Source organism: Acomys minous (assembly GCF_964271855.1).
Source record: "Acomys minous genome assembly, chromosome: 15".
NCBI lineage: Eukaryota > Metazoa > Chordata > Mammalia > Rodentia > Muridae > Acomys > Acomys minous.
The window spans coordinates 84,268,680-84,340,768 of NC_140497.1; the positions used below are offsets into that span (position 1 = coordinate 84,268,680).

The window sequence follows — 72,089 nt, forward strand, 5'->3', positions numbered from 1 at the left end:
TTACCCCTGATTGGACAATGGTGGGGGGCACATAGTCTTGCAGGTTTTGACTTTGTAAGCACTGGACTAACGTATTTGTGACCATTCTCTGGGAATCCCGGGTACGGGCCAGCATCCATTGCCTTCCTGGCCACTACTTGATAAAGCTTGCTTCAAATTTTGCTCAGAATTTGTGGTCGTATTCTTGTCTGGTGGGATTAACATAGCATGTTGGTGAGTAAGCAAAGGAGCACTAAAGAGAGTGGGTAAGCAGTTACTAAAACCCAGGCAGACAAGATGTGGTCATAAAACTAATTAGGCTGGTGTCAATAGAGATACCAAGAAGAGATCAGAATGATGGGTGATTCCTAGAAAAAAAATGATGCTTCATAAACTGTACATGTTATGTGAGGGGACAAGAGGAACTGAGGATGACTTGAAGCCTATGGACGGGTCAGGAGTCAAGAATTCAATTCTGTGTCCTCAAACTGGAGATCCTTGTAATGTCAAGTAGGCAATTGAAAATACCCATTAATTTCAGAGTTGTAAATATAAAGACAATATGTAAATTATTAGTAGTTTACTGGCCTACAAAGGGAGTATGAGACCCAAAGCCTGTGTCGTGGTGTTTACACACTAACAGGACAATACAATGACCAGAACCAGAAGGATGTTTATTAAGGATCTTCTCTTACCAGGTGATGGTCACATGAATGGATTCTCTTTTTGATAATTCATTGAGCCATAACACATTCTTTGTTCTATGTTATTCTTTAATAAAAATTTAGCCCTTTTTCCTATTCCTTTGCTTTTTCTATTCACGGTTCTCTCAGAAATTACAGAGAAATGAACCTCTTGAAAAAAGTTTTTCACATGTTTACAGTTTCTTTTTTCTTCAATTCTGATGGACTCTTCTTCCAAAAATATGGCTAGCTTCATAATGAAGGCATGGAGATATTGCAAGAGATTTGACCCCATTGTGGTTCCTGAGATTGTGAACTGTAAAAAAGTGTTTTTTGTTTAGCATGGTTGAGCCCTAACACACATCTTTAGTTGAAGAACTGCTTATTGTAAACAGGTGATTAAGATATAGTTCAGCCAGCCCTAACACACACCTTTAATCCAAGAGTTTTCTATACCCAGGACTTAATGAAGTAAAGCCTAGGTCAGGAGGGGAGCAAGAAACCAGCTGACAGGGATTAACCGAGTAGGAGGGACTTTGAGTTGAGGGGTATTTAAGACAGTGTGTAGAAGTAGAAGGGCTCTTTAGCTCTTTGGCTTTTAGCTTTTAGCTCCTCAGCTCCTTGGCCTTTGGCTTTTTGGGCTTTGAGCTAGCAAGCCTTTGGCCTTGGGTTTTTGGCTTTTTCCTCCTGGGCTGTCGGCTGAGCTAGTGAGCATTTGGGGCCTTCTCCACTGGGATGTGAGCTGAGTAGGAAGGTCAGCTGGGTGCTTTCTCTGCCTCTCTGAGCTAGCAGGTTTTCACCCTAGCACCTGGCTCCTGAGGCTTTATTGGTAAAATAGAATGATCTGGGACTTTCATTTAAAACTACATGTATGGTATTTTACTTTGATGTATCTGCACACCACATGTGTGCCTCATGCCCAAGGAAGCCAGAAGAGGGCATCAGATGATAGGGCTAGAGTTACCAATGGCTGTGAGCCATCATGCAGGTACTGGGAACTAAACACAGCTCCTCTGGAAAAAAACAAGTACTCTTAACCATCACCCATCTCTCCAGGTTCAAGTATTGAATTTAAAAAAAAAAAATTGAGAGCCCACTATTTAATGTGGCATGGAATTCAATGTTATTAATGGTGGTGGACAAGGAGGGGTGCTGTTTTTCCCTCTTTGTTGAGCAGAAAGCCATTGATGTTATACGGATGAACCTTATTGTAGGCTAGGGATGGATAGCTTGATCAGAGTGCTTTCGCCCATCTTTCAATTCCTTTAGTCTTCTTATGATAGATTTGGCTGTTGACACAAGAAGTAGCATGGCATATTCAGAACCATTAGCCAGCTCTCAAGCAGGAACCAGTGCCAAACACCCATAATTGGAAGCGCAGTACATATATTATATACAGCTAATGGACCAGGAAGCGTTTAGCAAGTGTTGGCCAGAGGTCTCTATAGGGAAACAGTCTGAAGTTAGTCATTGAGGAGGAATAAGCTGCAATTGTACACACTGTTTAACATGTGCTCACACATACTAGAGGAAGGCTTTGCTAAGTTCCTAAGCGTTGAGTTGCAGGGAGGCTTTGCCAATTCTCATGGGTCAGAGGCACTGGGGTCCTTGTTAATACACACTCATTCAGGACTTCAACAGCTCATGCCACAATAATGGGAATTAAGCAGTAATTGCATTGGTGAAGTTAAGCTCCTGGTTTCAACTGAATATGGAGGCAAGGGTTAAGTAGTAACACTTCAGAGAAGAAACCTGTAATCCAATGAGAACAAGGAGCTATACAGATTAGTTCTTTACAATGTCAGGAAGGAGCCAGGCAGGACCAAGACCAAATAGACTGCAGGCCTTTGAGTTTCAGAGTGTGGAGGCTATGACAGTTAATGGACAGAGGAGTGCATTAATTACTGCTCCGGTGATGATATAAAACACCAAGGCAACAACAGAGCTGCTTATTTGGGCTAATGGTTTCAGAGGATGAGTCTACGAGGGGCAAGCATGGCAGCAGGCAGGCATGAAGGCTGGAGCAGGAAGTTGAAAGCTCACATCTTCAACCACAGCAGGAAGCAGAGAGCAAGCTGGAAGTTGCACGAGGTTTTTAGTTCTCTAGTTAGGTCAAATCTCCTAAACTTCCCTAAAGAGTACCATCAACTAGGGACCAAATTCCCAAAAGCTTATGGGGGACATATATATGCTTTGTAAACCATAGATGTTATTTTAATTTGTCAATTTATGGTATTCACAAAGTTAGGAGAAATAAAGATTGATGTAAAATGAAGGTACCTAAGCACGTTAGAAAACATCTATTGTGCTGGTTCTCTCAGGGAGACCATCATTATGTTTACTAGAAACACTAGAGTATTTGAGGTAGATAATCTCCATTTGTGCTACTGGTAAAAGAATAAAACTGGTTCCAGAGGGTCCTAGAAACCTACAAGAACATTATGACGGGTAGATCTGGGCCCAAGGGTCCTGCTCAAACTATGGCACCAGCCAAGGACAGTACGTACAGTAACCTTCGAACCCCTACCACCCAGATCTAGCCCATGGGCAGGACATTCTCCACCGTTGAGTGGAGAGTGGGGTCTGACTTTCACACAAACTCTGGCGCCCAATTTTTGACCACATCTCCTTGATGGGGAAGCCTGGTGGCGCACAGAGGAAGGATAGCAGCCTACCAAGAAGAGACTTGATACCTGATGAGCATATATACAGGGGAGGAGGTCCCCCTCAGTCACAGACATAGGGGAGTAGGGGGAAAGTGGGAGGGAGGGAGGAATGGGAGGATACAAGGGATGGGCTAACAACTGAGATGTAAGACAAATAATAAAAAAATTTTTTTAAAGGAAACTGTTAAGGTTACCTTAGAAGGGAAGGTGGTTTAGGTGACAGTGATGGCCAGGTAAAGGGAGGGAGATGAGGCTAAGTATGATGTGATTAGCAGCAGGGTGACTGAAAAATGATCTGTAGTGGCGTACACAACATAGCTAAGTCCTCTCCCAGCACCAACTGCAAGCTGTTCTCACCAACTATGAGAATTGGCTATCAGGTGATTTGCTCACCTACCAAAACATGGTCAGATTGGTGTCATTTCAAGTAAAAGAATAAAATCACATTGCTGGGTGTGGTGGCACATGCCTTTAATCCCAGCACTTGAGAGGCAGAGGCAGGTGTATTACTATGAGTTCCAGGCCAGCCTGGTCTAGAAAGTGAGTCCAGGCCAGCCAAGGCTACACAGAGAAACAGTCTCCAAAAACAAAAACAAACAACCCCCTCCCAAAACAACATCAACAACAACAAAAAAATTAAAGGAAAGAAAAAACTAAAAATTCTTTCCCCCACCTCCATGCTATTTTGTAGAGATCTGACGCTGGAACAAAGTGGCAAATATCCTTTAAGTGTACACTTTAGTTTTCACATTGCATTTATTTATGGGGGTATCCATGCGCACACACACACCATGACCATTTGTGTGTGGAGGTCAGAAGACAATTTGCAGGAATTGTTTCTCTTTTTCCACCATGTAGATCCGAAGGATCAAACTCAGGTAAGCAGGCTTGGGAGGAGCAAGTATCTATCTCATGATAGATATGGAAGCCCTAAATGTACATTTAAAAACAAAACCCTCTATGCAAGAAAAGTGTTCAAGGTTACCAAACATGGCTGGATGTGGTGGCGCACGCCTTTAATCCCAGCACTCGGGAAGCAGAGGCAGGTGGATCGCTGTGAGTTCAAGGCCAGCCTGGTCTACAAAGCGGGGTCTTGGGGCAGGGTCGGTGGTGGTGGGGGGGTGTTACCAAACATGGTCACCACTCAACAGGCAAATTATTCTCTAAAATGCATTTATGTTATCATAGTTGCTTATGCCATTTCTTCCAAGCATACTGAGTTTCAAAATGTACATATTCAATGGTCTTGTTTCAAAGACAATTTGTGGCAGTTCTACAATTTTGCCTACCATCATTGGTCTTCAAAAATCCATCGCGGAAATCAAGATCCACATTAAATCACTTTGTCTCTGATCCTGAGCTAATTCTAGAAAAATAACAAAAAATAAAATACTGTCAACTTGACTTGAGTAACTGTTGTAAACTCTGCTTTAGAAGCATGGAATATGCTACCATTTGGCACTAAGTTCTCCATACTTCTGGGACACCAGTCTTTACTGTTTCTTTGGAACTAAGAACTCAAGCGCATTAGATTCTTTTTGGCCACTGCTCTTAAATTTAGATGCTGCAGTCTGCTGCCAATGCGTACAGACCCCACATTGCATTGCTGGCCCTTTCTAATCTCATTTCTATTAAATATGCCACTTTGTAGCCAGAGGAAGGTAGATTACAGTACTGAAGATCAGCTATACAATAAGATGAAAACCTGACACACTAGAAAAACTCTTAGTAGATCTGTTTACCTTCCTCAAAGACTGCTGGATGTAGTGACCAGAAATAAAATTCTTTCTTTAAAAAAAGAAAAAAAATCTCAAGTGAGGTACCGCAGTCTCCCCTGAGGAGGACTTGGAGCAATGTCTCTGAAGGTGTGCTGTGCTACCTTCTGACCCCCAGAAGGTAGAGGCCAGGATGTTGCTATCTTACAATGCACTCACACTCAACAAGTGCAAACTCTTAGTATCAACATCCAAAATCCCTACCTAAAGGAACATTTTTGTCTACTGCAGTATGCATTCTGAAGGAAAACATGGATTTTATTTCTAGAATAAGGAACCAGGAGTTTATTTCCACATCTCTTAGGAAAGCCTCGCTTAGTTTACATATGGCAATGATTGCAAGCAGATACACGTCTCACACTAGTACAGGTACATACATTGAGCTGCCCTCACCTAAGCAAGCAGTTGCAGTTTTTGTTTAAACGTGAAGAATCTATGAAACAAGCAAGCAACTTTCCAGAGTATAGCTTATTACAGACTAGTACAACATAGGCCACCATTGTATCATACAGAGTACAACTCTACAGTTTTGCATCCATGTGTGTGAGCATTCCCAAGTCATCCAGTGAGCACCAACTGTTCCCAAGTGGCTACATATGCTAATCCATACACTCCATCATCTGCAAAGAATCCTGTTTCAAGTGTTTTCTGTCTCTCAATTCTGAAGACCTGAGCAAAACAAACATTCTGAACCGCCCCAGAGGTCTGATGGCTTTAATCTACTAAATAGAACTTTAATCTACTAAATAACCTTTCAGAATCTGACCCACTGATGCTGTGGGTCCAACAGCACAATAACATAATACCTCTTCAGCTTTTCAAAGTTGGTTTTTAAAATGCCCTAAGAAAACCAAATCCTTTTTGAGATGCCAAGTTAGCTTTCCAACATATAAAGAACAAAACCATGTTATTAAAAGCTGGATGTCCTAAAGCATGGCATAGGCCTTCACAACCTCTTCACTGGTGTTACTAGAAAACCAAGCTCCTTTTGTACTGAAAAGGGAAAACTATGGGATTTCACAGCTTTATCTAGTGAGCTTTGGATAGCTTCTGGCACATTTCCAATGTGTTCCATTTTACAACCAAATGTTAAAATCTCCATTCTATGGAGATTAAAGAAGACAGTAACTTAAAAGTCAAAATGAAATTAAGTAAAAGCTACAATTCCAATTTTACTCGTTGAGAACTTTAACTTTTACATTCAGATATCAAAAACTTAACTTTGACAACTTAGATTCACACACACACCATTTGAGAAAGGGTCTTGTTATGCAGCCCAAGCTGGCTTTGAACTCATGATCCTCTTATCTCAGCCTCCTGAAGGATTCTCAGTCAAATTTAATGCGGGCAGAAAATATCACTTCAATTACAAAATATTACCATATACTTTATCATGTAATTGATGTGGCCCTGAAGACATATGAACAAATTAAGTGAAATTAAGCAAATTCTTCAGCAGCTGAAGATTTTATATATTTCAATATTCTGAACTTCAATCATGACTTCATGTCTGAGGCTGAGCTAGATACAAAAATATCAAAACATCCTATAAGTTACCTGTTTATGCCCTATGTTATTTATTGTTTACCCAAGGAATGTGCAGATTAAAAAGGACTAACTTGGTTGTTTAATTATCATTAAATTATGTAAATATACATTTTAAAAAGCCATCATATTCCAAATCTTTTGAGAATTCTAACTGCTAGCAATTAAGCAGCTTTTATTATCACTAATAAAATATACAATTAGATAGTAGCATTTAATTCTACTAACTTTATATTAACTCCTCAGGTCAGACTCCTTCATGTTATAAGACAGACTAAATGCAAAACTCAAATGCATAGAGCTTTCTTCTTTAAAAAACTTCATACATATAGGTCTAAACTTTAACGTATTCATAAAAATCGCCAACAGTTTGCTCTCATACTACTAACTTCTTGAACCTCCTGGGTGGAGAACCGCCAGGCAGATGCTCTACCTTTCTAGTGTGAGTGGGGGTAGGACTGGACTCGACTCCTTGCTACTTCCCACCCAGATCTGGACCACATCACCACCGCATCAGTGTGGCTCAGCACTGAAACCCTGAGCTTTCTCCTGATGGCCTGTATAGAGGTGTATGATTCCTCTGCTCTGTATGTATAGGTGGTGTGACATTTTAACCATTAAAGCAGCATTTTCTTTACACAAGAATTTAAGTGATGCGGGAAAATGAGGCAACTTGCAAGACTCAAACAACAACAAAAACATAACATGTATCTTGAATTCAAAAGAAACCAAATGGGGGAAAAGTATATGGGCTTAACTATAGATAATTAACTAAGACAGTCACAGAACACATGTATGTCAAAATTCTGTTCAGTCCTAGAGGCCGTATTGTAACTCACTGTGAAACCATAACCCAAAACTTAACTCTACCCACAAGATCTACACCATAGTAATGCCTAATGCATAATAATATACTAAAATAAATTCCTATTAGTTTCACAAAAATTATGGTATAAAATTATTACCTGCCATATTTTGACATGGCACCAACTTCATATAATGTTCCAAGCCAATGTATAATCAAAACCTTAACCAGTACCCACCAATGTCTTCTGCATCAGACATTCAAAGCCGAGCTGTTCACTTAGTAGCCAGTTCTTACCTAAAACAATTATGTATTTGATGTAATAACGGGACAAGCGTTTAAATTCACAGTTTTACATCTAACGGTGCATTTTCAAACTGACTACTTGAAACTGACGACTCAATTTAACAGCCTTAGATACATGTAGACTAAGTCTGCACAGAATTAAAAGTGTTCTCATCTTAGAGTCGCTCTTAACTGTTACCAGGAGCACCACAAATGTGAAGGCGGCGACAGTGTGAAATGAGCTCATGGAATGTTGGATAAAATTTCAACTACAACAGAAATAACTGCAAAAGCTTCGCTCCCCCAGCAAATAGTCAACACTTATCAAAGACAATATGGAAGTTGGCTCAACAAGAGATGGGCTGAGGATGGGTGGGAGGCATTGTTAGCTAAACCCAACTAGAAGAAGGCTTTAGAAATTTCCTAAAAACAAAATTTCAAAGTACAGGTGAGGTTTTTGTCCTTTAGTAACTAAGACAGATACTCAACAGGAATAAACAGTCTAGCTTTGAGACCTGGTAGATGGAAACACGCACACAAACTGTGGAACTGAGAAAAACTAAGTCCTTAAATGTATAAGATAATTTATAATAGTAAAAAGTTGCAAATTGCTGTGACTTGATTTGCTGAAAACATCTGTAAATTCACACTGGCAGGTAGAAAACCAGTTTCAATATTAACTCCTCTCTCACCAGATAATGTTTTCTGTGCAAAAGTATCTGAAAATTTCACTAATGCTTATTTTAACTTGTATTGTGAATAATTTGCACATGCTGTATTACAGACAATACATATTTGTAAACCTGTTCATGCAAAATCAGTGTGCACAAGGGGATATTGTTAAGCCTTATACTTAAGATTGATACTTTATTATCTTTGCTAAGATGCCAATCTCTCTGAAATAACATGTCTTAAATGGATATTCTTATCTGCCAGTTAAAAATCATTTTGTTACTTAAAGTAGAGGTTATACAAGAAAAGAAACATGGTTTTTGTGCTGCAGAATTGATTTTAAATGAGAGAATTTATAAAACAAAGAAATCCATGGTCATAAAATTTTAACATTTTAATCCTACACATTACAGGGCAAACAGATACTGGACCCTATTTCCACATTCCATAAATCCTAACTTTAGTTTCCATTTCAAATGTTGCCCTAACCACTAAAAACATTAGTGGTTTTACAACCTCTGGATTATGGAAATACAGATTTCTGAAGTAAATGCTATAAAAACAACAATGGAAGAAAGCTGAACAAACTTTCCACGAAGGAAAACAAAAGTGGAACATCCTGAAGCTTCTAGACACTTCTCTCCTGTGTCTATGGTCAACTTGTCAATTCAGTGCATTGTGCGGTCAAATGTAATGGTCCCCACGTGGAACACACATCTAACTAGTGTCCATTGATTCCAAATTAGCAGATGAAGAATCTTTTTGGATACTTTCAAAGATGGCCGCCAGCTCCGGGTTAGAGCTGATCTGTGACTGGAATTCACTCATAAGTGGGCTCTTCTCTGCCTCTGGAATGGTTAGCAATGCTGCTACTGCCCTCATGGCAGATCGCTTTAGTTCGTCCTGCTTTTCAAACTCCTGCTTTACGGAGTTTGCCTTTACCTGCAATACAAAGTAAGTTCAGGTTACACGCTGCAACGTTAACAACACATATATAGATTGGTTTCCCAGTGAGTAATGTAAAGGCACTCCAAAATGGGTGCAGACGGCACTACACGACAAGTACAGCAGACAGCAAACCTCTTTCCGAGGCACTAACTAGCTGTCTCCTAGTAAGGAATGGGCTTTTCCCACAAGTCCCACTCCTAAAAGACTGAAAATCTAGCTGGGCGTGGCACCGCACACCTTTAATCCCAGCAAAGGCCAGTCTGGTCTACAAAGCGAGTCCAGGATGGCCAAGGCTACATAGAGAGACCCTGTCTTGAAAAAAAAAAAAAAAAGACTGAAAATCTAGCCCTACTTACTTGAAACAAAGAGAGCAGAACTTTGGCCCCCACCAAGAAACCAATCATTCAATATTCACTTTCTTCAAACACCAAGTATTTCCACTCATTCCCTTATTTTTATAATCACTTGGATTAAAACACAACCAAACACTTCCATCTTCAATGTTCAGTCCTTATTCTCCAAGATTCATGTTAAGCACCTCTCTCATGAGGCAGCTGTGCTTCCCTCCCCAGTAAGAATTAAAGGCTTCATATTTTTGAAGCTCAAAAATCTTATGCCACATTATTATATACTTCGGTTGGTTTTATTTTCATGTCTTTTGTTCTTATTCTGCAGATTTTTGTTTGTGGTGTCTAAATTCACACAGAGGAAGAAAACTTATCTGAATATGGCTTATTCTGCTTACCACAATTATCTCTGGTTTACTCATTTCCCTAGAAATAACTTCCATTTTTTCTTACTGCTAAATTTCATTCTGTATGTGTGCCTGTGTGCATATATGCACATACATATTAAATATCACACTTTAAAGATCCATTCCTATCATATGAGCACCTGGGTTGATTCCACAGTTGGCTGCTGTGAACAGTGTTAGACTGGAAGCAGGCTATGTCATGGTAGTTCATTCTGGTTCTACTGTTTTTGAGAATCAGTCAGACTCATCTCCATAGTGTCTTTTTTCTGTGCCTATCCATACTGTTAGAAGTCCTTTTGCCCTTTAATCCCAGCACTCAGGAGGCAGAGGCAGGTGGATCGCTGTGCGTTCAAGGCCAGTCTGCTCTACAAAGCGAGTCCAGGATAGTCAAGGTTACCCTGTCTTGAACCTCCACCCCACCCCCCAAAAATTCCTTTTGCCGTGAATCTTTACTAGAATGTTTGATTGTTTTGCTTTCTGTAGACTGTAACATGGAAATCTCAATACAGTTCTTTCTTTACTTACTGATCATTTGTATGACTTCATTGAAAAGTACCTGTCCAGTTCATGTACAAAGAAATAAATATAGTTTTACTTTTGTTGTCTTTATCAAGTTCTGATACCAGGCTCTGAGTTAAGGGTTCCATCCCTCTGTAGAATAGCACTTTACTAGGATATATGGAATAAGATAAGTTTATAGCTATGAGTATCTATCATAAAAGGTGAAAATCATAACTCTGCAGTAACCTAATGATGTACTCCAATAATCAAAAAGGTCAAGGCCAACCTGGACTACACAGCAAGTTTCAGGTCACCCTATGATAAATGGAGAGATTCTACCTCAAATATCCAAAAGATTTAGAAAAACAGTAATAAGCAAAGCCTGAAAGGCAAAAAGTATAAATAAGAAAGGCCAGAGCTGTACTCAGTAAAGCAGAAATCCAAAGAGTAATAATACCTGAAGCTAATGAAACCAAGCTGGCCTTTTGAAAAGATAAAGACTGACAAACCATATTCTTTCCAGAGAAAGAGGAACCAAGTTAGTTAGATTTTGAGATAGAATAAGAAATATTACAGTAGATTAGGGAATATTATGAAAAATTATCCACCAAATAAATGGACAATTCGAAGAAAACAGAACCAGAGAGTCGTATAGCACCATGGCAGCTAGCTTTTTTGTCCATCTGATACAAGCTGGAGCTGTGAGAATAGAGCCTCAACTGAGTAACTACAGGTAGGGCTGTAGGGCACAGTCTTAAGTGATGATCAATGTGGGGGACCAGCCCACTGTGCGTGGTACTGTGCCTGGACAGGAGTCCTGAAGTATTTAAGAAGCAAACTGAACAAGTCAGGAGAAGCAAGCCAGTAAGCAGCATTCCTCCATGCCCCTGCATCAGCTCCTGCCTCAGGTTCCTATTGTAAATTCCCTTCATGGTGGTCTATAAGCTGTACAAGCTTTCTCCCAAGTTGCTTTTGGCCACGGCCTTCATCACAGCACTAGGAAGCAAAGTCAAACAGTGGAATCGAAGCAGCAATAAAGAATTTCCTAAGAAAGACATCCCAGGACTGAAAAGAGTAATTTCTGAATTTGTTGCTCAAAGTGTTCTATGAATCAGAAAGAGAAGGTACTAACAAAATTAAATTTGAAAAATCAGAAAAAAAGAATAAACTAGGAAATGCAGAGCATATAAAGTGCTAGAAAAGAAGAAACGTTTCTATCTGTTCTTTGGTTTTGGAGACAGGGTTTCTCTGTCCTGGAATTCACTAAGTAGAGCAGGCTGGTTTTGAACTCAGTGATCCACCTGCCTCTGCCTCTAGAGAGCTGGGATTAAAGGCATTATGTTAGCTTTTTCACATTCATTTTAAAATTAATTTTATGAAACAAAATAAGAACAGTAACAAAAATCCAGAGAATAGGCACAGAAGCATATACTTGTGATCTCAGCATTTGTAAGGCTAAAACAAGGTAGAGAGTTCAAGATCAGCCTAACTGTAGAGGAGGATTCTGCCTCAAAGTACATCAACACACATGTAAAATGCACATATTAATAAAAAAAAAATGTAAAAGCCAGTGGTCACAAAATTTTAAGTTTTTTTTTTTCTGAATTAACAGAGTTTATTTCCACACCCTATAATTCCCATGCCAAATGTAGCCTAAATGGAGGCCTAGCAACAATTACCTTAGTTGTACACGTAGCACGTAGTGGCTCAACAAGTCGGTCCAACCTTTGCAGTACTGCACTTGGACAAAGAGTAGATAGTCGCACCAACATTAAGAATGTTAGCATCTATTAGGAATAAAAAAAAAAAAAAAAATACAATTTTTCTAATGACAAAAAGCCCACATTCTGACACTTCTTTTTTTCAACAGGAAAATTATCAGTATGCCAAATAGAGCACCATCTTAATTTAACCTGCCACTCAGTCACAGAACCATTGCACGCCTTAGGTGGATGCTAGGAAAACTTCAGCTTCCATATGGATCCCACAATACAAAACTATTAAAACGGTTTCTTTCCTTTTTTTCCCCAATTTTGACCACACATCAGAATCACCTGGGTGGGGTGCATTTAAAATACCCATTGCACAACCCCATCCTCAAGAGTGTTACTCACCTGCCAGGAGAAAGCAGGAAACTTCAATACTACAAAAAAGCTCACATGAAATGTAACTAAAACTCACTGAATTTTAGGAAAATTCATCGAATGGAAGCAAGCCTTTACAGAAAACAACCCTTTCTCCTTGTACTGTAACTGAGTGTGTAGGATTGCATCCGAATAGCTGGGGTCTTAGTGCCAGGGCTCAGGTAACTTCTCAGAAGCCACCTTTGCTCCGCCAGACCCCAGGCATCATGAAAAGGATAGAATTCATGAACTTGATTGCTTCTGAGTCACTCACTTACAGACATATTTGTAACAGAAATGACTACACAGGACAAACAGGAATGCAAGATAGAAGCTAAGTCCATGCTCTAAACCTAAGAAGCAATTCTGACTGTTGTAAAGCCTCTGCAGACTGCAGAGTGTCTGAAAGGAGAGCTCCCCAGGTTGGCCCTTACACAGCCCGATATTAACGCAGCACATCTTGTATTGAAGTACAAAGTAAACAAAGGTACCCACGGCCTAGGCTAAAACAGCCTAAGAAACTTCACCAGGAACTACAGAAAAAGTAAGAAAACTACTGCCTAGCTTTTCATCAAGACAGGCCTGAAAGGTCAGACTTGTACTTTCAGCAGTAAAATGTCTGCTTCTAAGGCAAAGAATATGTGTAGGTACTATTCATTAAGGAGGTTGGAAATGCATTTTTAAAAAACATTTGGGATCCACTTCCTTTGTCTCCTTCAGTAAAAAAAGGTTTGGATTTTTCTTGTGTATTAACCGATAATCACAACGTCTTTCTACTACTTCTGCACATACTGTTTATAAGACGCTAAGAAAAATCTTGGTAGATGGCTCAATTATTCTTACCTACGCATTTAAGTAAATTATAATCATAAAAGCTCCTACATCAAAGTCTACTAAATCATTCTATAGACATCCCCAGCATCTTACCTTTATATCATAATGGTCCTTCAAACCATCTTCAACATGATTTAGAAATTCAAAGATATCCAGTCTATCAAGACAGCTGTCTAGAAGTGTATACATACACTCAAAAGCTGCCTTTCTAATGTCCAGACCATCATCAACCGTATGTTTAAACGGACCCATTTCTACCTGTTAAAACAAGAAGGAACACACAAGCTTGTAACAACAACTAAAAGACAAGCGCAGGTAACTGATGGGATCTAACTCGCTCACCTCTCTTATAAGTTCCTTCCTAACTTTTGTCTCGTTGTAAAGATGGGGAAGAACAGAATCGAGAAGATCCCTTATCAGCGATGGCTTGTTGTGGGCTGCGGAATTGAATGTCACCAAAGCCACTCTTCTTACATTCAAATCTGGGTCTTCCAAAGTTTTTAGAAAATCACCTGAAAATTTTGAGAAACAACACACTCATGGTAAACTTAAAACACAATTTACACAATAAACTTACTTGTGGTATCACTGCTATTTCTTCCCTGAAGTGAGTCACAGAAGAACCTGATAAAGGTCAAGTGAGCCATAAAGTTTATTTCAGCAGTATAGAAACAAGCTATTATTGAATGTGTGTTCATATTTCACTGGGAATTCATTCTTGGCATCTAAAACGCAGAGGCTATATAGAGAGGTACTTTAGGCTCCTCCTTCATTTTTTTTTTTAAAGACTTATTCTGCCTTCATGTAACCCTGCAGGCCAGAAAAAGGCATCAGATCTAACATATTCAAATTCCTTACAATTCACTAAAAGCGTCAAGAAACTAAGCTTAATATAGACTGGACAGGGACACAACTCAAAGACAATTACATCGCCTAACACTATCTGTGTCTTCACTGAGAAATACTGGAATTCGTAAGAGCATGGGAGTATAACATGAGGAAAGAACTACCCAACAGGACAAATGCCAAATAGCCAGCTATTGTAAAAACAAAATTGTAAGTCTGCTATTCTAAAAATGTACAGGAAAAAAATTAAAATGTAAAATTCCTTTAGGGCACACCGATGATGAGTCATTTCCTGCAGTGACTGCAAAGCTTTGGACAGGTACTTTAGTCAAGAGCCTTTGTTTCTCATCAATGTATGAAGAGTATGCTTTGATGGTCACTGAGCAGAGGAAAAGAATTTGTATTGTTGAACAGTGTCTACCACATAGAGGGGATTGTACAGGCACTAATTACTCCTCATAATAAGACTCCAACTCTATCATCAACAATCTTTCAAAATAATAGGGAAACGAAGGCACAAAATGAAGGTGACAAAACTGGATTTCAGTTTGAAATGAAGCAGATGGATAAGATGAGGGGAAACACAGACCTCAGGTATTGCATGCTGGTACACTGAATGCTGAAACTCTAGAAACTTCTAGCAGGTCTTTCATGGGTGTATCTATGCAAGCAGTAAGGGAAGGTAGACACCTCCTCACATAGACTACTTCTGAGTCCTAGTAAGACAACTCATCCATGTGTGTGTGCCACCCAACTCTGAACTGGTAACCCACTTCACGCAGTTCAGGATGTCCATTTGCCCCTGAACCCCTTTCCTGCACACTCAGAATAGCATGAATCTACTACTTGGCCACATCTCCTCCTTCCTAGTCCCACCAACACCTGTCCTTAGGAAAACACCAAATTACACCTGAGGGATTTGGATTACTATTAACATTAGGGTTAACAAATGGAGAGAAGAATACAACAAAGGCCAGGCAAGGTGGCTCACACCTTTAATCCCAGCACTCAGGAGGCAGAGGGAGGTGGATCTCTGTGTGAGTTCGAGGCAAGCTTAGTCTACAAAGTGAGTCCAGGACAGCCAAGGCTACACAGAGAAACTCTGTCTCCAAAAACCAAAATAAAACAAAGGAAATAATGATAATTTCCTCTCAAGACTTGTGAGAGTTATACGCTTTCAGCTTCGTTCTTTTTGTTCTTAGGCAGTCCACCTTTTGTGAGAAGTTCTCTATGAACCCACTTAGAGCTAGAGCGTTCCAAGCAGCCATCAAACCTTGAGACTCTTAGCAACTTGAGTAAGAGTCATGTACTCTGGGAGAAAACATCTGACGGTCAGGCAGATTTAGCATCTGCTTCTTTACTCATTAAGGCATGCTGACACATTTACCTACTTCAGTGATGAACAAAACCATCTGCTGCTAGTACTTACTGATAAAGCCTATATAAATAAATTTGCTCAACTTATAAACAATACATTATAAATCATCTCTGTAATAAAATAATTGCCTTGTATACATATTACTTCCCCAGTAATAAAAAACCTCCGCGGTGCTAGTCTTAGTTACTGGAATTAACAGAACCTTGACAAAACTTTGCATCTTCCCAAAGCACCTATCAGTAAGTTTTGTTTCCACTCACCTATGCAGTTCTTTAATAGTGGATCAATAGGCTGAGGATGATCAGAAATAGTAAACTTCACAGCTGTAACCACTGAGCTTCGAGCATATGACGACCCTAATTAAAAGCAAATTGTAAATCTATTGGTATGCTTGCCACTGATGTCCAGCAATGACATTTTAAAAAGACCAATGTCTTCAACAATTAACAACCCTCATTGTCCAAAAAGACTATCTTCTAGCACTTAGGATACTAAATTAACAAGTTTTTTACCTTTAAAAAAAAAAGCTTACTAAATTTTAAAAGAAAAATTATCTTCTATGAAGGAGGTGATCCAGGGAACCAGCAGCAGAGTACATTTATGAATTTTTAAACTAAACAATATTTTAATTACTTATGAATTATCATCCATTTATTCTAAGTGTGGGAACAGATAATATTTCCTGATTTTTTGCATTAAGCTCAATAATCTCTGCAATTTTAATGTAAAAAGTACTACCAATGTCTTCATATTAAATTCAAGACTTGTCTTTTCTACGTTTTAAATCATAATAGCAACATTAAAATGTAGTTAGCGCTGGGTGTGGTGGCGCATGCCTTTAATCCCAGCACTTGGGAGGCAGAGGCAGGCGGATCTCTGTGAGTTCCAGGCCAGCCTGGTCTACAAAGCGAGTCCAGGGCAACCAAGGCTACGCAGAGAAACCTTGTCTTGAAAAACCAAAACGTAGTCAGCATAAAGAACTAGATCGCACTTATTTAAGCACTATGCAACTAGACTTTACCTTTCTCAGCAACAAAATATGTCTGAATATCACTCTACATACAACGCATGCCAGTGCATTTTCATCACATAGGTAGCTTTCAACATTTAAAAAAAAAAAAGTAGATGGCAGTTCCTCGTTAGGTATTTTTCAAGGCAACTAGCTGTCACCAAATTCTTACAGTAAGAAGCTGGGTACCCACCTGCTATCAAGTACCCTTTCAGGCGTGGGAGGAGAGTCTCAGGGTCAATGAGGGTGAGCTTCCCTAGACACTCAGCAACAACATTCCTGGTGCCTTCCTCTGCACACTCACAGTGCTTCAGCAGCAAGGCCCAGATGCTCTCAACATAGGGCTTAAGGCCTGCCACGGAAGCAGAGCTAATAATTTCCTTCAAGGAATGAAGCAGAAGGTACTGCCTTTTGGGTTGACTGGTTATTTCTTGTAGTACAAAGGGCAGATACTCAGGAAGGTTTCCTACACTAATGCTGCCTAGTGCATAGGATGCAGCTGATTTAACTTCTTCACTAGGAGATGAGAAAGCCTCTAATATTACAGACTTTAATTCCAACTGCCCACTTAAGTCAATATGATGTCCAACTTCTCCAAGAGAAAGGAGCGCTAAGAGACGGATGGAGTCTGTAGACCTTGAGTTCTTGACGTCTTGAATAAACTGACCGACTACAGCAGGCCCCTCTTTAGGGCAGGCTCGAGTCAGGGCAGCCACACATTTGGCAATGGAGTAGTAAGATTGCTTATGAGTAAGAGCTGTGCTCTGAGAGTAAACTGGACCTGTCAGCATGCGCAGCAAATCCATGTATCCTAGATTGTTTGTTCCAGTAACAACCAGAGCTTGGAAAAAGTCTAGCATGGCACTAAGCGCTCCTCCTTGCAGCAGAGGTGATCGCACAAGTCCAATCAGTTCATTGAGAATAGATCCACTTATCTTGGAAAGGGAGGAGGGATACACTTTTGCCAGGGTAGTAAGAAAACTGATCGCCATCTGCGACACATGCATATCACTTTCGCTGATAAGAGGAGGCAGCTCATCTAGAACTGCATCAATCATGGCAGCCGTCAGACTGTCACTATAGTTTTTAATTAGAATATCCAGAGCAGATAGGGTACCCAGTTTCAAAGCTCTCTGGTTTTTCCTGAGAAATGAAGCAAGAATAGGAACTCCTTCTCCCAGGACAGGTCTCAGATCTATCTTCAGAGGGGACCCAGCAATCAGGGTCAATGCCTTCACTGTTGTTAGTCGGGTAATTTCATTCTTGAGTCTCTCCAAGAAAATCTGAAGTGTGTTTGATAAGTCAGGACCCAAATTGTCTCCAAGGTTGCAAATAATCTGTCCCATACAGGAAATAGCCCTTTCCTTGACTTCCTGATCGATGTCAGCTGCTTTTAACCGCTTAACTGTGCAGGTGAAGAGGTCTTTGATGTAAGGAGTTGCGTCAAATGAGGAGGGCTGGTCTAGAGGGCGGATCACTTTGACAAGCTGCTGAGTGACCAGCAGGGCTTCTGATGTGATCTTATAAAATGGGTCTCCGACACAAGCCACCACTGGAGGGACCAGAGCCTGAACATGGGGGTGGAAAACTTGAGGGGAGTGGTTACAAAGGATTACATATAGGCATGACAAGGCGTCAATCTTCAGATTCGAAGAGCTGGATTTATCATTCAGTGAGAAAATGATTCCTGAAAAGCCAATAGAACACCCAATCATTTCCATGCAATTTTCAGCAAGAATTAAAAGCAACCCCTCAAAGATTGTTAAAATTTCCCTCTGCACAATATAACTTCTAAAATGGGAGATGCGTTACAACCTATAGAAAATATTAAATCCCTTTAGTTACAAGGATCTAACTTCATGCATTCAAAATGGCTAGATTAAAACGGTCTATGTATAAATTGCCACAAACTACCCTTGTAAGTCAAACAATTATTCAACTGTGCTACAATTAAAAAGTGCTGAGAGCCAGCCGGTGGTGGCGCATGCCTTCAGTCCCAGCACTTGGGAGGCAGGGGCAGGTGGATCTCTGAATTCGAGGCCAGCCTACACAGCCAGAGCTGTAACACAAGAGAAACACTGTCTCAAAAAAACAAAAAACCAAACCAAACCAACCAAACAAAGACAAACAAACAAACAAAAACAAAACAAAAAGTGCTTAGAAAGCACCCAAAGGCATTGTTCCTTACATACCTGGCACAAGTACAGGGATGTGTTGTGTTAGTGCCCCCGGTAATACATTTACCAGTTCAGTTAACATGTTAAAACAACACTGTCGGGTCTTTACACTCTTCTCTTTCATCTGTTTGTGCAGAGCTTTAACAATATTGGGAACCTGCAATTGTAACATACTCATTAGCTAGTTAACCCAAAGGAACTTCCTTCACATATTTAATATGACTTAGGGGAAATGTCCGTCTTTTTCAATGCAGCTCTCAACAGGCACTATTATACAGGAACCAAGTTTAAATTGATCACACGTGCTGTACGTACTCTATTGTAATATTTGCTTGACAGTATCAAGAAACTATAGAGAAAAACTTCCTAACAATAAGCAAGTCCTCATTGATCAGAATCATTTCCAACCAAAAATTTAAGTATATAATTTATACATAAAAAAACACCAGAGAGCAAATTACAGAAACATATCCAACAAACTAGTGTTCTTATGAAAGACACTGCACCTCAAAGGTACAAACAGCAGGGGTAAAATTCAGACAACTGACTTAAACTTTCTAATGTTTAGGAAATCTTAAGTACAGTGTTTACTAACAATTCATAGATGTAAGAAGACTTTACAGAGACTCTAAATACCAAAATAACAGAGTAGAAAGAGAACTCTCTCTCCAACACAGACAAATCTCATAATTAAAAATGATCTGAGAAATGTTGACAACAAAGAATTATCATAATTTTTCATGGTTCTACTAAACAGTTTCTCTATGCTCACTGTCTGTCTCTATTTCTACCTATCAATAATTTATCTATCTTCTATCATCTACATATTCAACCATCCATCCATGTCTACTTTTATACAATCCTCTTTTATAATTAATATCCATGTTTACTTTGTTGCTGTTTTGAGACAGGGTTCTCTGTGTAGTCTTGGCTATCTTGGACTTGATTTGTAGACCAGGCTGGCTTAGAACTCACAGCGATCTGCCTAACTCCTGGAGTGTTGGGATTAAGGCACATGCCACCACATCCAGCTACATGTTACTTTTACTAATAAGTTCAGTTTCAAATATTTGCATTACTTAAAAATAGGGAAGATAGCTGGGCGTGGTGGCGCATGCCTTTAATCCCAGCACTTGGGAGGCAGAGTGCAGGCGGATCGCTGAGTTCGAGGCCAGCCTGGTCTACAAAGCGAGTCCAGGACAGCCAAGGCTACGCAGAGAAGCCCTGTCTCAAAATCCTCCATATAGATATATATATGAATATGAGATAGTATTTCTTCTCTCCTAGTTTAATCTTTCAATATCTGCTTTATGGCCCATAAAATACAGACAGACACATGGGCATGGCAGATCATGCCTTATATCTTAGCGCCTGGGAGTAAAGGCAAGAAGACTGCTGAGAGTGCAGGTCAACTTAGACGATAGCGTAAGACCATCTCAAAAAAAAAAAAAAATCAAAGCAAAGACACATGGAAATGCCTACAGCTGCTACAGGAATTACATATAGACAGGAAAATACCCAGTATTGACACACAGTCAGCAAATGGGAGTGATGGTGACTTAATGTTCAGGGCCTTAGGGAGAATAAAAAGCCAAACAAAACATGCTGTGTTAATAATAATAACACAGTCAAGCACTTACACACAGTAAACCAGACACTAAAGTACTGCCCTGGGCAGCTACTTCTAAGTAAATCCTCTTACAAATGATAAAAAGCAAGGCTTAATAAAATTACTAACGTGTCCAAGATTGTACAAATTATGAGTGAAGGCTGGCTATATGATGCTTCAGCTCTGAAATCTCCATTTATATAATTTCCTGAATCTTAGTATACTGAAATTACAACCAAAGGTTTACAAATACAAGCACTCATAACTTTGTGTTTCTCTAAATAATAGCAGCTCTCACGCTTTTCCTTCAGAACAGTCTGTAAAGCAGCACTGTCAGTGGCTTTCAAAGCACAGCATACGCGCTCACTGACCTGACTCTGAAGCATTGTCAAGGGTGTTTCTCCCTGTTCCATTGCATCAGGGTCACACAGCCAACTCTGCACTGGACGAGTTTGCTTCAAAAGAGAGAGGTACGCATGAAAAACGTCTGCTTTTACATTTTCTTCACGTTCTTTAAATCTGGAGATCAGTGCAGGAGAGACTGTCTTGTAGAATTCTGGAAGCATTTCGTGCCGTGTGCTAACTACGGCATCCAGGCACTTAGCAGCTGCGCGTCTCACTTTCCAACTCATGTCATCATCATCACTGTATTCATCATCACTCCCTAAAGGGAAGGTTTAATGTTGAACAGGCTATTAATGGTATACAAAGCACATGATTTCACACAGAAGTGGACTGGCATCCTTAACCAAGACAATTAGTTAACCCAGCTCTACCAACTATAGCAATAGGTATTTTTTTTAAAAAGTAGAATGCACAACAGATACCATGGCTGTTTTAATTGGCCAAGCGCTGTCTTGTTATGAAGGTAATGGACATGCGGCTTGTTCACCACCTTCTCATCAATAAATTCAATGTTTAAACTCATAAATGTCTCGATTTGGTTATAGATGCACTAAAAAGAATAGTTATGATTAATTTTATGTGAGAATAATCTTGTCATTGGTTTTTATATGTAGAGAGGTACAAGAGGTTCTCACGTAACCTCTTGTGTGGAGCAAAGACATTCTCCCCCCAACTTTTTATCAGTCTATCTGAAGAGACTGGACATAAAATGCTCACCATTTAAAAACAGATTACCGCCACTTGCCACACCTACAGCAGTAGTGCAACAGCCCAGTCACAGATGGCTGGCCACTAAGTTAATGGGACAGCAGCCAAGGTGGGCAGAGCCACAAGAGGGGAAAAAGAAAAATATATATCAGGGAAATAACTCCTTAGTGCTAGACTAGGTAAATGGGGGACAAAAGGACTTTAATGGTTTGTATTTCAATTAGCATACTTATCAGCCAGCTAGACCTCAGAAAATTCTAGGAAACAAATTTTCCAACCTCCAAATGATTTAATGACATTTATTTTTACTATATTAATAGGAAAATTTAACCAAATGCTCCTAAAATACGTGTCAAACTAATTTAACAATACCTATTTAAAAATTACAAGGTACTGCCAAGATAGACTTATTTAATAGAAAATAAACCAAATTCTGTCTCACATCAACCATCACGGAAATTGCACCCTAGAAATACATGCTTAGTAGAAAACTAGTCACTTAAGTTACAATACCATGTTGAGAGATACTATTATTTAGTCCATCTGACTTTAAAATAGCTGAGTGCCTTGGGTTATTTAGTATAATAAACACCAACTTAAAAGCTAAAACATACATTCATTCCTAAAATTTCTCTTCACTAATATAACATGTTTCCCACATGACCGCAATGAGCTAAGCATTACCCTAGACACCACACTGAAAGCACGACATCAAGGTTATGTTTTCTGGTCTTCATGAAGACTGTATTCTAACAGGTGGAAGATAATCCATTACAAAATGCCTGAAATGATTAAGTGTGTTAAAATAAAAATGCTAACTAAAGGGGTATAAAGTTATGCCAAGTGAGGGACGACTCTGGGGTGTGAGGGATGAAAGAGTTATTCTAGGATAGAAAAGACTAAAGAAGCAGGTTCTGAATGGCTGGAGAAAGGGCGAGGATCAGACGCTTTAGCTATGCAGTCAGTAACATCAACTAAACCTACAGGTATGAACCCAGATTTGCAGGAAAGGTATATAGTTGAGCTATATTAATACTGATAATAAACTCAGAAGACTAGGTGAGATGCACAGAAAATCGAAGAGTGTACTAGGTAAGTACAAGGATTCAGACTCATCTACATTTAGTGGTTGGAGATTAGCAAGAACTGGAACAGAAGGCAGACAAGTGTGTGTCCTGGTCCCTTGGTGCTAAATGAGAGAGTAAGTAAAACTTAAACATTTGCAAGCTTGTTCGTCACTGGGCTGCATTCAAGACAGAAGGGGAAGAAATGAACTTAAGAGACAGAGACAATGGACAGGAACTGCTGGAGGAGTAGGTGGAGTTGGGCTTTTGTGTGTGTATTTGATTTTTAGATCAGTTAAACTACAGAGTTTATAAGAAAGTCATCTTTTTGTTGATGGTCTGGTACACTGTGTATTCAGATACTGAGATATGGTTGCAATCCTGACATGGATACTATCATTCTATGAAAAATCTCCTATACCCACTTTTTTTAAACAGTGCTCCCCAATTATCTCTGATTGGTTAATAAAGAAGCTGATTTAGCCAATAAGGAGGCAGAGGAAAAGAAGATGGGACTTCTGTTCCCAGTGTAGGGGTCCAGGAAGAAGGAAGAGGAGAGAGGAAGGAGCAGACACTAGAGGTTCACCCTGAGAGCAGAGCTGCAGCTAAGGCTAAGGCAAAACTGAGGTGGTGAGTATCAGGACTGACCTAACTGGGATAGAAGAGATGAGTATCTGCCCAGTTACAGAGCTTAAAGTTTATTGAATAAATCCAAAATGGTCTGCGCCATTAACTGGGAGCTGGGGCAGGTAGCAGAAAAAGTCCCAATTATTTTAACAGTTATAAGTCCACACAATCAAACTAAAAAGCACTATAAGAATATCTGGAAGCCCACCAAACCATATACTTGGTAATCTGCTCATTTAAATATACTTACTAGAATTCTTCCAATCGCTATGCCTTTGAAGCATTACCACAAACCGGTGTGACTTCAATCACATAAGTCACAGAAACGTTTACATTATTCATGAACATTAAGCAGGGCCTCACATAGTTAGGATTTGACTTTTTCAGTATCAACCAAACAACTCTGAATTTGTGTATATTACATTCATTTTTTAGTAACAATAATTTATCTTGCACAATTGCTTTATTAAAAAAAATAAACCAGACACTGGGCCAGGAACGTAAAGAGTAGAGTGGTTACCCACCCCCATGCCTAGCACTGTGGGCTGAGCACCACAAGGGAAAAGACAGCTCCTAAGGAACCAGGCTGTGCTACAGCTTTTAGGTAAGAATCATCTTTCCACCCCCCACACCGGCTTCTTTTGTGAAACACGACAGACAGACTCCTTTCGTGTGATTTGAAGTACCTTGATCATCATCATCGCCTCCATCAGCATCCATAGCATTTTCATCTTCATCTTCATCATCATAATTATAATTTGGATCATAGGTAAGATATTTTAGACAAATGTTTATAATGGTAGAAACATGAGGATAAACTTCCTTAGGGCACCTAAATATAAAGATAAGAGCTAATTTAAACACACACACACACACACACACAAACTGTACTTTTCTCCCTGATTCAGGTACTAGCAATAATAGCAAGTGGTTTCTTACCATTTAAAATTTTGTCCCATGAACTTCATGTTTGAAAAGATTTGTCTTTTAAACAACTTAACTGTAGGATGTACATCCCCGCACATGTAATAATACATAGATTAACTGTATACTTTAGCACGGTCGTCTCTCACTGTGTGCTAAGAACTGTAAAAATGCACATGTCCACAGAATCAAGATTACAGGACTCTTCATAAACTGGACAGAAATGAATCTCAACATCTGCAAATTTCAAAATTCAGCACGTGCAGAGAACCTGGATTCAACCTCACCCCACCTATTAATTCCAGTTCCAGGGCACCCGATGCTTTCTTCTTGCACATACATGGTACAGACATGCACACCGTCCAAACACCCATATACATTAAATTTTACAGTGGCATGCCTGTGCCCGTGTTCCCCTAAACCATTAGGTAAAAGGGAGAAGTCCAGACCAAACCCAGTTAGAGTCAAGACACCAAAAAGATTGTATTAGCCAAAAGCAAACATTCAGCCAATATTGATTTCACATAATTATTAAGACTTAGAAGGGGCTGGAGAGACAGCTCAGAGGTTAAGAGCACACTGCCTGCTCTCCCAAAGGTCCTGAGTTCAATTCCCAGCAACCCCATGGTGGCTCACAACCATCTATAGTGAAATCTGATGCCCTCTTCTGGCTTGCAGGTGAACATGCAGGAAAAACACTGTATACTTTCTTTGGGGGGGGGGGCGGGGGGAACAGACAGGTTGAGACAGAGTTTCTGTGTGGCCTTGGCTGTCCTGGACTCATTTTGTAGACCAGGCTGGCCTCGAACACACAGTAATCCGCCTGCCTCTGTCTCCCAAGTGCTAGGATTAAAGGGGTGCACCACCACTGCCTAGCCCCAACACTGTATACTTAATATATAAATAAATCTTTAAAAAAAAAAAAGACTTAAAAGAAAATTAGAGTCAAAAGTTTTCAAATTGAGAATCATTGTATTCCCAAAATACAGGTATGACAGATCAGAGGTGTAAAGGGTTGAAAAGGCAATTTCTGTGCTTCTCTTCAGAAAACTCACCCCTTTGTTCTGGAGACAACTTATATTACATTGGTATTCCTTCCCCTTTATAGAGGTAAAAGAAGCATGACTACTTTAAGTTCTAACAATGCTAAACATTTTCAAAGTAAATGAGGCTACCAGACTTTGTTTTTTTTGTTTTTGTTTTTTTTGAGGCAGGGTTTCTCTGTGTAGCCTTGGCTGTCCTGGACTCGCTTTGTAGACCAGGCTGGCCTCGAACTCACAGCGATCCGCCTGCCTCTGCCTCCCGAGTGCTGGGATTAAAGGCGTGCGCCACCACGCCCGGCTTGGCTACCAGACTTTGTAACAGTAAAAGATGACATTTGCTACAAATATTTTATTAGCCATCAATTACTATTTAATAAACAAATAAAAACAATACCTCTGAAATCCCATATGCTGTTTCTCTTTGCTTACCTAATCTCAGTAACTATTCTATTCCTAAGGAAATAAATTAAAAAGATCTTTAAAACCTACCTTCTCACAAATGATTCAAAAGCTTGAATGCAGTATTCTCTTAATTCATCATCATCTACATTACAAAATTTTACCACCAAAGGAATTATCTTCTCCAGGTATTCACCTAGGAAAAGCACAGTGCTTCTTAAAACCACACTTAAACATTTTTACGAAGTTTTAGGGGGCCGGTCAGAGGGCTCAGACGGTCCACACACCTGCAGCACAAGCCTGCAGGCCTGGGTTTTATCCCCCAAACCCATGGACAAGAGAGAACTGACTAGAGTTGCTCTTTGACCTCCACACGCATATTGTGTGTCTCTCTCTCTCTCTCACACACACACACACACACACACACACACACACACACACACACACACATCATGCACAAACAAGACACATATATTGTTGAAAAAACAGGACAGCTTTGAAGCACTGAAAAATGTCTTACCTATTCTATGGCCAGCTTGCCTACTAATAGCAGCAATGCATTGTATGTAGGTCCTTGTTGTTGACATGGAGTCATTTTTGGACAACTCTGACAACAGGTGTTCAATGAGGTCTACAAAAACTATATTTCCACAGCTCATGACCAGATGGCCGAGAGCAATGATGGTTCTTTTCCTCACTGCAAGCCTAGGACTGGTCAGCTGGGGAAGTAGACAGGTCAGAATTGAAGGGTGGAAATTAACAAGAAGTCCTCCTTGCCTTAAAAAAAAAAAAAGAAAAAGAAAAAAAAAAGGGTAAGAGAGAAAGAAAAAAAAGAAACAGAAGAATACAAATAAATTCAACATGCCAGACAGACTCTGAACTCACTATATATATTTAGAGTACAAGTTAGGTTGAGATAAATTTGAACTCATAATGAAAGAAAAGCTGAATTCTCACTGTCCCTATCTCCAATGCCAGTGCCAGTAAACAAATCACATGTGGGACAAAACACCTGTCTAGGTTATAACTGTTCATCAATTAAACCTACATTTCCACCCACCTCACAGAACCCCAACCTACCAAAGAACTTCTACTACCTTTGTATTCACTCTGTATGCTGGAAGGAGATGTTAACATATCCTCTTCAACGCTCTTGCATATATGCATTCTACATCTCAGCACACTAGTCACTCTATTCTTCAAATTCCATTATTTCCATAAAAAACTTCGTTGGATACAGTCCCGCTTAATCTTAACTCTCTTTGGCCTTTCAGCCATTTCCAACCTTACCTCCTGGAATAAACATTTACGTATTCTGCCTTGTGTCAGGGTGATAATAGCCTTTACTACATGTGTTTGCGGTGCACATAATTTTCTGTATCAGAACTCTCAACTATTTTTAAGCCAAACCAAGTTAACTATAAACAGTAGTCACAAATAACAAAGACCTATTATTAGAAAAAGGATAAACTTAACTGCCTAAGCCTACCTGCCTTAGAAAGTAGGAAAGCAGCAAGTAAATAAAATCCAACCCACCCCAAACATGCAGTGTAAACAAGGATGCGGATGCTAAAGGTTATTACTTGTTTAACTGCAGACTTGTGACTCCCACTAACGCACCTCCTCACTTCAGCAGATTAACTGAACTCAGAGCACAAGAATGACAGAACATATGTGACACGTAAGTATAGCTTACATCTCCTTAACCAAAGAAAATTATTAATAATGTACATAAGATTTATAATGCACACAATACACAAAATAAATGAAGAGTTACCTGCTCAACATGTCAGCCATAATATCCAAGGCTTCTAGCTGAACAGAAACATCTTCTTGCTTCGCTATCGCACTGGTAAGGCGTCCAGTAATCTTTTTACATACATTAGCAGCTAATGCAGACCCTGCAAAAAGAGTTAATAAAAGATATCAAAGTGTGTTAAATCCATATCCACACTAGTTACCAAATATTCAACAGGCTAAACTTGTTAAAGATACTTAAAAGATCCTTGCTAAGAAGACAGTTAAAAATACTAGCTCTAACCAAGAATCAGAAGTAATAGTTGTGAATTCACTATTCAGATTTTGCCTGGCAACTATTAACTGAATGCTGGCTATGCAGCCTGTATGTAGTATGTGTGCGGCAAACAAATCTCCAGATGGAAAAACATCAAAGTTTTCTGTTCTTGGGTTCTCTATAGCCTTTAAGTTCTGGTGCATTTGTACTCCAATGCTTAAATATCTTCTTTTTCTTTTTTCTTTCTTTTTTTTTTAAGATTTATTTATTATTTATACAGTAGTCTACCTGCATGTGCCTGTACACCAGAAGAGGGCACCAGATCTCATTACAGATGGGTGTGAGCCACCATGTGGTTGCTGGGAATTGAACTCAGGACTTTGGAAAAACAGACAGCGCTCTTAAGCTCTGAGCCATCTTTCCAGCCCTTATTTTTTTCTTTTAAAGAAAGTATAAACTCCAATGCAATCACTTCACCAAATGGAGAAGGAGTGTATATGCGCGCGGACGCACACACATGCACACACGTTCATCAGTTGTTAAAAAGAAATCTTGTTAAAACCAACATCCATGACAGGAAAAAAACTGTATGTAAACAGGTAAGAGTTGTAAGGAAGGGACCTCAGAACTGACAAGACTATGGCTTCTTAAAGTAAAGCAGCACTGGTGTGCTCTGGCAGAAAAAGCACTAGTTTGAGATGGAAAGAATTGTTTTCGTTCTTGGGGTCTAGAGATGGAACCCAGGGCCTCATGCCCAGGAAGCATGCTCTGCCACTAAGTCACATTCAGAACCTTCCAATAGTGTTTGAATATTTATTCAACCAGTAAGTTAAAACAGGATGTGGATGGTAACTTAATCTCTGTAAAGTTCAACTGCATGATGTTTAGACTCAGAGAAGCACTGCAGTCAAGACCAATTCCAGATTTATATTACCTAGATAATTCTGGCAGAGGCCAGAAACTAATCACCAACTTCATTAATTATTAAATTATCAAGTAACTGAAATGAGCTCAAGCTTAATTGAAGCTACTAGTAAATTGCTTTGATGAAAAACTATATCAAACCTGGAATTACAAAGTAATCAGAACTTTATATTTGCTTTTATCTTTCTCCCACTGCAGAGGCTGCACAGCAAATGTCTCTCTCTCTCACTTGCAGCTGTGGAACATGCAACACAGCTTTCAAAAAGGACACCTGGTACATTTAACTTCCATTTGCTTAAGTTATATTTGTATCGAAGAAAAATAAGGTTTCAAATAACGCCTATGCACTGAAACACAGGGAGGACCCATCTCCATGCAGAAAGAAAGAAAAATGTTCTTGCTTACCACTGGAAGCTGGAGGAAGTTCTCCAATTACTGTTTTAAGGCCAATACTGGAAATATCTCGAAGCTGCTCCTTATCAGAAAGCATGTTGGTGCAGAGGGTGTCTACAATTGTCTCTACTTGGTACTCTTTCACTTTACTTACTAAAGGGCCAAGACTGCAACAGAAAGAAGGAAATTATGTTAGCATCTATATAAACACAAAAATAAACGGAAAAGGTAAGTAGCACTATTAATGTTGCCTAGTAACTGTCAATTTAACCATGGGAGCCTGTATCATAAATGATAAGCAAATAAGGATAAAGGCGAACTGGCTGATACAACTCCTTGTCATTAGTTTTTCTTTCCCCCATTGACTTCTAGCATCATAACAAGAAACTGACCATGACTTCCATCCTGCATGCTAACCCTTCAAACACATAAACAGCTCTAACAGGCATTTGCTCCTTACAAGTCTACCTTTAATTTCTTGTCTAAACTTTAGGAACATAATAAAAACCTCTAGTCCCATTATGTGTTCCCAAAGCACACTGCATACCTTCAGCTTTCTACTGTTATGATTCTGTAACTCTTGCTAGGGAAGCCTTCCGGGAGGATGAAAATCCTTCCTGTATGTCCTGCCCAAACACTGCAGCACATAGCAGGCATTATCACTATATGAATATTCATGAAGAAACCACTATTACTCCAGATTCCTGATGAAGAGGGCACGGCCCATAAATAATAGAGAACTTACTATCAAAGCTGGTGAGGTTTAAAAAAAAAAAAAAAAAAAAACTCACCTGACTATGAAATATAAAAAGGCACTATTTGACAGCTTCCTAATACTTTCACTCAATACTCTCCTTCATTGGGGCCGACTTAACCCATTATAAGTCAGATTTTTGTTGTTGTTTTGCTTTCTCCCCGAATCAGGGTTTCTCTCTGTAGCCTTGGCTGGCCTGGCCTCAGAGATTTGCCTGCCTCTGCCTCCCAAGTAAGACAACCATGTCTAATGGAGAGAAAGACCAGAAACTAAAATAAATAGAGTGTATACTGAAATAAATGAGAGAAAACGAGGCCAGAGAGATAGGTCAGCTAACAAAATGCTTGCTAGATGCATGCACACATACTCATTGCAAAATGCAAAATAATACAAATACAAAATAAACAACAACAAAACATTTCATGTTGGCAATAAAGAGCATTAACAATTTATATCCTTGAAGATAATGAAGAGTACTATTTTGTATTTAATTTTTTTTTCCTTTTTTGAGATTAAAATTTAGATTTCTTTGTGCAGCTTTACATTCAGTATGCTGTTGGAACACATGTTATGTGTCCTCTGGATAATTACTTACGTACTTATAAAAACAAGAGAACCAAGTCCACAGTAGCAACTTGAACCTTTCAGGTAATAGACTGTCTAGCACATTTCTTCCCCCCATCACTTCAAGAACCACTGCTTAAGTACCCAAAAGGAGCAGTGTGGGTGGGACTCAAACACAAGAAACAAGAAAAACAACTATTCAAATCCAACTTGATAAATATTCACGATAAACATTAATAAAGACTCCTATACTATTTAACAGCCAAACAGCAGAAAGCTGTAACTCAAAACGTGCACACCTAATCACTGGCAGAAGTAGCCAAATATAATTCGGGGCCCCAGCACCCTCTTCAGCAAAGGCCTTGACCTTGCTTTCATTGTTGCTGGGCATGCAAGCAAACCCAAGCATAAGTAAGAATTCCCCCACTCCCACCTCCTCCTGTGTTATTTTCCATCTCCAAACTTCCTCCTTCTTGTGTTGGCTATAATCCCCATTTGGTCTTTTATTCATAGGTGAATCCAATCTCTCCCTCCTACTGCAATAATCTTGACACTTATCACAACTGACTGCTGAGTCTGAATAAAGGCTCCCTCATTGTTTAAACAAATATTAGTAATTTGATCTTTAATAGCATACACTTTAAAAATGCATGGAAAGAAAATTGATAATACTAAAGAGAAATGACAAACCAGCATCACAGCTGGAAATCTTTTTTGTTTGGTTGGTTGGTTTGGTTTTTCGAGACAGAGTTTCTCTGTGTAGCCTTGGCTGTCCTGGACTAGCTTTGTGGACCAGGCTGGCCTTGAACTCGCAGTGATCCTCCTGCTTCTGCCTCCTGAGTGCTGGGATTAAAGGTGTGCACTACCATGCCTGGCCCAAAATCCAGTTTTTTGTAGTAGTTGTTGTTGTTTTTCAGACAGGGTTTCTCTGTGTAGCCTAGGCTGTCCTGGACTCACTTTGTAGACCAAGCTGGCCTCAAACTCAGAGATTCGCCTGCCTCTGTCTCCCAAGTGCTGAGAGTAAAGGCGTGCGCCACCATGCCTGGCTAAGACTCACACTTTTTAAAGAGTATAGTTTCTAACTACAGTGGAAGTAAATTAAAATCATTAACAGAAACACCCCCCCCCCCCCGCCCCACACACACCTGGGACAGGACAATTTCCAAATTTCCTTTCAAATAATTACTGTATCAAAGAAATGAAGGAGGGCTAGGTGATGGCTATGTTATTAAAGAGCCAGCATGAATACTCAAGTTCAGATCCCTTGCACCACTGTTAAAGGTAGCCATGGTTGTCAAATGTCTGCGATCTCTGGAGCTCATTTGCCAGGTAGCATAGTTAGGTATTCCGCCTTAAAAGGTTGGTCGGATTGGGCTGTGCAGTGGCACGGGGCCGCGGGGTCCAAAAGATGAGGTCCTCAATGAATTCTGAGGAAGATGATTGTGTTCCAGAGCTACACAGAAATGTTCACTCCCGAGAGCAGCCTGATTTTGAGGAAATACTTAGTGCAATGTATTAGAAATACCCAAACCGAGATCATTCAAGATGGCGTCGATCGCACAGTGTCTGATCCTCTGAAGGAAATCCTGTCATGTGGATCATCCATGCCCTCCCACCAAGATGACGTTGGAGGAGGGGTTGCTATGCCCCATGGACCTCCTCTCACGGGCCAGGGCCATGCTCAGTGCAGAGCTGAATTGTGCAGCGGTGGATACTAGGGGCAGCACCGAGGTGGGGGCTCATGGGGGATGGGCCATGCGATGGAACCAAAGACTCGGAAGGCACGAATCAACAGAGCCACAAGTTCCCCGGGGCAAGAAGCTACGCTGGGCCAACATCATTGGTTTCTGCGAGCAACTCAACGAAGACGTTGAAGGGCCTCCACCTGCCACCTGCTGGATGGCCCTCAAGATGCAGTACCCACAGGAGTAGGAGACCATCTAGCCTTGATTGGCCAGCAACAATCTGGCAAACTGAACGGGAGCAGAAGAGCTGGCCTTGAGGGTCTGGGAGGTGAGCCAGCCTTGGGCACATAGTAGCTGGTCAGCTGGCCCTGCCCTGAGGAGAATGGGCCCTGCCCTGAGGACAAGAAAGCAGGCCCGGACCCAGGGCTCTGAGTGGATCTCCCTCCGACATCTACCCCATGTGTGACCTGCTGGAACACATGAGGGGCTGGACCTGCAAGTTCAAAGATTAAGAATCTCCTTGACACACAGCAACAATGGGGTATCCGACAGCAGTCCTAGTGAGGATCCAGTAACAATAGTGCAGGCCTCCAACCAGACCCATCAACATTTAAAAGTAAACATATGTGGACAAAAAGCTATACTGTGTGATACACTACAGCTTTTGTGACAAGATTTTTTGTGAATCTGTTTGATTTTAAGTGGGGGAGGAGAGAGATTTTGGTGCATCACATGTAAATCATAGACATTCAATAAAAGTAATAAAAAAAAGATTGCAAATAAATGTTAGAGAGGAGAGTCCACAAAAAAAAAAAAAAAAGTGGAAGCTGGATCTCTGTGAACTCCAGGCCTGCCAGAATATATGAATTTTATGCCTATATGTGTTTTGTTTAGAAAAGAAGTCAAAGCTGGGCATTGGTGGTACATGCCTTTAATGCCAGAACTCAGGAGGCAGAGGCAGGGGGATTGCTGTGAGCTACCATGTGGTTGCCGGAATTTGAAGTCAGGACTTCTGGAAAAGCAGACAGTGCTTGCAACTGCTGAGCCATCTCTCTCCAGCCCCATGATTTAATTATTTTTATATTTATGGGTGTTCTGCCTGCATGTATGTAAGTATACTACAGGTCAGAAGAACGTGCCCTATGCCCTGGAACTAGAGAAGCACACCACCATGTGCACTGGGGATCAAACCTGAACCCTTAGGAAAAAGAGCCAGTGTTCCTCTTAAGGATTAAACAATCTCTCCTGCTCCTTCTAACACATATATTCGTATTCGTGCAAAATGCTCTGCCTTATGACAATAGTAGAAAATAAACATTTTTATAGGAGGAAAGAGAAATAGCTCCTAAATATAAAAATAAACAAGAAGTGGAAACTGGAATGGTTGAAACAAATACAACTAAGTACAAGATAAAAATTCAGTTGCCAGCTGGGGTGGTGGCAGCAGTAGTGGAACATGCCTTTAATTCCAGCACTTGGGAGGCAGAGGCAGGAGGATACCTGTGAGTTCGAGGCCAACCTAGTCTACACAGGGGGTTCTAGGACAGCCAGAGCTGTTATACAGAGAAACCCTGTCTTACTAAGTTGCCTCGGTAGGTCTTGGGTTTGGAGATCGTCTTGCTTAAACCTGAGTACCTGAATTACATGCAGGTCTTAAACTGGTTCAAAAAGAACTTAGTGAGAACTCAAAGTCTATATGCTAAGAATAATAAATAGAACTGCCGCCGGGCGTGGTGGTGCACGCCTGTAATCCCAGCACTTGGGAGGCAGAGGCAGGTGGATCGCTGTGAGTTCGAGGCCAGCCTGGTCTACAAAGTGACTCCAGGACAGCCAAGGCTAACACAGAGAAACCTTGTCTCAAAAACCCAAATAAATAAATAAATAAATAAATAAATAGAACTGCCAAGATCCTAAGTAGTAAGAGGTGTTCACTAGATACACACTAAATGAACTGTTATCTGGTTTATTCCTCCTTTCTTTTTCACGTCCCACTTTGAGAAAGGAGCTCCCTAATAACCCTTTTAGTCTTGAATGTGTAATGCTTCTGCCTTGTGCTTTATTGCTATCATTTTTTAAGATTTAAGTTTTGTCTTTCACTGAATCTCTGGTCTTAAATTTCACCTCAACTAGAGTAGAGCTTTCAAACAGACCAAAAATGAAACGAAGCAAACAAACAAGCCAGGCTGGCAATGGTCACACAAGTTTAAAACGCACTGTTTCTTGATTTCTCTACATACACTTCCAAATAGTTAAATAATCTCATGAAAGGCTACCCTAACAACTTAGATTCTGTAATAGAAATAGCCTGGGCCAGGTGTGGTGGCACATGCCTCTAATCCCAGCACTCAGGAGGCAGAAGCAGGCAGATCACTGTGAGTTCGAGGCCAGTCTGATCTATAAAGTAAGTCTGGGACAGCCATGACTACACAGAGGAAACCCTGTCTGGAAAAACAAAAGAGAAATAGCCTGTATTAGTCACATACAATCACTTAGCACTTAACCTAAAAATTCCAGAAGAAACTTTCTAGAAAAGGAAGACAGCATCAGACTTAAGACATGGGATTTTCAAGCACGAGCAAGCACAACTTACCACTTGACAGCTAAGTTCTGTACTTCGCCATTTTTATCTTCCAGCAACTTCAAAATCATTTTCACTACTTTCCTTTCACTATCATCATCCAACTTGATGGAATCTTTCTGTAGTTCTGTCATCAAATCATTTGTAGCCATAAACCTATTAAAATTTAAAAACTTGTTAATCAAAAGAATTTAAAGCATTAAAACACTGATTCCCCTCCCCCCAACAGTTAGTGGTTTTATTTTACAAAAGGAACATAGTACAGTATATTATAAAAACTCAACTACCTAAAGTAGCATAAATTTAAATGCTACAAAGAAAAGAGAAAAAAGAATATATTTTAAAAATCAGTATTTTCAAAGAGGCACTTTGATTTTGATTTATTTACTTACTTATTGTTTTTCGAGACAAGGTTTCTGTGTGACCTTGGCTGTCCTGGGCTCACTTTGTAGACCAGGCTGGCATCAAACTCAGAGATCCACCTGCCTCTGCCTCCCAACTGATAGGATTACAGGCACCACGCCCAGCTTTCAAATACGCACTTGAATGCTTTCCTGTATATGAATGGTTTGTCTGCGTGCATGTATGCGCCCTACATGTGTGCCTATTGGATCCCCTGGAATTGGAGTTATAGATAGTTGTGAGCCATGTGGTACAGGGAATGGAAACCAGGTCCTTTGCAAGAACACATAGTCTCAACTTCTGATATACCTCTTCACCCCTCAGAGAGGCACTTTTGAAGTTCTAATATGCTCTTACATCAGCCACTAACCAAAAGTACTATCCCCAGATTAATCTTGAATTTAAATTTACTAAGACTTAAGTAAATGCTTGTCCATTCTCAATAATTGTATTACTGTTTTTGCAAGGGATGGGAGGGAGTTCCGTTTTTATTTACAATAATCTTAACCAAAAACACTAAGAATACATTCCTTGCATATGATGAGTGTTGAACTGGGGGATTATATACTACAAAGTATTGAATTTCATATACAAATTACTAGTTATCACAGCATAGTATCAAAATGGTGAAGAAGTGATTCTAGAAAGTTGCTCCACCTGACATATACCTTCTTTCCCTTGAGACCAATGGCAGGGGCTGGAGAGACAGCTCAGCCGTTAGCAGCACTTACTGCTCGCCCAGAAGACCTGGGTTCAATTCCTGGAACCTGTATGGCAGCTCACAACTTTAACTCACCCTTTCTGAACTCTGTGGGCACCAGGCACACATATAGTGCTGACATGCCTGCAGGCAAACACTTATACACATAAAAAATAATATAAAAACTTTATAAGAATAAAAACCAAAAACAAATGAAGGTTTAAAACCAGACTAAAAAAAGTCATCTATTGTTTGATTTCAGATTTAATAAAAGTATTTACTATTAAGTAAAATATAGCGTGCTGGATTTCCTTCCTGTATACAGATTAATAGAATATTATTTAAAATTAATGCTCCCTACATAAGGGGTTATCACATATAAATAAAACTCTAAGAACTGCTTAAAGCCAAAATGAACGGTTCCCCTAATTTCTTGCTCTCAACCATGAAAACAATCCAACTGAAGTTAACAAAAACTTAACATCCTTGAAAAGAAAAACAAAAAAAAACCCCAAATCTGTTTAAACTGAAAAGCACAACTATAATAGCTATGAATAACTATAGCAATAACCTGGCAATGTGGGCTATAAGCTATGTGGTGACAGCTTCAAGGCGATTTAATAAGTGATTAATAAAAGGTATTGTTAGCTGGGCGTGGTGGCGCACGCCTTTAATCCCAGCACTGGGGAGGCAGAGGCAGGTGGATCGCTGTGAGTTCGAGGCCAGCCTGGTCTACAAAGTGAGTCCAGGACAGCCAAGGCTACACAGAGAGACCCTGTCTTGAAAAACCAAAAAAAAAAAAAAAAAAAAAAAAAAAAAAGGTATTGTTCAGAACAATTTCAAGAGTAATCAATATTCATGTAACAATGTCAGTTTTCAACTACATGAAAGTATGTAATTCAATTTTTATCAAGTTCCATAAACTTGCTAAAGAAAAAAATGTATGTTTACACTGAGGCAATAGAAGATAAGTTAGACAGGTACTTTTCTGAAGCTCCTTCTCTTACAAAATAAAACAACAAAACTATTAAAACCAAAGTTCTGACTAATACTCGGAAGTAGGAAAAACTGCCTAAGACATTAATGTGGGTATATAAATGTCTCAGTCACAGATCTACTGCTATGAAGAGACATCGTGCATAAGGCAACTCTTACAAGAAAAAGCATTTAACTGGGGGCTTGCTCACAACTTCAGGGTGTTGTGAGTCCATCATCATGGAGGAAGCGTGGCAGCATGTGTGCATGCAGCAAACACTACAGCGCTGAGAACTTCATATCCTGATCTGCAGGCAGAAAGAGAAGCTGGACCTGGCATGGGCTTTTGAAACCTCAAAGCAAGCCAGGGTGACACAATTGCTCCAACAAGGCCATGCTCCCTAATCCTTATGATCCTTCCAAGCAGTTCCATTCCTTGGTGACCAACCATTGAAATATGAGTCTATGGGGGCCATCCTTATTCAAACCACCAAAGACTTGAAGACATTTTAATCTGCTTTCCTTAAATACAGTAAGTGCTTAATAGTAGTTCACAACCCTCCTCAGGATTTAAGTAATACCAGTTGTACAGCTCAGTAACAATAATCATCAATATGTTATTTTAAAAAGCAGACAATCTCCAATAAGTGTTTGATGATTCTGATGGGCTCTGCTAGATAAAAGAATGGATACATTCTTGTACTCATCTTCTACTTAGTCACTGCCTACTAAGCTAGAAAGCCAAGACTGAGCTAAACACCAGCAAAGAGTCAATCACTCTCTGCTCTGCATACTGATGCTCTCAGAAGGGAGTTTCCAGACAGTCTGAAGGCTGTGCATGAGCAGGCTAAAAGGCTAACCTGGAGAAGACTCTTTAGCACACTCTATGGCTCTACGTGCTAAGGTAGAGATGGTGTACACACCCAGTCTGCTTTTCTCTTTCCTCTATTGGGACAGACATAATAGACACATCTTATCCTTACAGTTTTTTCCCAAGAATGTAGTAGATTAAAATAGACACATCTTATCCTTACAGTTCTTTTTCCAAGAATGTATTAGTTTCATCTAAAGTTTCAAGTATTTTCATCTTACTAAAAACAAAAGGCATCCTAGGATGGTAGTGCACAACTCTAATTCCAGAGCTTGGGCAGTGAGGGAAGAAGGACCAGGCTCAGGGTCATAGACTGGAGGCTGAGCAGAGCTACTTGAGATTTTGTTTTCTGGTTGTTGTTTTTGGTTTTTCCAGATAGGGTTTCTCTGTGTAACAGTTATGGCTGTCTTGGACTATCTTTGTAGACCAGGCTGACCTTGAACTCGGAGATCAGCCTGCCTCTGTCTCCTGGAGTGCCACCACACCCACCATGTGATTCTGTCTTAACAAACAAGTTACTGAGACAATGAGACAATCACATCAAACAGCATCTAACAGTCTGGTGAGGAAGTTGTCCTTTTGGAAGAGTGGAAAAAACAGCAGAGCTCCTCTCAGAACAAAGGACTGCCTAGCTGTTTGGGCTGTTCAGTATGTCTGGAGCACAGAAACTAAGTGGAGAGAAATTTAATCAGAGATAATGGGTTCTCTGGCTAATGCTGGAAATGGTCCCAGGTATTCAGTAATCATGTACTGAGAAATCAGCATAGCAGGCATTCTACAAACTGAGGTTACACAGCTAGCCAACTCAGATGCAAGCCCCTGCTGTTTTAGATTTACATTACACTCTAGCAAGGGGAATATTAACTTGTAAAGCTTCATATATGAATAAGCACTTGCGAGATTATGAACTGAGATAAACACTACAAAGCAAAGCAATGTATCATCAAAAAAACTGTAGAGAGAAAGTCAAGTGATCAAGACTGTTTAGTCATGAAGACCAGAGTTTGTATTCCCAGCACCCACACTGGGTGACTCACTGTTAACTTTAGCCCTAAAGGATCTAACTCCTTATTCTGGCCTCTGCAGAATACCCCCATGCCCAGACACACCTTGATGCACACCCACTCACAGACAGATACACGGAGACACACACAAAAATAAAAGTTTAAAACAAAGTGCAACGTCCTAATAAAATGCCCAACAAACAGGAACAGGAAAACTGATATGGTAGAAAGACAGAATTACTCTAGAAAAAGGGAAAAACTGATGCCAGGTAAGCAAGGGACAGGAATCAAGAGAGATCTGTACAGCATACCAGTTCAGGCTTTAAACTAAGAGCAATGGGAAGCTACCCAAAGGCATATGGGACGAAGTGAGGATGAAAAATGATTTAGAAGAACTATTACAACAAACACTTTGGAAAGAGCCAGTCAGTCAGCTGACTAGAGACAAGTTAGGAGCCCACTGCAGCAGACTGACTAGCAGAATGGGGAGGGGTAAACACACTCAATCCTTATACCTGTGAATTAATTTGTTAGAAATGATTAGCAAGCCCTACATCATAAACACTTTGTGTAAGCACTTGCAGGTAGCTGTCAACCATCAGACACCCTGACTGCAGTGGAGCTCTGCCCCCTGGTTTCAACTTTCTTACCACAGACAACTAACCCTCTTCCCAGGTTATTTAGAGCCTGGTGGTTCAGTTAGAGCTTTTTTGATGGCTTTTCTGTTTAATACGTCCCCCATGCATAACTGAAAGAACTGTGTAACATTTCTATATACAAAAGAAGGCTATGATTTGCCTTCTGAAAAAGAGCAAGTTAAATAAGCTTCACTCAGGATGTGTTAAAAGTGTTATTGACCGAGTTCAACATTTAATCAACCTTTAAATAAAATGTTCTTAAACTTAGGTAGACATAAAGCAAAATTAACATATCAACTAATGAAAATGCAGGAACCAGAGGCTCACAGAAACCAAATGTCATAGTCTCTTCACAAGCAATGTTGCAGGGTAATAGCTGATTCAGACTTGAGGGAATCTTCCAGAATACATCATACTGATGTAAGGGTCAACTCCCTGAATTTGATTTTTGTTTTGTTTTGTTTTGTTTTGTTTGTTTTTTGTTTTTCGAGACAAGGTTTCTCTATGTAGCCTTGGCTGTCCTGGACTCACTTTGTAGACCAGGCTGGCCTCGAACTCACAGCGACCCGCCTGCCTCTGCCTCCCGAGTGCTGCGATTAAAGGCATGCGCCACCATGCCCGGCTACTGAATTTGATTTTTAAGAGGTAAAATTTATGGTTCTTCAGTATCAATGACATGCAGGGATAGAGAGTAAAGGAAGATGCACTACAAGAAAGAAGTATGAGACTTATGACTTGCATCCATGAGCAGCTGATCATGCATGCACCCCCTGATGTCAGGCTAGGTCTATTACTTATTACAGTGAGGGAGAAGAAAGGCTGTGGGGCATGTCAGTGAGAGGCGGAGTCTTACTGCCACTGTTGACATCAGATGGGCTTAAGCACTCTTGTTGTGGTCTTATACCACCACAACTAAGGAGTCACACTGGTTTAACCATAATGACTGGATAGGCCTCTAACCTTTTTTTTTTTTTTTTTTTTTTTTTTTTTTTTTTTTTTGGTTTTTCGAGACAGGGTTTCTCTGTGTAGCCTTGGCTATCCTGGACTCACTTTGTAGACCAGGCTGGCCTCGAACTCACAGTTATCCACCTGCCTCTGCCTCCCGAGTGCTGGGGCTAAAGGCGTGCGCCACCACACCCGGCTTAGGCCTCTAACCTTAAGAGACAGCAGTGAACAAACACGAAGACATGAACAGCCCAAGTTAATGTCCTATAGCTCAACTTTTTCACTAGCCAGAAATAGGGGCTAAAATTTTTAAAAACCAGTGGTCCCTGCCATAAAGAATCTGACCTGATCCTTACACCTAAATCATATTAAACAGTCTCAGAGAACAGCACAGGTAAAGCTGTGACAGTAAGAACTGTGACGCTGCTGGCGGTGGTGGCCCACACCTTTAATCCCAGCACTTGAGAGGCAGAGGCAGGCGGATCTTAGTGAGACTGCTCTGCTTGGCCTCAAACTCCAGAAATCTTTTCTAATCTTCCGGTTCCTATGGTCTTCTCCTATGGCGCTCTCTGAAATCAGTCTATTACTGTCCCAGTTTAAAAAACAAACAAACAAACAAAAAACCGTCTCCTCTCTCTCTATAGTGCCCCCTAAGTAGCTTCCCTTTCCCCCTCTTCTCGTGAGAGTTGGGCATATTCTATTCTGTCAAATCTTTCTCTTATTCTACAACTCAATTAGACATCACCTTCAAACATGGATGCTTCCGTTTACAAACTAACTTTGCCTTCACTGTTTGGGATTAAAGGCGTGTACTGCCACACCTGGACCTAAGCTTTTCTTTATCTGATACTTGCTCTATACCAGGTTGCCTTTGAATTTAGATCTGCTATCTCTGTTCTAGATTAAAGGCATGTTTGTATTCCAGCAGGATCACATAGACCTAGAAGGTCTTTGGATGTGACCTCTTGCCAGAACAGCCATGTTCTAAATTAGCATTCTTTTACATCCCGCTCCTGCTAAGGGAGTAGTCACTTCGAGTGATTCAGAGTTCCAGTGTTTAGGTATGTTCTCCCCATAAGACTTATTGAGATGCAATCATGAAACTGTCCTCACTTTCTGGTAACATCCAACTTAAAGCAAAACTGCTTCCTCATGCCCTTCCAAAATTCCTCAAATAAACGTGTTCCTTCCAGCAACCTCTGAGAAACCCCACAGCTTTGGGGAAAGTAAATGACATAAGAAAATTTGGCCCAGGAGTGGTGGCGCACGCCTTTAATTCCAGGACTCAGGAGGCAGAGGCAGGCAGACTGCTGTGAGTTCGAGGCCAGTCCAGGACAGCCAAGGCTACGTAGAGAGACCCTGTCTCGAAAAACCAGACAAAAAAATCCAAACATATATTAGATCCATTACATAAGGAGACAGCTGGGATTTTAGGGAGAGGTTTAATAAATTCATACCAGCTAGTAAGTTTGGAGTTTTTCTTGTAGTCACACAGAATTAGTAAGGGAGTAAAAAAAAGAACCAGCTATGATTTTTAGGGGGAAATTCTATTGGACAAGGTGAACAAGACTAGAGAGCACTAAGACAGGAGACTAATCTGAGAAATAGTTCTCAAAGGACTAAAGGAACGCTGGAGGAAAAAAAAAAAGGAAGCTGCATCCAGGTGCTGGTCTAACTTACAATTTCCAGCAAACATTAATAATAAGCCATAGTGAGGGTAAAGGAGATTTAAGATGGGAGGGAGAAGATAAAATACTCAGTGTTAACTTCCAGTCAACTAGAAAGTGAACATAATCTGCGGGCAATGCACCTTACTCATGCAGTCTGTAAGTATTTGGCTGGGGTGTGTGTGATATACACAGTCAGGATCTAGATCCCACACACCTGACTTACTCTATTGCTTAAAGCTTTGAGGGGAGAATTTACTCATCCCAGGTAAATTCAGCAGAGAAGCAGAAAAGGTGCTAGAAAGGGACACGCTGTGTTGTACAATGAGTAGCTTTCACCTCTCCCCTATACATAAACACAATTTTAGTCTTGTTTTTGCTTTTTCAAGACAGGGTTTTGAAGGCCCTGGCTGGCCTTACAGAGATCAGTCTGCCTCTCCTGAGTGCTGGGATTAAAGGCATGCACTACCAGGTCCAGCTCACAATTTTACTTTTTTTTTTTTTTTTTTTTGGCTTTTCAAGACAGGGCTTTTCTGTGTAGCCTTGGCTGTCCTGGACTTGCTTTGTAGACCAGGCTGGCCTCGAACTCACAGCAACCCACCTGCCTCTGCATCCCAAATGCTGGGATTAAAGGCGCGCGCCACCACCACCACCGCCGCCGCCCAGCTATAACTTTACTTCTATTTCTTTTTGTTAAATGTGAAAACTCACACTTTCAGCTATGCAATAATCTTTCCATGTTCCCTTCCCAGAATTAAGAACCTGTGATTTCTTTATAGGCCTAGATTCTTTTTTTTTTTTAACTAACCTTAAAGTTTCTAAAGAGAAACAAGCGTCTTTTAATACTCAAAACAACGAAACAAACTTTGTAACAAACCATTCCAACATATCTTAAGATTGCATCAAGCAGCATGAAATTGGTTTTACAATGGTTTCTTGAAGATTTGTCAAAACTCTTCCATGCTTTTTCCTTTCTTAACCTTGGAACTAAAATGCAATTCAATCATTACAAGCTCTCATAGAAGCCAGCTGACCGATAGACTAAGTAAATAAGCTTATTCAGGGAAGGCGGGAGTCCCTGGGTTGAAGAGATGGCTTGCTCATGTGAAGGAGTGCTTGTTCCTCAGCACCTACATAGTGAGTCACAACATTCATACCTCCAGTTCCAGGGCATCCGATGCCTTCTTTTGGCCTGAGAGTACCAGGGACACTCATGGTGCACATACACACATGTGGGCAAAACACTGATACACACAAAATAAAATAAAATAAAAAGTGAAATAACAAACAAAGCCGGGTACTAAGGATTCCTGGAGTCAATGACTGTCCAGCTATAGGACAAAATTATCTTCTCCCCTTTCCCCACTCATATTTTGTGTCGTGTTTTCATACTTTTCTCGCCCAAGAATTTTATTAGAAGACCTCACTAAGACCTCTCCACGGACATGAAATCTCTTTGCTATAATCTTCTGTCACTTACTACCAGACACATACTGCCAAGACCATTTAAGTCTACAATAAGGTTTTAACCACTCAACAAGTAGACTGACTAGGGATAAACAGTAGAACCCAAATTCCTCAGAGTTCTGCCTAAGGAACTCAACTGTCTTTCAGAACAAAACATTCCATCAACCTGATTTTAAAAGCAACTGAAATTTAAGACCTGACTCAGAATGTCCCTAAGTCAAAATACCGAGAAGTAGCACAGGCCAGTCAGCAGGCACTAGACCCCCGCCGCTATGCTACCTGACTTCCCGCAAATCCGTAACCCAACTCAGTTTCCAAACCTGAGGTCATTATTATCCACTTTACCAGAGATATGGCTAAATAAAATCAAGTGGATAAAGCTCATAAAAACCATAAATATTATTATGCATAAAAATAAGACCATCTTCTTTACCTTTTGATTCTCTGGCAATAATCTAATTCACCTACGGTGATAAGGTGTATGAAAATAAGTTAGCACAACTCACCGAATATCCCTATCCATATTATTCACTAATGGAGTACTCAGAGTTCACCCATACTAAAGCTTTCGCTTCATCATCTACAGAATTGGCTTGTTGCTAACTTACCAGTTCATTTGTGCTCTTTAGCTCTGGAACACAGCCCTAAAGGTCTATGGACCTAAATAACTAGTTTATACTGATATAAAGGTTTTCTGGGGGAGGGTGTCTAAGTGAACTTGTGTTTGTGGGGGGACAACAGTGATTAGAACAACTGCTCTAAGATACACTGACAATGAATGATCATTTTTCTTCTAAAAAGGTTACTTGAATTAGCATTCATTGATATATATATTCGTTCTCTCTCTCTCTCTCTCTCTCTCTCTCTCTCTCTCTCTCTCTCTCTCTCTCTCTCTCTCCCTCCCTCCCTCCCTCCCTCCCTCCCTCCCTCCCATTGTAGACCAGGCTGGCGTCAAACACACAGGGATCCACTTGCTTCCCCAGTGCTGGGATTAAAGTCGTGTGCCACCACGCCAGGCAGCATTTATATCTTAAAAATAATCTCTCCCCAAATAAAAGCTGGTAGGTGACAAGAACTATCCATCCTAAAATCATTGAGACACACAACCGTCCCCTCTCACTTCAAAGTTTGTATTTCACCTCCTTAATGCACTTATTCACAATATCAATGCCAACATCAAAATACTAAAATTTTCTTCAATAAGATGAGCCCACAATTTAAATTCCACAAAAAGATCTTTTAAATCCTGAATGTTTACAACCCTAAGGCTTATGCTGTTGCTTTCCTTTTCTGCCTTAGTGAACTTCATTCTTACCTAAGACGTATCCTCAAGATTTGTACCTACACATAATGCAAACCTCATGAAAGGGAAAATTTAATCTCAAGTTAAATAGATTTCCTAAGACCTCACAATTTACAGCAAAGACTCACACAGGACTAGAGCGAGACCTGGCCGGATCCTTTGTGTCACCATGAGAACAGAGTGCTTCTTCCTTCTGAAACACTGTCTTCTTTCCTTAAGAGTGGTCTCAACCTTTTGACATTGTGACAGGACACTGTCACAAAGTTCATTGTAGAGAACTGCAGGACAGTTATCTAAAAAACCACAAATATCAAAAACTATCTTAGCCTCACAACTGTGTAGCAGGCCACACGGACAGCCATTCTGGAGCCAGCGGTGCTCAGTGTTCCATGTACATCAGACCTCACACAATGTTATGCAGCCTGCCTCCAAAGCTTCCGGCAATTAAATATTTAAAAATATTGAGCCACAAATCTTGGTATTTACATTAAAACAACCAAATTTTTTTCTTTTTTCTTTCTTTCTTTTTTTTTTTCCAAGACAGGGTTTCTCTGTGTAGACTAGGCTGGCCTCGAACTCATAGAGATCACCTCTTTCTGTCTGGGATTAAAGGCGAGTGCCACCATGCTCAGCTTACACTTCTGAAAACTAAGCGTGACTTTGAAAAATTATGTCAGTGTAATGAAAATATAGAAAAAGATGAGCTCAAATGTACTATTTAAATTAATCTTCAATGTTTACTATTTAATGTAGAGTGCTTCGGTCCCAAATATTTGTTAAGCAGTGATTAAAATGTACAAAGTCTTTAAAAGGGCTAATACAAAATTATTAGATTAAATGAAGTTACTGTTACTAAAGATAACATTCACCAAATTCTAGAACTGTGGCAATAGTTTTGTTTGATTCACTCCAACCTGAAGGTAGAAAAAAAAAAAATCACTGTAGTTTGGCATCAAGGCATTCTGCTTTCTCTCGTAGCAGTTTTAAAAACAAGAAAAGCCCAGGTAGGTACACACTTTTACAGGAATTTACTTCAACCAATAAACAGTTGCAATGTACAGTGTCACCACATGGAATGATTGTAGTCTTTGAAAACATATCGATCACCCATGAGGCGGAAATGAGCAGAGCTGTACGATGCTAGCTGAGGTGTTGCCTTCAAGCAAAGGCCAAATGAACCAGAGGGAGGCCAGAGCTTCTACAGAAGAGCCCATCGGACATGCGAGGAAGGATGACACGGCACCTCAGCCAGCTGAGAGCTGTCTCATTCATTTATTTAAAGTCCCAGGCTTCAACTGTGAACAAGCAAAGCGCCAGCTGGACTCAAACTCATCCTAATCCTCAACAGCTAAGAACAAGCCCTTCCATCTTTGCACCAAACAAACCTAAAACTTCAGAAAGCTCCAAACAAACATGTAACTCTCTCTTCTCCCCATGTCACAACACTGCAATCTTCGGGGGAAGCTCTTTTAATGAAAATCTATGACTTAGAAGATCCCTGGGTTAAAAAAAAAAAGTCACTGGTGGTTTTGAGTCACAGAAACTACCCTGTATTTCACTGACCACTTTAATGACTTTACTTAGGAAAAAAGGCATTGTTTTCCCCAGGGTGCTCCTTTCATAAATCGGAAAAGTGCTTCAAATAGGATTTGAACGAATCTTCAGGTGTTAAAACAATTCACACAGCAAAACTCAAGCTCTTAGACTAGTTTTAAGCAAAGATTATTTGTTCTTTTTTTAAATGTACACAACATTGTATCTTCCAAATTACAGAGCAAAATTTAAGTATCAAAGAAATAGTTTTGTTTTTCTGGTTTTGACGGAGGGCTTATTTACTTGAAGTAAGAGAAGTCACTAACAATCAGGGTAACATGGTTATTTAAAAAAAAAAGACGAATCTAATCTGTGAAAATATACCACCATCAATAGACACCGGAAATAGAATCAATAGTCCCGGTCTCCCAGAACACAACTATACAATTAAGTTTCACGGTTCACTAGCGGCTCTTTTCAAAAAAGATTGGTTTGCCTGGCAAAAGGCTCAGCAACTCAGGCCTTTGGCCATGATCATGTTATAGGGATATGAGCCTGAAGCCCCAAGATCCTGCGTGGGTTTCACCTGACCTGAGAAAGTGACAGCGATGCTGGCGGGAAAACCCTGCAGGCCAAGTTTCCCCTACCCGGGCTCCCCCTCCCGCTTCTTGCCACCTCCGCGAGCAAGAATTATCCGAAGGAAAAAAAAAAGTACATAATCCAATCAGCGGAGGCCTCGGGAAAGTTGTTCGCTGCACCCATTCCTATCCGCGGGAAAGCGGGCGGCTGGTGCGTGGCTGGTGAGCAGCAGCTTGTCGCCCCCCCCCCCACCCCCCAACTCCAGCGCCAGGATGGCCCCGCGCCGGAGGGAGTAGGCCCGGCCGCCCGCCTGCCTCCCGGCCGGGAAATGCTCCGTCCCCACCGGAGGGGATGCCTACGGCCCTTGGCGCTACCTGAGACGCTAGCATCGCGTCCCTGGGGGTGGACAAAGGATGCGATAGGGGCGCTGGGACGCAGAAGGGACCCTGTGGCCACAGCGGACAACGGCCTAGACTAAAGATGGGGGATGGGGGGGGTGGCTGGAGACCCGCCGGGTTGAGGGGTGGGGCAGGGCCCGCCGTGAGGCCCCGGGCTGCGGACGCGGGCTTAGGGTCGGCTTTCGGTCTCACCTGAAGTCCTTGTCGCTGGATGTCATTTTTTCCAGCAAGTTGGAGATGTGGTACGAGGCGCTCGCCATGTTGCCCGGCTTGATCCCGCCTGCTGGCTCGGTGGCTGCTGGGGCCCGCGGCCGGGGCTCCTCCTCTCGTTGGCGGCGGCGCCCGCTTCCAGGGTCGCAGCGCGACACGGGCTAAGGGAAGGCGCTTCGACACGATGTCCGGTCCCGGGTCAGACGGGAGGGTGGGGTGGGGAGGGGGTGCTTGTCCCGGGGTTGGAGGAGATGGGGGCGAGAGAGAGAGAGAGAGTGACGGGACGACCTAACGACGGCGCTGCTCGCGGGGCGGCGAGCTCATGGGCGGCGGGACGGACGGCTGGGCCTCGCCGGGAAGCCAGACACTTGCGCTCGGGGCCGTCTCGCTCCCACTCCCTCCGCACTCGCTCTTTAGGGCGAGAGGCCAAAGCCCGCCTCCTTCGCTGGGAGGGCGGGGGGCCGGCCGACGCGGGGCGCTGCGGGGAGGCGGGGTCGGAGTTCACCGGGGCTGCCCCCTCTGCAGGCTCTGCGCAGGCGCCACTCAAAGGGACGCTCCCATTGGTTGGGAGGGACGTCCGTCTTCGCGCGCACCGCCTTTCGGGAGGGATGACAACGCCTCAAGGGCCTTGTCTCGCGAGACCTCAGAGCGACGGTTAGAGGACGGGCAGTGAGTGTAGCAAGGCCAGAGTTCTTCGGAGGTGGCTTGCGACCTCTTCCGTACGACGCTAAAGAGGAGGATTTATGCGTTTTAAAGCCCGTGAGGCTTGTAGGTGACGTTGATGACAGCTGACGTGGAGGCCAACAGGAGGCCTGTAAAATAAGCTTTCCTTCCGACCGGTACGCGTGGCCGAAACTGTCTCCTAACAACCACGCTGCGTGGTTGCCACGTGAAAACCACAAGTCCCACAGTTCAATCGGTGCTAGGCGGAAGGACGGGATTGGCTACTTGAACTTGGAGCGTCCTCATTGGTTGCCGTGGTCGGAGGGAGATTTCTGGGATTTGTAGGCAGAGGACTTGCTAAATAAAACCTTTCCATCAGCTCACATTATGTTTCTATCTTGAGTGTTCATTTCCCTGAAAATACCTTCCTTTTATTCTCATGTGATATTTAGGGCAAGCGCATTGTATCTGTTGGTGTTTTGGCAGGGGCCTAGTTGAGCCTTCTTAGCATTAATCTTTGCCTCCCTAAAAGACAGCAGGGCCATGGGACTTATGACTTGACAGGGTCCTTCCATTCATCCTAGAGCTAGCTTTCTCCAGCTTGGTCCTAGTAAGGATACCTTACTAAGGTCAAATGTGGTGGTAGGTGTACGCCTCTGCTCCCTGAACTCTAGTGGCAGTTGCAGGAGAGGTTGGTGGGTCTCCAAAACGAGTCCCAGGGCTACGTAGTGCAACCTTGTCTTAAAAAAGAACTTATCGTTATAGATTGTACTGGGACCTACATCATTCAGTGGTTTCTTTTTGTGCACTTGGTCCTGAAACATCTCCTCAGATACACCAAAACAAGCATCAGAGATCAGAAGTGAAATGGATAACCGTTTCTCTAAGTTTCCTTATCTGTTGAGTATTTGAGTTTTGGATTGGTTTTTGTTTTGTTTTTGTTTTGTTTTTGTTTTTTCCACAAAGAGCCCAAATGAAGAGCTGGAAGGATCAGTCTTTTTGTTTTGCTTTTTGAGGCAGGGTTTCTCTATGTCGCTCTGGCTGTCCTGGAACTCACTCTGTACAGCAGGCTGGCCTCAAACTCAGAGATCCTCCTGCCTCTGCCTCTGGAGTGCTGGGATTAAAAGCTGCATCACCACGCTGAGCTAATGATTTTTTTTTTCTTTCTTTTTTAAGTTTCGCTTTGGTGTTTTGCCTGCACATATGTCTTGGTGAGAGTGTCGGATCCACTGGAACTAGCGTTACAGACAGTTATGAGCAGCTGTGTGGGTGCTGGGAATTGAATTCCTTTTTCCGGAAGAGCAGCCCATGCCCTTAACTGCTGAGTCATCTATCCAGGCCCCACTAAATCTTTAAATAGCTCACTGATTCCAAATACTTTTTTTTTTTTTTCGGTGTTTGGTTTTTCCGAGACAGGGTTTCCCTGTGTAGTCTTGGCTGTCCTGTCTGTGAATATTTGCAGCCAAACACCATGGATGTTTCCTGCCCCTTATGTATCTTAGGCAATTCGTTCCAACCTTTCCAAGCCTCAGTTTCTTCTTGAGGAAAATTATGACCTTCAGAGTATTGCTTCAGAGAGTTAAAATTTTAATTTGAAGCCGGGAGTGGTGGTACACGCCTTTAATCCTGCCTGCCTCTGCCTCCTGCCTGCTGAGAGAGATTAAAGGCGTGCACTGCCACTGCCCTCAGCAGCCAAGGAGTAAGATCTTTAAGAGATAGTTAGATAACATGTTTTCTGCGCTAGTTAGATAGCATGTCTTCTGAGCTCAAGCATGTGTTAGAGCCATTATTCTGGGTATGAGATCCTAACTAAAGAGATGAGTCACAGATTTCCTCTCTCTCTCTCTCTCTCTCTCTCTCTCTCTCTCTCTCACACACACACACACACACACACACACACACACACACAGCCTCTCTGGCTTTCCCACCATATTATGATACAAAGCCTCAACCTGATGCTGAGGCCGTAGTTAAGAGATTCTTACCTTCCATAACCACAGGCCAATTAGATATTTATGGCATGTAATCGGTCCAGTGTGTAAAATTGTATTATAGCAGCAGAAAACCAACTGAAATAGTGATTTAGTGCAATGCTCATACAGCTGTGTCCTTCTGCTTCTAGATCCAGTAGGCCTGAGGGTGGGCTGCAGAAGAGATGAAAGCAAGAGAGATGCTTTGTTTAAGTGTTAGCCTTCTATCTTTGCCTCAAATGCCGCCTTTGGCAATCACCCAGTGACAAACACCCAAACGCTGTTCTTGTGAGGTCCGAGGCTGTGAGCTGTTTCCCCTTGTCTCAGAGGTCACCCCGCTGCACATTTTCCATGATGGACTGGGCCTGAGAACATCTACAGGCCTCCAGGTGGCAACAGCACTCTTGGGTGGGAAACCTCGGAGCCCAACGTGCTTCAGAGGACGTGCCCCTGTCTCCCACTGTAAACCCATAGGGTTTTGCTGCATGTCATAGGGAGAATGCAGAGCCATCCACAACCAGCCCCTCTCCCCACTGCCACTCTGCGTTTCTCTTCTGCTTTCCTTAAACATACTCTGATGTGGTCAACCAAAGAATAAGGAAGCAGCTGTATTTACCAACACAAACGCTTTCTTTGTTATTTGGTTTTTTTCCAATCACCATTTTCAACCACAATGTCATTTCTTTATTTTTTTATTTTTTATTTTTATCACCCTTAAAGACTTCTGGATTGACCAGAAATCTCTCTGGAATCTCTATTTCTTGAAGAGATTTTCATTTCCTCCACTGTCCTTTATCATCACTGTTATTGCTTATATAGTAAGTAGGAAAAGGGACCCAGAATTTTCCACCCATCAATAAATTCTACCATTTCTTGTAACATTTGCATTGGTGTGACAGAGCACTGCCTAACTAGAATGGCCTTAACAAGATGAAGATATGCCTGGCGTGGTGGCTCACACCTTTAATCCCAGCACTTGGGAGGCAGAGGCTGGGTGGATCTCTGTGAGTTCGAGTCCAGCCTGGTCTACAAAATGAGTCCAGAACAACCAAGGCTACACAGAGAAACCCTGTCATGAAAAACAAACAACACTATATATATATATATATTATTTGATACCAATGATACCAATGATTTTTAGAAAAGTACTAGAACTGAATTTGCTTATCTGCCTATTGTACAGCTTCCAAATAATTTCCTTTGCTTATCTTCCCCATCAGTTGTTTGATTGTTTGCCAGCTAGAGACTGGGCAGGTAAGATAAAATTAAGTTTAATTATAGCCCACAGGTTTCATGAATGCAGCCCTAAGATGGCAGGAGCCAGTGAAAAGCAGCCATTTTGAGGTTTCCCACTTGTCTTCCTTCTATTTCAAGGAGGCTGTGCTTCATTTCCCAAACTCTGAACTGTAGTGAACAATTTTCACAAAGTGTTAAATAAAACAGACTCTCTTGGCCCTGGGTTCATTACCCAAGTCCTCAAAAACAAAACAAAACCCACATTTGTATCTTGGACTATATGCTGTTGGCAGTGGCAAAGCAGTATGTAAAAAAAAAAAAAAAATGAAAAAGTTGGGCTAGCGAGATGGTGCCACCGTGAGTAAAGGGGTCAAGGGGTAAAGGGGTAAAGGGGTCGGGCTGTGGCTTCCACCCCTGTGAGCCAGGTGGTGGAAGGTGACAACATGCTCTTGCAAGTTGTCCTTTGACCTTCATGTGCATATGTGACACTCGTGGGTGTCGTCCCCCCCATTACTCTCTTTCTAATAAAAAGCTTAGAAAGCTATTTTCTTATCTGTGGAGTGTTTCAGAACATTTCATATACAAGCATGTATCCTGAGTACCAAGGGAAATGAGGGATACCCAGATGCCAGATGCTGGACACATTTGAGCCCATAGTATAAAGCTGTAATTACTTACTATGTCAAGGACGGAGAACGCCATGTAACTCAGTTTGGAAGCCATGGCTCTCTTGATATTTTTCTCTAAATTGATTGCTGAATTATGATGGATAGGAGATCCTTGGGAGGAAATGAACTCTAAATACATTTTAAAATTACTCTTCTACCAAGTAAATTGGGCTATGATTAACTCCTGCACTTGTTGGGAATTGAGTTAAAGAAAAGAGGGCTCTATTTATTGAAGTAGTTATTAATTTCCAAGCTAAGAGGGTGTCCCTTTGATTGTCAAAGCAGACATGTTAAGAGAGGAGGAAAAGGGCAAATTTGATTAGTGTTTGGGTGCAGACAGCTTCCCACTCAAATAGACACAAATGCTTCCTGTTATGGATCATTTATCAATACTGGATTCCAGCTAGATGCCAAAGGAAGTGACTGCATGTAACACGAATCTCAGGCTTTATTTCAAACTGATAGGAAACAACCCAACAGCTAGTTTTCCCTTATGATCTATTCTCTACTAAACAACTGCTAGAAGCACTTGGTTAATTTTTAGTGTGCCTCTAAATCAAATGTAATTGCTATCCTGTGAAGGAATTATTCTCTTAGAGTTAGGAATACATTTGCAGCATATTAGTGAAAGTCACCGAGGTTATTTATGTTGTCAGGGTGCTCCGCTGGACTGCCTGTCATTCCATCTTTGTGTCCGACTTTTATGTATGAACAATAAAGGAAACACCGTACATTTCTGATATGAATTGCTAGGAGAAAATTTCCAGGACTTTTGGGGCAAATACAATTATGATTGCTATTTCTTTGGGCATGAGGAAGCAGAAGAAAGTGCTAAAATCATGCAAATGTTAGGGGCTTTCTTTAACTATAGATGCCTTATCCTGCTGTCTAAAACTATCCTTCATACTGCCAAATACAAATTTGGATTTTTGATAAAAAGTATTAAGGGGTACTTAAAGAGAAGCCATGAACCTGCAGATAAGGAATTTAAGAGAGTTTATTTATTTATTTATTTTAAAGCAAATGAGGCTGTTGTTGCTGTTTTTGTTTTTCAAGATAGGGTTTCACTTGCAGCCCTGGCTGTCCTGGACTTGGCTTTGTAGACCAGGCTGGCCTCGAACTCACAAACATCTGCCTGCCTCTGCCTCCCGAGTGCTGGGATTAAAAGTGTGTGCCACCACGGCCCGGCTGAAAAATAGTAACGTAATAAAAGTAAATGTAAAGAAATAATGAAGAAGCTGAGCATCCATCACTCTCTTCTTTCTGACTAGGTGACCTGCTGCCTCAAGCTCCTGTTTGTGTGACTTCGCCCACCATGATGGACCATATTTTTGAACTATGAGTCAAAATAAACCCTTATTTCTGGAGAGAAATAATGAAAGAGTTTATAAATTATCTCAGGATTAGGCATTATGAAGTAATAATAGTACCAGGGCGATGAAATATGTGTGCTCAGGTTGCCTCGAAAATCTTGGGTGACCTAAAACGTCTCTTCTATGTCTGCGTTCAAATCCTAACAAACCACTTCTGTGGATTCATGGGCAACTTGACACAAGCGTGAGTCATTTGCAGAGAAGAAATCTCAAAATTCCCCCATCATAGAGTCCTGTGGTCAGGCTTGTGGGACACTTTCTTAATCAATGACAGATATGGGAAGACCCAGCCCACTGTGGGAGGTGTCACCCTCTAGGCAGTGGTTCTGTGGGTGTATAAGAAAGCAAACTGGGGGCTGGAGAGATGGCTCAGAGGTTAAGAGCACTGATTGATCTTCCAAAGGTCCTGGGTTCAATTCCCAGCAACCATATGGTGACTTATAACCATCCTAAATGAGACCTAGTGCTCTCTTCTGCATGCAGGCACACATACAGGCAGAATACTGTATAAATAAACAAATTAATTAAAAAAAAAAAAAAAGAAAGCAAACTGAGGAGTCCATAAGGAGCAAGCCAGTAAGCAGCACTCCCTCATGGCCTCTGTGTCAGTTCCTGCCTCCAGGTTTCTGGCCCGCTTCATTTCCTGTCCCAATTTCCCTTCAGGATGGAATTTTCTGAGAGATCTTGAACATTTCAAAGAGACTTTGGACTTTCAACTGTTTGAAAATGTAAAGACTTTTGGAGTGTTTTATAGTGTGATACTTATATTAAGGTGAGACCTTCGGGAATGAACAAGAAAGGAAAGGTCATGGGTCGCAGTGATGGGTAGTGTGTCAAACTGACGAGGGGTCAATTGTGTTGAGTTTTGGTCACGGTGTTTTCTCACCGCAACAGAAAACCCAACTAAGACATATAGTAAAAGCACATCTTATATGATCAGCATCTTCCCCCTAGAATGTATTTTTTTTTTTACTTAACCTGTTAGCATATGTAGTGATTATTTACAAATATTACTTCATAGAACTATTTGAGATTAAAGGAGACAATTATAAAATGCTTGGCCCAAGATAAGTGCTTTATGATTATTTTGTTATTGAAAACTCAATTATTGGGCTGGAGAGATGGCTCAGAGGTGAAGAGCAACACCTGCTCTTCCAGAGGTCCTGAATTCAATTCCCAGCAACCACATGGTGGCTCACAACCATCTATAATGAGATTTGGTGCCCTCTTCTGGCCTGCAGGTATAAAGCACTCATATACATTAAATAAATAAATAAATAAATAAATAAATAAATAATTGTAAAAAAAGAAAGAAAACTCAAGTTTCTCAAAAGAAAAAAAAAAAAAAAAGAAAAAGAAAAAGAAAAGAAAATCTACCTGTCTGCTATCATAGATTTCTGTCACTCATAGATCTAAGAAAATTCCAATATCTTAATATTGGGAACTATTGGGGAAACATTTAAGATTTATGTTTCCTTTATTGTCTACATTATTTTTAAGATATATTAGTGTTTTTAATTATGTGCATTTGTGTTCTTGTTTTTGAGACAGGCTTTCTCTGGGTCACCATGGCTGTCCTGGACTTGTTTTGTAGACAAGGCTGGCCTCCAAGTCACAGCGATCCACTTGCCTCTGCCTCCCAATGCAGGCGTGCACCACCACACCCAGTTGGCCACTTAACATTATTTTGATACTGTTTTGTTGCATGATATTTGATCCCATTGTGTTCCCTGAGACTGTGAACTGTAAAATCCTGTCTTTTGTTTATCATGGGTGAGCCCTAACACACCTTTATTAAAAATTTTTTTTACTTTATTTATTTATTGGTGTTTTGAGACAGGGATTCTCTGTGTAGCCTCGGCTGTCCTGGACTCACTTTGTAGACCAGGCTGGCCTTGAACTCACAGCAATCCACCTGCCTCTGCTTCCTGAGTGCTGGGATTAAAGGCGTGCGTCACCACCTTTAATGCAAGAACTCTCTGTTTATTGTAAAAAGGTGATGAAGGTGTGGTTCAGGCAGCCTTACACACACCTTTAATCCAAGAGCTATTTGTACACAGGGTTTAAGAGAGTTAGCCCTGGGTCAAGAGACAGAAAAGAAACCAGATGTCAGGGATTAAAGAGTAGGAGGGACTTTGAATTGAGGGGTATTTAAGACAGTGTGTGGAAGAGATCTTCAGTCTTTGGTGCTTGCGACTTTAGCTCTGAGCTCTTTGGCTGTTAGCTCTTGAACTCCTCAGCTCCTTGGCCTTTAGATTTTTGAGCTTTGAGCTAGCAAGCCTTTGGCCTTGGGTTTTTTTGGTCTTTTCTTCCTGGGCTGTCAGCTGACTTAGTGAGGCTTAGGGACCTTCTCCACTGGGAGAAGTTCAGCTGGTGCTTTCTCTGCCTCTCTGAGCTATCAGATTTTTCACTACAGTATCTGGCTCCTGAGTCTTTTTTTGGTGAATCTTTTTTGGTAACAAAGAACAATCTGGAGTTTTCAATTAAAACAACACTGGGAGAAGCGGCTAAAGGAAGCAAGGGTTTATTTTAGCTCACAGTTTCCAGGCGTTCAGTCATTGTCCGCCATCCTTGTAGCACTGGACCTGTGGTAAGGCGGACGCACCAGCCAGAGAAGGCTGCTCACTCACCCCTTGGTTGATAGGAGGCAGGGAGAAATGCACCAGATAGAAGGAGACCCTTCAAAGACATCTCCCTGGGGACCTATTTATTCCAAATCAAGCACAATACACAATGTGTATTCTGGTTCCACTTCCGGCTTCCCCCTGGCACATCACCAAGCTTGAGGCAGAGTATAGGACCACAGGGGTCTACAGGATTGCAATCCAGCCCTGAAAGCCCAGAGGGGAGAAGACTTTCTCTTACCATAAATCAACGACTCTTAGACAACATGTAGTGAAACAGCTCACATTCCTCTGTGTGTGTGTGTGTGTGTGTGTGTGTGTGTGTGTGTGTGTGTGTACCAATACTAAATAAACCTTGGAAAGTGGAGGAGTTTTGAGGTACATACCTTCCATTGGTTGTGCATCCAGGTGCCAGCTACATCACCACCTGACCACCTTGGGGGGTCTCTGTGCTCAGAGGCAGGCAGGAATCATAGAAGGAGCTTGTTCCGCTTCTGCCACCTCAGGATGCGATTTTAAATCTCAAGTTGGAGATTTCTGTGGTCTGACCATGCTCCACCTCGCCAGTCCCGTGCCAGTTCCCCCAATGGCATGGACCAAGTGCCCCACAGTGCACCGGTTCAAAAAACAATCCATTCAACTACAAATCCCTGAATGGACCAACCCACTGAAAAATCCAGAGATCTATTGACCCAAGCACTTCCTCAAGCCCTACTATGTGTCAGTCAAGCCTGGAACACGTGAGCCTACAAAATCCCATTTCCATCTAAGCCAGGACACTCCAGGATAATTTAAAAATGTGCATATTTAGATTGTCCTCAGGGGCAGTGAAATATGTGTGCTCAGGTTGCCTTTAAAAGCTTGGGCTGGATATACAGCACAGTTGACAGAATGTTTGCGTGGCATGAACAAAGCCCTGAGCTTGCTCTCTAATATGTGAGCTGGGAGTGGGATGGAATCTCCTTATGTATTTGTAATGAGGAAAAAAAAACAGCCACTGAGAATTGCAATCTTACTTTTTGCTAATTTGTGTGCTCACTTTGGGCTCTTTATTTATTTATTTGGTTTTTCAAGACAGGATTTCTCGAGACAGGGTTTCTCTGTGTAGCCTTGGCCATCCTGGACTCACTTTGTAGACTCACTCACAAAGATTCACCTGCCTCTGCCTCTCAAGTGCTGGGATTAAAGGTGTGCACCACCACCACCTGGCTTCCCTTTGGGTTCTTATGTTACCTCTTTTCTGCATCTAATCATAGAATTTCGTTTCTGATGATCTTTCTGAATATCCAGTTTAACCCAGTGTGCTAGCTTCCTGCAGCTAGTGTGTTTGTGCCAGATTGAGGCATCATGTCAGCAACACCATTAACTAATTTATTAAAGAAACAGAATAAGACGGTGGCATCCTAGAGAATTCACTATACCTTATCGTTAATTCATTAATCAACACATTGGGAAATGTCATTAATCAAGCACTCTAATTACAAATCCACATAATTGCACTTGATGATACTTCTTCGCCTGCAACATCATCTCTCATAAATCTTCTACAAGGAAAAAGGACACATCAGAGCACTTCCTAAAATCAAGATATATATTGTGCTCCTGTCTAAAATTAGGTTTATTGGGAAGGATTTTTTTTTTTAAAGTAAACGTGTTCTGTTTCCTCCTGGTTTCATTTCCCTCTTCTGTGCTTAGTGTAATCTCAACAGCTCATCCTAGAATCTTTGTTGTTGTTATTTTTTGTTTTTCAAGACAGGGTTTCTCTGTAGTCTTGGCTGTCCTGGATTCATTCTGTAGGCCAGGCTGGCCTCGAACTCACAGGGATCCACCTGCCTCTGCTTCTCGAGTGCTGGGATTAAAGGTGTGTGCCACCACGCCCAGTCCATCCTAGAATCTTAAATCATGTCAGAGCTCTCGGTCTTACAGTGGGTAGCACCTTGCTTTTTCCTAACTGGAAGATTTATGTTTCTAGCTTTAGATTTGAAGCATCTTTCCAGTTTTCTCAGTTTCTCAAAGATTATGAATAGCCATTAGTCATAACCAGTATCTATTGATAGGTCAAATAGCTGTCATCTTTTGGTATTTGAGATACTGTTTATGCAGACCTTGGGAGGCAGAAGTGGACATACTTGACTCTTTTATGTCCCTGATCTCACATTTCTTTTTCTTGATATTTTCTTCTTTCTGAGTGGCCATTAACTTTCACCAAAAAGATGGAAGTGCTTTGCTTAAAAAGCTGGTTGAGTTAAAAAGATGAGTCAACTTACTTGTTTCTGTCCAATACTGGTCTTCCCAATACTATTGCCCAAGATCAAAGTGTTGCTTTTTTTTTTTTTTTAATGTTTTAAAAGCTGAGCGTGGTGGCGCAGGTCTTTAATCCCAGCATTCCGAAGGCAGAGGCAGGAGGATCGATGCGAGTTCGGGGCCAGCCTGGTCTACAGAGCGAGTCCAGGACATCCAGTGCTACACAGAGAAACTCTGTCTCGGAAACCTCCCCCCCCACCAAATGTTTTAAAGATTAAAAAACATTTTTACTGCTGTTGGGCGTGGTGGCCCACGCCTTTAATCCCAGAGCTCAGGAGGCAGAAGTAGTCAGATCTCTGTGAGTTTGAGCTTGATCTACAAACAGTGCAGGGCAGCCAGTGTTACACACAGGAACCTTGTCTTGTAAACCCCACCACCCCATCCCCACCCCCAAAATGGGAGGAAAAAAATAAAATTTTTGAAATGTATGTGCAAATGTGTGTAGTGCCTGCCGAGGCCAGAAGGGGGCGCCGAATGCCCTTGAACTGGGTTACAGGTGGTTGTGAGTTGCCAGACTTGAGTGCTGGGATGTGAACTCAGGGCCTCTGTGAGAACAAGTGACTCTCTTAAGCTCTGAGCCATCTATCCACCCTCCTGAGCGCCTTTCCTTCCTGTGGGCATTTTCCTCAAGGTGTGCTCTTAGTATCACCGGCTAGCATAGCTTCACATCGTCCCTTCCTATCTTTCCAGTGTGTTTCCATGATCAATGTTAGTTAGTACTTAGATTTTCCTGCACGTCCGCATCACCCCCTTCCCCCATCCCCCGCACCAAGACTTAAGATACGAACTCAATGGAGAATTCCCCATGGATTCATATCCACGGCTTTCTTATTCTTGCTGCCTTCCATGACATTACTAATTTAAGGTGATCAAATGCTTTTTGAGAACAGCATAAATATTTCAGATGTTGAAGGTGCATGGGCTTTGTTGCTAAGCGGTTCTCAATCTGTGGGTCGCGACCCCACAGAAGTTGCATATCAGATATTCATGCAGTAGCAGAATCACAGTTAGGAAGTAGCAAAACAATATTTTTTTTTATGGTTGAGAGGTACCACAACCTGAGGCGCTGTATTAAAGATCGCGGCCGTGGTAGCACAAAGACAGCCATAAAGATCACTGCTGGGCAGTGGTGGCACACACCTTCAACTCCAGTACTTGGAAGGCAGAGGCAGGGAAACCTCTGAGTTCCGTGACAAGCCTGGTCTACAGTGAGTGGCTACAGCCAAGGCTACACAGAGAAACCTTGCCTCAAAGGGGGAAAAAATCCCAAATTTAAAATACAAAGGTGCGGGGTATGGTGGCCCATGCCTTTAATCCCAGCACTCGGGAGGCAGAGGCAGGTGGATTGCTGTGAGTTCGAGGCCAGCCTGGTCTACAAAGCGAGCCCAGGACAGCCAGGGCTACACAGAGAAACCCTGTCTCTAAAAAACCAAAAATAAATAAATAAATAAATAAATAAATAAATAAAATATAAAGGCATTCTTGGCTAAGGGGCTTCATAAAAGCAGCTGGCTAGGTTTAATTCCTGTGCAGGTTATCTATCAGTCACTAACAGTCCTGTACAGGAGAGAAAACAGACAATCTATACCATAATCAATGAGGGGAAAATGTCATTTTTCCTTCCTTAGGAAACGTTGAGCTGATTTTAAACAACGGGGTGAGTTTCAGAGTTGCCTTTCTACAGGGAATGTAGAACGTTCCAGAGAGTTGCCCTGGAGAGCTCACAGTAAGTCCTGCTGTCACAGGGCCATTCATTTTTCCAGGCTGGCCTCCAGGCCAAACTCATTCTCCCCAAGTGACTGGATCCTCTGTTAGGAGAAGCACCTGCGAGTGTCTTGTTCCCTGCAGCAGCTTTCCCAAGCCTATGCGTAGTGGAATTGGGAAGTCTTTTCCTGGGAGACAGCAGTCCAGCAGGCTGTCCCGTGGCTTGCTTTGGCATCTTAGGCTTCATCGGAAGCACTGCATTTCCTTCAAGGAATATTTTCACTTCAGCATTATTCTCTTGCCTTTCTTTCTTTCTTTCTTTCTTTCTTTCTTTTTCCTTTCCTTCTTTCTTCTTCTTTCTTTCTTTCTTTCTTTCTTTTTGAGGCAGCGTTTCTCTGTGTAACCCTCGCTATCCTGGAGCTTGCTCTGAAGACCAGGCTGGCCTCGAACTCACAGAGATTCACCTGCCTCTGCCTTCCAAGTGCTTGAATTAAAGGTGTGCGCCACCGCTGCTGGCATCCTCTTGCCTTATGTTTTACATTGGAATAGAATACTGCAGTTTGCTCATTTTCTCCTCGTAATACTTCCCAAATTCACTTCCTTACAAAACTGAAAACTAAAAATGCCTTTAATTCCAGCACCAGGGAAGCAGAGGCAGGTGGATCTCCAAGTTCAAGGTCAGCCTGGGCTACAGAAAGAATTCCAGGATAGCCAGGGCTACACAGAGAAACCATGTCTCAAAAACTAAAACAAAATAAAAATCTCTCCAGGCATGGTGGCGCACGCCTTTAATCCCAGCACTCAGGAGGCAGAGGCAGGTGGATCTCTGTGAGACCATCCTGGTCTACAAAGCAAGTCCAGGACAACCAAGATAACATAGAGAAATACTGTCTCAAAAAACAAACAAACAAACAAAAACAAAAAACAAAAGTCCCCAAACTGTATTTAAAGGTCACAGTGGATTTTTTTTTGAAAACTTCAAGTCTCTTTATTTTTTTTTGCATTATAATTTTTTTATTAATTCATTCATATTACATCTAAATTGTTATCCCATCCTATGTATCCTCCCATTCCTCCCTCCCTCCTCCTGCTTTCATCCTATGCCCCTCCCCTATGACTGGTCACGGTGAATTTTAAAAGCTAATACAAGTAACCTATCGAAGTGTATAGTCACACAAACATATTTAGACTAACTTTTGCATATGTAAATTCACATTTTCAAACATTGGGGATTACCCAGTTCTCACTGATACTGGGCTAAGTCTTATGACTCTGTTTATCCCTTTCGGGGACCCTACCTTATTCAGTATAATTCCTAGGATGGAGGAGGGGTGTGGGGCTACAATACTATACAGCTATATATTATTATTTTTATATGGAGTGATAAAATGTTCCAATGCTAGTGGGAAGGACTGGTTCTTAGGATTACTTAGGAGTACTTTTTCGAGACAGGGTTTCTCTGTGTAGCCTTGACTGTCCTGGACTCACTTTGTGGACCAGGCTGGCCTTGAACTCACAGATATCCGCCTGCCTTTGCCTCCCAAGTGCTGGGATTAAAGGCCTACTTAAACATCCTTGATATAGAAATGGAGTTGACTGGGGACTTTAAAAGATGTGTGGAGCCACAGAAGGTGGAGCTTAAGCAGGGTCTAGAGAAGACAAAACGAAGAAACTCAGACCTCTCCAACTCCCCCAGAAAGAAAAGAAAAATCCCCCAACAAGGGAAGTGGAAGAGACTTTGGATGATTATTTTCTGAATACATTTTAATTAATATTTAAGACAATCACTACATGATTTTTAAGTAAAACATAAAAAATTAACCGGGCGTGGTGGCACACACCTTTAATCCCAGCACTCGGGAGGCAGAGGCAGGTGGATCACTGTGAGTTCGAAGGCAGCCTGGTCTACAAAGTGAGTCCAGAACAGCCAAGGTTACATAGAGAAACCCTGTCTCAAAAAAACCAAAAAAAAAAAAAAAAAAAAAAAAAGGACAATTTAGAAATGTCTATCCTCAAACATTCAGTTAACACAGCTGCTGTTCTTATGGCTTAGTATAAGTGTGCCATTGTTGCTTCCGTCTTGTGAAATGCCCAAGTGAACATGAATGCACTGTGAAAATGGAATGAAGGAGTATTGTCCAGAGTATATGCAGCTTTCACCCATCGCTCTTTGTAGTTAACAAGGATAATTATAAAAAATAATCAGGAAATTCTATATATTAGACCCATTTTTGTCCTATACAATTTCACTTTTTTGTTAAATATATATTTAAATTTATATTACAGAACCTAAATCTGTCTTATTGCTTTCTCTCAAACTGGTGTTTAATTTCATTTCACAGTTTGACAAATGGCTTAGATACCTGGAGAAATCTTGTTCACAATTGAGTACAGCGTCTGCAGATGCAGAATAATCATAGCAATTGTTTCTCAAGTGTTTCTTGATCTGGCTTCTAAAATGAAATACATTAGGATATTTGCTGCCTGCTTTGGAGAGGGTTCTCTACAGAAAACCATGAGAAGCCTTGCTCCCCTCAAAGGCAGTACTGGGAAAGGCTAGAACCTTTTAGGAGTGAGTCTTTGCGGGATGTGTTTTTTGAGGGACACAGGAGGCTATCCAATCTCTCCCCCTTTCTCTTTTCCTGTTTTTTTTTCGAGACAGGGTTTCTCTGTGTAGCCTTGGCTGTCCTGGACTCACTTTGTAGACCAGGCTGGCCTTGAATTTACATCAATCCACCTTGCCTCTGCCTCCCAAGTGCTGGGATTAAAGGTATGTGCCACCACACCTGGCTTTTCCTCTTTTCTTGTTTCCTTATTTTCCCTCCCTCCCTCTCTCCCTCCCTCCCTCTCCTACTCTTCATGTCTAACATGAGACATGTCCACTACCTCCCGAGTGTGTTCCTGCCATGATTTTCTACCCTCATTAGAAGCCCAGGTTGTTTGTCTGTTTGTTTGTTTTAATCTTAGAACTTCCAGAGCCATTAGCTAAACAACTACCTATGTAGTTCATAAACAGCTTATGTTCTGTGTCTCATTAGACTAATGCAATGCTAAGACAGCTGCCCATCGTGGGACCTGTGAACTGAAAAGCAAAGGCATCTCAGCCTGTGCCTGTCAGACTCAGACAGGCAGTGAATTAAACTGTGTGATGGGACATTGCAGGGACTACTCAAGAAAATCCATTTATATTCAGCAAGAAAATGCAAGAAGTTTTGTTTTTTCGTTTTGAAAATTCCATTTTCTATACGCACTTACACATTCTTAGTATAATACATATGCAATTGTTACGTAAGTAAATTTACAATATATGAATAGATGTGTTAAATTATCTGAACCAATATGGCTACATAAGCGATACTATTTGAAGCCATTGGTCTGAATTGACATCGAGAGTGGCATTCTACTTCTTTCTTCTTCCTAGCACGTCAGGAACAGAGCCGGGCTTTTCTCATTCTGTGGGTCGCAAGTACCAAGCCCCGTTTATCAGAAACTTGCCTTGTTCCCGACATTTGCACAAGCAGTGTCAGTACTCACCAGGTCTCGCGCTCTGAACACCCTGTCAGGGGAACTTCCAAAGTGGGATCAAGCTCAGTGCTGTTTTAACATCACAGCGCTGTTTGATCTCCTATCAGAGGTCAGGTACAGATAGGAAGCAAATTTGGAATTTTATGTTTGCTTCCTCATTGTAGATTTTTTTTTTAAATGATCCACCTAAGCCAGGTGTGATGGTGCATGTATTTAATCCCAGCACTAGGGAGGCAGAGGCAGGCGGATCGCTGTGAGTTCGAGGCCAGCCTGGTCTACAAAGCGAGTCTAGGACAGCCAAGGCTACACAGAGAAACCCTGTCTCAAAAAACAAACAAAAACAAAAACACAAAACATGTCTCTTAGTCCTGGTTCTAGAAGGCATCATTGAACTGCTTTGATTCATCGGCTTGAAGCTAACAATGGCGAATAATTAATAGCAGAAAGTAGAAGGCCTGCTGTGATATATGAGTAACTTGGGGTCTCATAGAAAAAAAATAATGAGTGAGAGTAACAATATTTATTTTGCCTGCTGTAGCTCCAGAAGAGAAAAAGGAGGGGGGCCTCATAACAGGAAACCCTTGCTAACGGATGCTTTGGTTGATTTTTTTTCTAAATAAAATTTAATTAATCTAAAAACTGTTTGAATGGGCACTTGCTTATGTTAAAAAAAAAAAAGACTTTGGATGTTGTTGTGGACTTCGTTAAACATAGTTCACTAAACTGTCTTATTTTTATCCTGATAAGGGATTTTATATGGATCCTGGGTTACTCTTCTGCATTAGTCACTTTTGTGTTGCTATTAAAAAAACAGAACACTTAAAATTGGGGGGAAGAGTTCAGTCAGTAAAGTGGGTGCTGTTGTTGTGTGTGCTATGTGGGTGGTGTGCCCTGCCTTCCGGTACTTGGGTGGAAGGGTGTCTACAACTCCGAAAGGTGGGAAGGTATTCCAGGCCTGAGGTGGGACAGTGTCGCAAGGGTACCTCGAGTGATGGGAGCCTAGGAACCTCACAGCTCTTAGAGGAGGCTTCCTCAGCAGAGACAGTGCAGCTCCCAGGGAAGGCTTGCCCGCCCCCAATCCCTGAGGAACTGAGGAGTCTCGGAGCCTGAGCCCACTCCTCCTTCTCCTCTTCCTCCTCCTCCTCCTCCTCTGATGATGATGATGATAATGATGATGAAAGAGTCACAGCAGGCAGTAAATCTCTTAAAAATCCAGGAGAGGACGGACTAATTCAGGAGTGGCTGCCTCTGCTTCAGGGTAGTAACAGCAGAGAACTAGGCAGCTGCAGCCTTTATATAGGGTTTCTAAGGGGCGGAGCTTTCTGGGACAGGGATTCCAGAGTGTGGATTGGTGGGATTTCAAGTTTGAGCTGGGGGAAGCTCAGGGATTGCTGGGTTTTTGTCCGGACTTCTCATCCCAAATTAGCGTAATCTGGGAAGAGTCCTACTGAGGGGCTAGCGATGGCAGTTACAGAGGTGGGGGTGAGGGAGCTGGGCAGCTCGAGTTACAAAGAGTCCACTGTGACCGAGGTAGGCTGAAGCAGGAAAGGTTGTCGCCATCGTGGACAGCTCCCATGGTGGAGGCTGCAGGCTTTCTGAGGCAGGAAAGGTGTCCGGTTTGTAGAGCAGTTGGCTGAAGCAGGAATTGTCACCATGGACAGCTCCCGTGGAGGCAATGACAGAAGCAGCTCCATCTTCTCTCTTGGTCTCCACAACTCCAGGGTGGGAAGGAGGGGTGACTGCCCTGAGGAGGGGAGGAGGACTGACAGCGAGCCACTTTAAATTTTAGTGGCCTGCTGCTTAAGGGCCACATAGCACTTGGCGTGGTGATAGTGTTAGGCACTGTGGGCTGAAGGACTGGGCGTGGGGGTCAGTGGGCTAAGCTTGAGGAAGGCATTCTGTCACAGAGTTGGGGGGTGTGGTGATAGTGTTAGGGCATGGAGAAATCCCTAAATGTGTGTGTGTGGTGTGTGGTGTGGTGTGTGTGTGTGTGTGTTGGCGGTGCTGGCCACAGAGGCCGTATCTGTGGCAGCTTTTATCTGGTCATGGTTGCAGAGACGGCAGCTCACCAAGTTCCAGGTCTTGGAGACAGACACTGTCAGAAAGCAAGGTGGGTCATTACCAAGGAAGTGTCTTTGACCTCCGCATGCACCTGAACACATGTGTAGGTACACCCCTGCACAGATGTGCAGATACACCCCCAAACATATTCACCTATACACACACACACACACACACACACACACACACACACACACACAGACACACACACACACACACACACAGAGAGAGAGAGAGAGAGAGAGAGAGAGAGAGAGAGAGGGAGGGAGGGAGAGAAACAGACAGACAGACAGACATATACAGGAAAGGCACAGATAATAAAAAAATAAACCTGGGAATTGGTAAGAAATTATGTTTATTCACAATGCTGGTGCTATAAACTTCAAATGGCACAGTGTCCACATGTGGTAAGGGTTCTGGGAAATAGAGAAGCAGAAAGAAAAATGGCCCCATGCAGGGATCACACACGAGGAGTGCTTCATAGCACTGGTCAGGAGAGAACTCAACCAGTCACCGGCATCCTGGCTTGTGCTTCTGTGACGAGAAACTGCTGCTGATCCTTTGTAAGAATGATGCCCACATTACCTCAGCACCTCTCACTGGGTCCCACCTCTCTGCTTGCCCTGATCTCCTCCTCGCCACGACGGATGGAGACCACGCTTCCTGCACACGAACTTTGTGGTGATAAAAGATAACCGAAAGATAGCACAATCACCAGAGCGACCAGCAGTTCACTATGCCGAACCTCCAGCTGCTAGAAGTACAGTAAGTAAAGTAAGAGATCGAACATCTCTCCTGACTTCCAGAAAGCACACTTAGAGATCAGTTTCATAAAATATTCAAGTTGATTTCATATTTTCATCATCTTCCTCTCTCTGAAAACAGAGCGCTGTCACATCACTGTGATTAAATGGGAGGGGGGGGGTTCTAGTCAACTGGGGAAAGGGGACCTATCAGTTTTGGTTTTGCTTGAAGTACTTTTCTGAGTGACCAATGCTTTGACAAATAAATCTCAGGAGAGTCAGTCATCTTGCCTAATGGAACGTTTGATGCTTTCTGCCATCCTGTCCTCAGATGTTTTCTTTGGAAGTGTAACACCAAGGACACTGATGCCATTTCTTGGGTTCTTTCCCATCAGGAAGGACTATAGGACTTCCACAGTGTAGAAATTAGATCTTACAGCCCTAAGTGCTTGGAAACCCAGGGTACAAAGGAAACTCATTTTCTGCCTGGTTTCCAATTTCTATAAACACTGTCAGCTCTGTGGTGAGCCTACTGCTCAAGAACACAGAATCTCAAAGATAATGATGATGAAAGGTCTTATGGCCCCACCCACCCACACAGTACTCACACAGGACCTGCTGATGATGTTGGCTCTTGGTAGTAGTTTCCATGACACCTGCTGACAATTTTTTTTTCCAGAAAGAAGTGTTTGGACCTTTGAGGATAGATTGTGGGGCTGTAATGTCACTGGTCATGGCATGGTTGGGAGTGGACTGCGAGTACTCATCCCTAAAGTTACTTGGTTTTATAGTATGTGTGGATGTGCAGATGTGTGTAGATGTGCAGATGTGTGTGTTATGTGGGTGAGTGTTCACATATGTGTTAAGGTTAGAGGACCACCTTGGCTGTTGGTCCTCATCTTGTAAATTCTTTGAGGCAGGATCTTCTGTTGTCCACTATGGCATAGGACAAGTTAACATCCCCTTGGATTCTTCTTGGGATTTTTCTGGCTCTGTCTCCCATCGCACATTGAGGTTACATGCACGCTACTGTACCGGCTTTATGCACACTTGCAAGCTGAGTGCTTTGTACACTGAGCCATCATGCTGTCCCTGCTGGTTATGTTTTTTGAAGAGCAATCCAAAACACAGCCTAAATAGATTACTTAATAGTAATTTTTCTTTTCTTTTCTTTTCTGTTTTTTCTTTTTTTGGTTAGGTTTTTTGGGACAGGGTTTCTCTGTGTATCTTTGGCTGTCCTGGAGTCACTTTGTAGACCAGGCTGGCCTCGAACTCACAGCGATCCGCCTGCCTCTGCCTCCCGAGTGCTGGGATTAAAGGCGTGCGCCACCACACCCTGCCCAATAGTATTTTTTTTTCAAGAATGGACACAAGCATGATGACACAAGAATGTAAGGTGCTCCATAAGATTTTGAACCTTAAAATTTTGTGTGTGTTTTGCACAGCTTGCAAGTAATAGCTATGTATATCAGATGTACGCAGCCACATGGGTTTAAGATAGACTGTCTTGCTTTAAGTACATTTTTTTAAGTTACTTTTTTTTTTTGAGGCAGGGTTTCTCTGTGTAGCCTTGGCTGTCCTGGACTCACTTTGCAGACCAGGTTGGCCTCGAACTCACAGCGATCCACCTGCCTCTGCCTCCCGAGTGCTGGGATTAAAGGCGTGTGCCACCGTGCCCCAGCTTTAAGTTACTTTTTAAAGTTCTTCTGTTTGAGACTATAATTTAATCACAGCATTTCTTCCTTCAAAACCTCCCTTGTAGCCCAACCCACCCTCCTTCAAATTCATGGCCTTTTTTTTTTTTTCCTTCACTGCTTTTCTTTCAACCTGCCTCGGTCTGCTATTCGACCATGCATTTGTTCTGACATGACATAGTGAAATGACAAAGGTACCTAACCAATTTGTATTCACAAGGGGACACTTCATTCCTGTCCAGCTCTGCCTTAGCACTTCTCAGAGCTTCCTTCATAATGTACCCCTGTGTGTCCATGTGCAGTAGAAGAGTCGGTTTACCATACAATCTGTGAGGGCGGATTTGTTGCTGGGTGGACTGGGGCCTCTTTGTTTATTTGTTTTAAGACTGCTAAAGAGTTCTTTCCCATACACCCCAGAGTTTGGTGTCTATAAAAGTCATTAAATCCTAAAGAGAAACCCTCTGCACTGATGCACCCTTACATTCCCTTTTATAAAGGAAATTAAACTTACTTCTGTCTTATCAGAGCTGTAGAAACATGAAACAGCAAGGCAACAGGGGTTGTGGTGACTCAGAACTGGTACGAAAGACATGCTGGGGTTTCACATCCTGTGGCCTTTGGAGCAGATCAAAAGCCCAGTGTAGAGCATTTGTCACTTGACTCTGCGCCTAATGACATCACAGTGTGCCAGCACCTGCTCGTCAGCTGCCTCTCCTTTTGTGCTGGACCCCTCTTAAGTTACTGACTCAGATGGACTAAGCCATATAGGTGGGTGTGGGGTGGGGCAACTGTCACTCCAGTTATGGCAGAATTTATTTGTCCTCAGCTTAGATTACCACAAAAGAGAGCACACAAACACAGGGCGTTAATGTGAGTCTTACAGAATATTAAAAATAGTCATCTAGATCAGCATTTTTCTAGCATGTTTTACCCTGTCCCAGATAATAAAATTACTCTACAATGCACCTCACACATATACACTCACATTGTGTCATATGTATATACACATGGTGCACGTGAGTCAGTGGCACAGTACTTATGGACAATGCACACTGTTTTTTATTTTATGTCATGCTTTCCTAGAGGGTGACAATGGGTCAGCATCTTGTGACCTCAGGTCTGGGAACCTTTCCTCTGGAAAGTGCATAGGACTTGCTTCTCTTTTTAAGCATCCATTGGGTTTGTCACTGTTACCAACAGGCTCAAATGCTGTGTGCTCATGAAGAATCAAGAGAAGATGGACATATGTTCATCAGAACCTGCCGGATGCCTGGCATAAGGGATAAGAGGAGAAGGTTTATCTTGGCTCCCAGTTTGGGAAGAACCAGTCTGTGGCTGGGTTGCCAGTTGCTCTCAGCATAGACACGAGGTGGTATATCCTAGTGCTCATGGTAGAAGTGCATGCTGAAGCAAGGCCCTCCACCTTATTCCTGGAAATCCAAAGATGAGAACAAGCTGAGATGCTCCCCTTCAGTACATGTTTCTGATAACTTGAAGATATCTCACTAGACCTGTGGGCTGCGACCTCTTTGTGGATCCAACTACCTTTTCAATGGGGTCAGATATCCTGCATGTCAGATATTTACAAGTCATAACAGTATCATCACTACAGTTACGAAGTAGCAACAAAATACTTTTTATGTCTGGATGTCACTACAACATGAGGAGCTGTAGTAAAGGGTCCAAGCAACAGGAAGATGGAGAACCATGGCTCCAGACCCAACCTCTTAAACTTTCTACCTCCTCCCAATTAGCACAAAGCCAAGGACTGAGCCTGTAGGCTAACACACATGGACATTTTGATCATATTCCAGACCTGGCCTATCATGCTCGAAGTAGACAAATGTGTCCAGAGAGTAGGTTTGTGGTCCACGTAATAACATTCAAATAATATATACATCATTACTTCCTTGAGACATTCTGACTGGCTAGTTAAACATGCTGTGGGAGATGAAAGGACAGGAGATATTCAAAATACTGAAAGATAGAAATGCATTTTTGACTTGAAGCTTCCAGAATACTACCCCACTGAGCTCTTGATGAAGTCAGTATACGACAGCTGTGAAAGGCAACCAAGGCCCACCTTGCCCTACTGTCTACAAACTGTCATCAAGACATTTTAAAAACAGCTTTATAGTTGTTGGTTTTTTTTTTTAAACTTGAAATCTATTTCCAGCCTGTGACTGGAAATAGGATTTTTATTTAGCTGGTTATATTCTTGGTGACCAAAATTGCAGAGAGCTTCTGTCTGTCCCAGAAGAAATGCAGAGACAGATGTGTTATGCTCAATGGAGCATGGATTAAGAAAACCTGGGCTTGCAAGTCCTACTTCCGTGCTTTAACAACAACAACAACAACAACAACAACAACAACAACAACAACAAAAAACTCATTTAATTTTCCACATCCCCAGCTCAATATCTAAAGTATTGGGTTACTGCTAAATGCAAGGCTTAGTGCCAAATTTAGAATGTATATTTTGGTAAAACTCTATATATCTAAAATACAAATATAAGTGAAATATAAACACCCCCTCCTGCTGTATTACTCACACAGAGAGGACATGAAAAAATAGCACCTGATTCATTCCCAGAGACAGTGTAGATGGCTGCTCTAAGATCTGAGCCCATCCAAGTCTGGCTCGGTAAATCACTGAGTTTAGCTGGGGTTACCACAAGGGCATGGGTGAGGCTTTAGATGACTTTATCACCCAGAAATTTCCACTAACTCTCTTCAATGGCAACACTTTTTTTTTTAAAAAGAGGCTATTTTTTTTTTAAACTTTGGTCAGCAATTTTTTTGTGGTACTGGGCCACTCCTTTCTTGATAGCCAGATTAATGTAAAACTTTATCTGTAGGGGCTGGAGAGGTCTCAGAGGTTAAGAGCACTGGCTGCTCTCCCAAAGCTCCTGAGTTTAATTTCTAGCAACCATGTGGTGGCTCATAACCATATATAGAGGTCTGGTGTCCTCTTTTGGCCTGCTGGCACACATGCAGGCAGAATACTGTATGAAAAGCAAATAAATAAATCTAAAAAAAAAAACAAAACAAAACAAACCCTTCATTTGTAGAAACCACCGGAAGGAGAAAGAAAATGGATGCAGAGGTAAACATCATAGAGCATAGACCATCCCTAGGGCAAACCAGAGCTTTCCGACTCATTCAGCTTTGGATGACTGATCTCACTGCAAGAGGCAGAGGTGGGTACTCTACTCATCAGCTTTTTCTACAGACTGTATAGTTTTACTTACTTTACTGATATTTAGTTGTTACATATTTAAATATTCATTTCTTTAAAGTGATAGGCTTATTTTATCTTATGTGTATGAATGCTTGCTTGCATTTTTGCAAGTGCATCATGTGCAGGCAGTGCCCATGGAGGCCAAAGGGGGCATCAGATCCCTTGGAACGGGAATTACAGATGGCTGTGAGCAGCTCTGTGGGTGCTGGGAATTGAAATTAGGGCCTCTGAAAGAGCTGTAAATGTGCTCTTAACCACGGAACCATCCTTCAAGTCCCCTACCTTCCTCATCAAAATGTTATCTGGATTGCTTCTCCTGAATACATAAAGAACGCAATCCTCAGTTTCACTCTATTTTCAGTTTGCCCCTTGTCACATGGAGTTTTTGTTGCCTCATTTCTCCACTCATTAGCTTAATAAGGATGCATTCTCAGACGAACCCTACAGTGATATGGATTGCACATGCAAATCCTTGCCTCATATAACTCGATACTTTTGCCTTCCTCTGGAAGACACAGGACTTAGTTTCCTCTAATGTGGTTGCTAAGTATTTTAATTTCTTCTTCTTCTTCTTCTTCTTCTTTTTCTTCTTCTTCTTCTTCTTCTTCTTCTTCTTCTTCTTCTTCTTCTTCTTCTTCTTCTTCTTCTTCTTCTTCTTCTTGTTTTTCAAGACAGTGTTTCTCTTTGTAGCTTTGGCTATCCTGGACTCACATTGTAAACCAGGCTGTCCTTGAATTCACAGGGATCCACCTGCCTCTGCCTCCCGAGTGCTGGGATTAAAGGCGTGCGCCACCACCTCCGAGCGTATTTTAATTTCTTATACCAAGACTTCATTATTACTATTTTTATGTAGTCACTAGTTATTTCTATTTTCCTATGAATTTTCACTTTCCTGGTTTTAACTTTTCTATACTCCTGAC

At 41.6% G+C, this 72,089-nt stretch overlaps 1 protein-coding gene across 1 annotated transcript; it reads right to left on the minus strand.

Moving 5' to 3' along the window:
- Nucleotides 1-8,573: 8,573 nt before the first annotated feature.
- CAND1 (cullin associated and neddylation dissociated 1) lies at nt 8,574-47,824 on the minus strand. Its single transcript, XM_084759758.1, has 15 exons — nt 47,346-47,824; nt 34,684-34,827; nt 29,103-29,257; nt 27,537-27,660; nt 26,280-26,536; nt 25,850-25,955; nt 24,080-24,225; nt 20,961-21,253; nt 18,996-19,137; nt 16,997-18,490; nt 16,055-16,150; nt 13,913-14,082; nt 13,664-13,828; nt 12,293-12,400; nt 8,574-9,352 (listed from the first exon to the last, which is right to left on the minus strand). The coding sequence occupies exons 1-15, from the start codon at nt 47,411-47,413 to the stop codon at nt 9,128-9,130; spliced, it is 3,693 nt and encodes a 1,230-aa protein (XP_084615884.1). The 5' UTR covers nt 47,414-47,824; the 3' UTR covers nt 8,574-9,127.
- Nucleotides 47,825-72,089: the final 24,265 nt, after the last annotated feature.

What these genes read in the sequence shown, in the direction of transcription:
- CAND1 (XM_084759758.1), bottom strand. Translation starts at nt 47,413, where the DNA reads ATGGCGAGCGCCTCGTACCACATCTCCAACTTGCTGGAAAAAATGACA. An exon ending in TCCAGCGACAAGGACTTCAG is followed by an intron (nt 34,828 to 47,345) that starts GTGAGACCGAAA and finishes AAATTTTAATAG; the next exon opens with GTTTATGGCTACAAATGATT. An exon ending in GGAAGGAACTTATAAGAGAG is followed by an intron (nt 13,829 to 13,912) that starts GTGAGCGAGTTA and finishes TTGTTTTAACAG; the next exon opens with GTAGAAATGGGTCCGTTTAA.